This window comes from Ovis aries, chromosome 2 (assembly GCF_016772045.2).
Source record: "Ovis aries strain OAR_USU_Benz2616 breed Rambouillet chromosome 2, ARS-UI_Ramb_v3.0, whole genome shotgun sequence".
NCBI lineage: Eukaryota > Metazoa > Chordata > Mammalia > Artiodactyla > Bovidae > Ovis > Ovis aries.
This window is the reverse complement of record NC_056055.1, coordinates 92,311,187-92,383,275: the sequence shown is the minus strand read 5'-3', so window position 1 is coordinate 92,383,275 and position 72,089 is coordinate 92,311,187.

Here is a 72,089-nt window from a genome sequence, read left to right as displayed (position 1 = left end):
CATTTGCCTTCTTTGGACTGTGGCATTGCCAAAATTTGATTGCTAGGGCTGCTGTAACAAATCACCACAAAGTTGGTGTCTTAAAAAAAACTGAAATTTATTCTCATGATGTTGGAGGCCAGAAGCCTTAAACCAGTTCCTTTGGGCTGAAATCAAGGCATTGGCAGAGCTGTGCTTCTCTATGGAAGCTCTGAGGCATTCCATACCTCTTTCAGCTGCTGGTGGCTCCTGGCATTCCTTGGCTTGTGGCCACATCACTCTCATGTCTGCCTCTGTGGCCACAGACCTTCTCCTCACCTGTCTTTGCCATATCTGTCTCCCTCTCATGACAACACATGGGACTGAGTGTTTGTCATGAGAGGGCCCATGCAGATGATCCAGGATAATCTTCCATCTCAAGATTCTTAAATTGGTGACATTGAAAAATTCTTTTTTGCCATCTAAGGAAAATTCACAGACTATAGAAATGAGGATGCTGATATCTTCTGGGGGGGGGAAAGTGCATTATTCAGCCTACCATAGGCCTGTAAGCTATTCTGGAAGTGACTGTTTTGGAAGTGACTTCCCAACTGTAATGCTGAACTTAAAAAAAAATCAAAAATATGAATTCTTGGTAGACCAGAGTGTCACATCACGGTGTTACACTGTGTCTTTTGCAAAAGCTAAGGCTTTCCTTTCTAATGAAAGGTGGCCCCTGTACCTTGACAGAAAAAAGCAAAGGCAGCTTTAGCACTTTCGGCTCATTTTTCATGCTTTCGTTTTAATTTCTGAGCTAGGTTTTTTATATTCTACTGGGTATGAAGATGAAAATGATGACATTGTAAATAGTTCTGTTGTAAAAGCTCCCCTGAGAAGCAAATACATTAGACTACCTTTTAAAATGATATCTAACATTTATTTTCTGATTAGAAAAGGATAGCTCATTTTTGGAAATTTATAAAACCTAGAACAGCATGAAGAAGAGAAAGACCTGTGTAATTTAACAACTTAGAAATGATGACTATTGATATTCTGGCTTCTTTTATCATATTAGTTCTCTCCCTAGACTGTTCAGCAGTTGTTATGCCATTTGTCCACACTGGGTTGAAACATCATCATCATTATTGTCAGGAAGTGTGATTTTCTGAAATGCTGGAAAACTGAAAAAGCAGTACCGTTAAGGTAGATTCTGCTTTCTTCCTACAGCTGAAGAGTTGGCATTACTGACACTGAGTTTGAGTCAGGTTTGGAGAGGTCTGGATATTTGCAAGCTTATCCTTAAATGGAAGGCCATCGATTATTAGGGTAAGTTCTTCCTGAATGCATCTTTAAACTATTTATTCTAGCATGTTTTAGTAGAACCCCAATCCTGAGAGATGCTCTCAGGGAGAAACAAAAGGAGCAAGTAAGTTTGGGAAACCATACACGCACATGCATGTTTTATTAGTCACAGTGCATATGAACATTTTAAAAATCAGAGACCTGGTAGAATAAAGAAAACTGTTCAACCTAGAGTTTCCCTCCAGCTGATTGATAGATTTTTTTCGAATGCCTGTTTTAAGAACTATGTGGAGCATAATTTATGAAGCACAGTATTAATGAATTTAGATAAGGGATATCCAAATGTTTTTGGTATGACATGATTTTGGTTGGTCAAAGAATATGTGTATGTGTGTGTTTATAGCTCTATACAAATAATATTGTTGTCATCCTTGTCAAAATCAAAGTTTTTAACAAGTGCCTTATTTGATTCTAGCATTAAAATCCTTTTTTAAAAGAAAAAAAAACTAAAGATATCTTACATTATAATACATTAGATGGCTTTTCTCTACCCTTTGGGGAATTAGGAATTAAAACCTAGGAATAGTATCAAGCAGAGTGAAAGTTCAAGGGAAGAGTGAAAGAAATGTGTATGTTTTTAAAAAAATGTAGTGTGAAAGCTTCCCAACCTCTCCCACCAAGTGTCATTTTGGCCTGAAGCTGAATTAGTTCTCATCTGATTAAATCAGAACCAAATTCTGCTACTTCCTAACTGCTGTGAAGTGCAGATTTTTAAAATGTGTCAAAAAAGCAAGAATTTAATCCTGGTAGGAAACAGCTCTCTTAAAAGAGAATAATTAGCATTTCATTTATATCATCATTTTACAACTTTTCAACATACAAAATTATTCATCGTATTTGTGTAACATGTAATTATTAAGTGCCTGGTCAGAACACCAGCATTAATTTTGATATTCAGCTTTCTAAATTTAGATCTTTGAAGGCTTGAGAAATCTTAGGAGGGGGAATGGAAAGCCAAACCAAATTGTTTTAGTTTCCATGTCTGTCAAATGAAAACGGTGATCTCAGAACCATAAATAATCTTTTGATTTTTATGCTTATGGAATCAAGAAGAAAGTCAGGTAATGTAAACAAGTGGATAATCTGAAAATTGCTTATTTGAAATTAGGAAGCAATCATAGATGTATACTTTTACACGTATCCTTTCTACACAAACACATATCTAGACTGGTGGTTGGCCAAACAACTGGCATCACAGTCTAGCCAGTCTAGATGTTGCGTGAAGGTATTTAAATCAGTAGATTTTGAATAAAAGTGGATTACCCACCATAACGGGTGGGTCTCATCCAGTCAATTGAAGACTTAAAGAGAAAAGATTGACATCCCTGGAAGAGAGAGGGGTTCTGTTTCAGACTGCCTTGATACTCAAGACTACAATATGGACTCCCATTGGAATTTCTAGCTTGCTGACCTGCTCTGCAGACTTTACACTTGCTGGGCCCACAGTCATGTGATCCAATTCCTTAAAATAAATCTGTATCTGGTATGAGTGTGTATGTTTTTATGTATGTGTGTGTGCACACACTCAGTCTGGAGTGGGTTGCCATTTCTTCCTTCAGGGGATCTTCCCAATCCCAGGATTGAACCTGCATCTCTTATGTCTCCTGACTAGCAGGTGGATTCTTCACCAACTGCACCACCTGGGAAGCCCGTGTGTTTTTATATACATACACAGATCCAGCACACACCATATTAGTTCTGTTTCTCTGGAGAACCCTAATATACTTGAGTGTTGGTTAGAAATGCAAATTCTCAGGTCCCACCCCAGACCTGCTGAATCAGAAACAGGAGGGTTAGGACTCAGCAGTCTTTGTCTACAAACCATCCAGCTGATGCTGATGACACCCTACCCCCAAAACTTGAGCACCCCTACAGAAAAATGGAAGCAGCCTCCTTTAACAGTTGAAAAAATTGAGATTCAGAAAGGTTAAGTAATGTACCCAAAGCTATCTAGGCCTGGGGTAGCCAAGATTTATTCTTGATCTTTCAAAAGTGTAAAATAATATTCATGGATAGCTTAGCAGTCTCTGAATCGGCTTTTAAAGTGCCTTTTGGGGATGTTTATTTTCTTGAAAAAGCATGCAGGGAACCAACTGTGTGTATATAGTATGCGCCAGCAGTGGTTCCAAGTCTTTGTACCCTCACATATCACTTTTATTACTTCATGTGATGAAAGATTTTGTTGTTTAAAGAAACTGTATCTTAAAGTAATAGTTATTTTGCCATAACGGCTGTGCAGAGCCCCTGATTTGGCATGAGATCACCAGTACTGCTGCCCTGAGGTGATGTATCCCAGGCAAAAGCAGGGATGTTTCATGTTTTAATCAGCTTGTAAACCTAAATGTGGATTTTCCATTTCCATTAAGCATTTTCATATTGGAAGCAGCCAAGGGCTCTCATTACTATATTACCGTTTTCCAAAGCATCTGGAGACTCCTAGTTGGATGTATTTGCAGTAGATTCAGTTCCTGAGTGTTGGCTTGCAGCAACGAGGATGTCTTAGCAGGGTATAAAAGATAAACACCCAAATCTTAGAGTACATCACTTTTGCTTTCACCAAAATCGATGTACTTGTCTGGGTATAGCTTTCCTCTAATCAATAGTTCAGAGACCCATAGTCTTGTTTTTTTTTTTTTTTTTTTGAGGCTTAACCTCAAAAGTGATTCCCAAGGTTGCCGTGTAAAGGAGAGAGCATGGAGGTTTCCAGTGCACAGGGTGGGAAATGAGGTCATTTCCAGCCCCTTTCTGTTGTCTGGAACTCAGTCACATGACTGCACCTTAACTGCAAGGGAAACTGAGGAATAGGGTCTGACTGTGCCCAGAAACAAGCAGAAATGAGTTTGTTGATCTGCCGTCAGTCTGCTATCTGGGCTCTGGTTGCTCTGATTATTTGTAGGTTTGTGCTTCTGCTCATGTTGGACTTAGGTTCTTTCCTAATAACCAGGGCAAAGTGGGTGTGAGCAGTAGGAGTAGACATAGTCATTACTGATACGTCTTGACTCTTCCCAGGTCCCTTACTGACCTGTGGGGACAGAGTGTACCAAGAAAGTGTAACTCAGCTTGCACTGGCTCTTGCCCTTAGCTTCGGCAGGGATCTTCCACCACCTCTAGGTTTTCATCTGGTCGTGTCTTATAGATCAGTCTTCTAGCAGTGCGTGTAATATGCTGTGCTCCATCTCTTTTGCCTTCCATTTCATGTGCACCGCTTACCCATGGTGGAAACTCACTGCCTTAGTCAACTGAGGGAACCCTCAAGCTGCCGCTGTGCCGAGAACACTGACTTGGCCTCCATAGACCATTGTCCCCCAGGAGGCTGGAATGGTATTGTGCTCAGGGCAGAAATAAGGAGAATTCCTGTTGCCTTGGTCATCTACTGCTGTGAAGGAAACAACTTCAGATTATCTTTTTTCAGAAGTCTTTGGGTTGATTGGACTCAACTGGACACTCTGCTCCATGCCTATTGGCCAGGGCTGCTCAGGTGGTTGCTTTCATCTGGGAACTCGGCTAGAGCTGGTGAATTTGAGATGGACACGCACTCTCCAGGACCTTATCCACATGGCTCTCATCCTTCAGCAATTTCTCCCAGACTTCCTTACAGCTTAGCAGCCAGGCCTGGAGAAGGGGGAGACTGCCAGGCCTCTCATGGTCCCAGAAGTCAAAGAACTTTACTTTTGCTACATTTTATTGGTGAAAGCAAGTCACAAAACTAGCCCAGATTCTAAGAGAGAGGAAATAAGTCTTATGTGTCCAGAGATGGGAGAAATTGGCCGTGTTCATGTTTGGAGATTATTACCATGTCATATCACACTGTCCATTTTTTTATCTGTTTTCTCAAGGTTGTGCTACTTGTATTTTGGTATATCAAAATCACCCATGAAAATTATTCCTTCATCCCACCACCAGGATAATCTTTCTCCTGTGAGTTCAGGCTACTGACATCATTGCTATAACCTTGGTCAGGGAGTCCCTGATTCTGGGAATATGTGTGGTGTGCACAGGCAATAATGAATGAGCTAGTTTGGATGGTGATGAGGGTTTGTGTTAGGAGGGTAGTGAGCTTGAAGAATTAAACAGTGGCCTGAATTCGAGACTAAAGGCTCAGGAAGCCTTGAACTAGTGATGGTAGGTCACAAGACAGTATTTAAGGAAGACATCTCACAACAGTGTATGAAAAGGATTGAGGGACCTTGGCATTGACCATGGGGCTTCCCAGGTATCTCAGCGGTGAAGAATCTGCCTGCCAATGCAGGAGACATGGCTTTGATCCCTGGGTTGGGAAGATCCCCTAGAGGGGCAACCCACTCCAGTATTCTTGCCAAGAGTTGGACATGACTCAGCGATGGAACATGCAGAGCACGGTATTGACCACGGCCCCCACGTGTAGGTGTGACATGAGCAAGACCAGACGTGACCAGAGGCAGCACAGTGGGACCTAAAAGAAACAGTCGTGAAAGACAGAAACAGTCAGCTTGGCTCAAGAGACTGTGAGGAGGCAGAAAGGAAGAATGGAAGTCTGGATGCAATCAACTCTGCCACAGATAACAGTTTTAAAATGCTGTTAACAGGAAGGTTTGTACTAAACATGACACTTTAGAACTAATCAGAGATAGGTAGCTAAGGGGCTCTTTTATTTAAATCTTAGTTTGGACTTGTTTGCAAGTGGTAGTAAAAATTCGTACGTCAGTCTGCTTAGAATTTATTATGCTGTTGCAGCAAACAGCTCCAAAATCTCAGTGGCTTGTGATAACCCAAGACTTACTCTTACTCATCTTACGACTATTAAGTCAGCTCAGATCTGCTTCATAGCTTCTGTATTTTGTGGTCAGGCAGAAGCAGCAGCTCTGTCTGGAACAGTCTTGTCTCCGGGTGGAGGAAAGATAAAGCACATGATAGCTCTTGAAGTTTCTGCTTGGAGTTGCGCATGTCCTTTCGCTGTTTTATTTTATCTTTATTGTGTTAGTCAAGCAGATCACATAGTTAAGCCTCATGTCTGTGGGGATGAGAATTATATTCCTCTCACAAGAAGAGACACCAGGAAAGAGCTCCTTTGGGGCAGCACATATTTTTAAATCAATAATACAGTCAACTGTGGTCACGTTTTCCCCTATTTTTAATTATACAAATAATGAAAATCATCAGAGATAATACAGAAGAGCCCATGGCAAACATCTCCATTCACCCCAAGTTTCTCTCACTAGAAATAACTGCTGCTGTTAGAATTTTGATGTAAATATCTTCAGATATTTTTCCCTGGGAAGTTTATATTACATAGTCAAATGATAGATGGTATCCTGTCACTTAGGTACTGACTTCCAGGTACACAATGTAACTAAATACATGTCTGTATCCTACACACCCATGTAAGTCAATACGCATCTACATCCTAACTCAGAATTACTCTTTAATATTCCTCTGTACCAATGTACCGTAGTTTACTTAATTGCTGGACACTTAGATATTTTTTCCAATTTTACTGTTTAATAAGGTGCTATCGTAAGTCTCTTATATGTACATATTTGCACATATATCAGACTATTTCTCTTGGATAATTTCCTAGCAGTCATATGATAAAAGATATTGAAGTCTTTTTTGATACATCATTGACAAGTTTTAAGCTCAGATTTTATGGTCCACTCTTTTCCCTCTCCTAAAATGGAGAATTGTTACCATAGCAATAGAAAAAAAAAATCAGTACTTGTGGAAGGGGCTAATTTGTCTTTGTCTTCATTTTAGCTCAGAAAGTCAGGTTTTGTGCCAAGATTGGCACATAAAGTACCTGCTCAGAATCCCTCCTGGATTGGGAGGTCAGTTCCCCCTGGAGATGACCTCCGCACCCCTGGCTATCCTGTTTCACAAATTGGCTCCCCCGTCGTCTGCTGCAAAGGTCTTGTCCATCACTGCTGGTCATGTAAGTTATCCTGTCTAGGGAGACGCAGTGACCGCTGAGTGTCCCGTTAGCCTGTAATTTAGAAGCAGTCAATCGTAAACAAGGTGGTTTATGTAAAGATCATTAATCTAAAAAAGCCCAATTCATATATGGTAGATTTATTTGGGGATCTGATTCATTTCTCAAGACCAGCTGGAGAAACTGCCTGTCGTCCAGGTAGTTTGTGCAAGCTACCTGTCATCTGATTTTCTTGAAGACAGGAAGAAAATGAGTGCATGATGAGATGGTTAATTTGTCGCCTCCCACTCTAATTTACCCCACCTTGTAGGGAGGGTGTGCTGGTTTGGAAACAAAGCTTGAAATTGGATTCTCAAACTGATTGTTGAATTGAAAGATGATTGACGATGGTCCCTGTGTAACTTCGGAGGCGTCCATGTGAGGCAAGTGAAGTGCTCGTGGGGTGAAGGGCGGAACACAGTTCTTGGGGCATGGGGAGAGCAGAAAGGAGCAGCAGGGAAACGTCTGTTCATTACACAGCTGCTGAGATTGGGCTGGGAACCCTGAAGCTAGACTTAACTCTTCAGTGATGCCAACTGCAATACCAGGTTGCTTATTCTGTTGTAGCAGAAAATACATTTACATTTATGTTGTAAAAGGCAGAGTCCCATGTAGTAACTGAGGCAATGGCCATTATACGACATTCTTCTCTTGTTTGTTTCTTCTTTAAAGAAGGCAGGTAGCAGATAAAACGAGCTTTGGAGAGAGACAGCTAGGACTTGAGTTTTGGCTGTGTCGCTTTCTAGCTGTGTGACCTGGGCTTGTACCTGTTACCTTCCCTGGGCCTAAGCTTTGTAATTTATGAAATGAGCCAGGGTAGCGTTGAAAGTGAAAGTCGCTCAGTCGTGTCCAACTCTTTGCGACCCCATGGACTATTTAATCCATGAAATTCTCCAGGCCAGAAAACTGGCGTGGGTAGTCGTTCCCTTTTCCAGGGGCTCTTCCCAACCCAGGGATCAAACCCAGGTCTCCTGCATTGCAGGTGGATTCTTTACCAGCTGAGCCACCTGTACCTGAACCTTCCCTGGGCCCAAGCTTTCTAATTTATGAAATGAGCTAGGGTAGCATTATCTACCTGATAGGATATTTGTAAGAGTGAAATATGTAAAACACATGGTAGGATCTCTGCCTAGCGCACAGACCGAGGTCAGTAAATGGTGGCTGTTTTTTTATATGATATATATGATAATTACCATTATTTTCTTAAAGCAGTAGCATTCTTGATGGGTTTCAGCCACACAATCAAGGGCAGTACCACAGCCCTCCTAATCATGCATATGAAAATGATTTGAACTTTAAATGGTTCTAGTCTTCTTGGTTTTTTTGCTTTAATAAAGTCAACTGCAGTATTTCAGTGACTCGGTACAGTAAAGTGAATTTCTTAATGTATCTGTTAAATGGAATGTTATTGGACAGAGGATCACTTTCACATAGTGATTGAGATTCTAAATTTTTTGCATTCTGTATCTCCATCATCCTTAAGACCTCAAATTGGATTGGTGCCAGCAGAGAAGGGAGACGCTTCCCTGGTAGCTCAGCGGCTAAAGTGTCTGCCTGCAATACTGGAGACCCGGGTTCTATCCCTGGGTTGGGAAGATCCCCTGGAGAAGGAAATGGCAACCCACTCCAGTATTCTTGCCTGGAGAATCCCATGGACGGAGTAGCCTGGTAGGCTACAGTCCATGGGGTCACACAGAGTCAGACACGACTGAGTGACTTCACTTTCAAAGGGACATCAAGAGGTTTTTCATGGTTCTGCCCTAGAAGTGGTTCACATCACTTTTGCTCACATTCCATGGCCTAGAACTAATTCATAGTTTCACAGCTTACTGAAAGTAGTGGGACTGAGAAGAGGAACCTCCGAGTGGGCAGCACTTCTTAGCAACACTCTACCCCACAGAGAGGGGACAGGGATTTTAAAGACCAGCTAGCCAGCTCTGTGATGAATGCTCTGGTTCCAAAGCATGGTCAACTGATGTTTTGTCTGGTTTACCTTCCCCTGATACTTTAATGATGCTGGGAAAGATTAAATACAAAAGGAGAAGGGAGCAGCAGAGTACGAGATGGTTAGATAGCATCACCAACACAATGGACATGAATATGAGCAAACTCCAGGAGATAGTGAAGAAGAGGGGAGCCTGGTGGGTTGTAATCCACAGGGTTGGCAAGGAGTCAGACATGACTTAGTGACTGGACAATATTTTAAAGGAAAAAGTGATGAGATTTTTGTGGCAGGGGAGATAAAAGGAGACAGGAAAAAGGATTTGAGAGTTTGAGGAATTGACTCTAATTAGGCTGGTGATCATTACATTATAGGAAGTAGGGATGGGGACCAGATCAACATCTTTGTGGGAAAAAGATCAGTGAAGGATGTGTGAGCCAACTGTGAAGTGTGCCATGGAAATCTTCCTTAGGCACTTGGAAACAGGCTTAGAGCATCAGTGTGGCCATCTTTCACAAATGAGGGTACATTTGCCTGTATCCATCTTAGATATTAAGCTGTCAGAATGATGCTCAGGACTTACCTTTTCTTCGTGCACAACCCAAATGGAGGGAGAAAAACTAGACTTTTGGGGGGATATTTTTTTAAGATTATGCATTCTCCAGAAGACCATGCATAATGTACCTTGTACTTTTCATTCTGTCACCCCCTTCTCCTCCTGCCTTTAATCTTTCCCAGTGTCAGGGTCTTTTCCAATGAGTCGGTTTTTTGCATCAGATGCCCAAAGTACTGGAGCTTCAACTTCATCATCAGTCCTTCCAATGAATATTCAGAACTTATTTCCTTTAGGATTGGTTGATTTGATCTCCTTCCTGTCCAGGGGACTCTCAAGAGTCTTCTCCAACACCACGATTGGAGAGCATTAATTCGTCAGCACTCAGCCTTCTTTATTGTGCAGCTCTCAAACATCCGTATGTGACTACTGGAAAAATCATTGCTTTGACTATACGGACCTTTGTTGGCAAAGTGGTGTCTCTTGCTTTATAATATGCTGTCTAGGGGACTGGTTATTCCATCACATGGTTTATGATTTGTTCCTCTGCTGCCCAGGGAGAGTGAGCCACCTTTGAGTGTAAAAGATCTCTTGAGGAGTGTGGATCCAGCAGAATTCCCAGCAAGCTATCGAGTGAGCCATCTGCATTATAAAATCATAGTTGGTGTCTGCAAACCTTTGATGGTATTTTGGTTTCAGTTGGCCTCAGTGCAGGACTGGGTGACTTCCTGCATGCGTGCTCTGTCGTGTCCTACTCTCTGCACCCCGTGGGCTGTAGCCTACCAGCCTCCTCTGTCCGTGGGATTTTCCAGGTAAGAATACTAAAGCGGGTTGCCATTCCCTCCTCCAGGGGATGGCTGGCTGATGTACTTAAAAAGAGTTTGTTAATGTCACACCAGAAGGGAGGAGTTTTCTGACAGTCCTCAGATTCTGTAAAGAAGTGTTTATTGTCTGCAGAGTTTTTTATGCAAATAATTCATTTAATAATTCAACCTGGGTGAGCATAGTTTAATTTTCACTTCATCAGTACTATCTGTATTTCATTGACTATGCCTTTCAAGCTAAGCATCTGAGTTTCCTGTCCTCAAAACTCTTACACCTTAATACAAGATGATATACCCAGGCTACCATCATCTTGGCAAAGTCATGTGACACAGCTAGCAATCACTCTGTTAGTCTGCTTGGACTGCTGTAACAAGATATCAGACTAGGTGGGTTCAATAGCAGACTTTCGTTTCTCTCAGTTCTGGAGATGAGAGGTCAAGATGGAGGTGATGACTGATTGGGTTCCTGGTAAGGACCCAGTCCCTGGTTTGTAGATGGCCACCTCAGTGCGAGCCCACATGGCCTTTCCTTGGCACATGTGCATGAACAAGGAGAGTTTTCTGTCTTCCTTTTACAAGAGCACTCACCCCATCGTGAGGCCCCACCCTCATGACCTCATCGTAACCTTGTCACCTCCCAGCAGTCTTACCTCTAGATACCATCTCACTGGGGGTCAGGAGACATACAAATATTCAACCTATAACACCTACCTTTATCAATTCAGTAGGTTTTACACAGAAACTTATTTAGAGGAGCTGAGAGTCTTTTCCAGATTTCAGATGGAAGAAAGTAAAGGGCGCAGCTGAATCACCCTGATGTCACTCTTGTGATAGCCTTTGATTTATTCATTCAGTCCTTAAACATCAGTGACACATTTAGATACTAGGTGGTGAGCTAGGTGTTTAGGATGCAGAGATTTTTCAGATATGGTCAGTACCTTCAGATAAAATAAAGTCAGTTAAAATAAAGTCAACCTTCACACAAATATTCCTGACAGAGTGCTGTGATAGGAGCTAGTGTAGGGCATGGTGGGGAAGCTGCAAAAGAAGTGGCTCCTTTTGCCTGAAGATGTGGGGGAACGGATCCTATCAGAGGAGCGTGTGAGCAGTGGTGGATTGGTGTTCAGAAGTCAGGTGCAAAGGACTCGGGCACTGAACTGAGGAATTAGTGTGGCCAACGTATGTAGCTCTGAAATGACCTGGTATGTGTGGAAAAGCAAATAGGTCAGCGTGGGTTTCAGGTGAGGACTTAGCTGATATGGAAGCAGGTGCCCTATGCAGGAGGACCCCACCGCATATAAGGATTTTGGACCTTATCTTTTGGGTGTTGGAGAACCACTGAAGAGCATTAAGCCTGGAAATGATATTGCCCTGCAGTTTTGGAAAGATCACTGTAGCGGAGTATGCGTGCTTACTAAGTTGCTTCAGTCTTGTCCAACTCTTTGCAACCCAGTGGGCTGTCACCTGCCAAGCTCCTCTGTCCATGGGATTCTCTAGGCAAGAATACTCGAGTGGGTTGCCATGCCCTCTTCCTGGGGATCTCCCTGAGCCAGGCAGCGAATCCATGTCTCTTATGTCTCCTGCCTTGGCAGATGGGTTCTTCACCAGTAGCACCACCTGGGAAGCCTGTGTGTGTTAGTTGCTCAGTTCTCCAGGCAGGAAGACTGGAGTGGGTTGTGATTTCCTTCTCCAGGGGATCTTCCCGACCCAGGGCATTATTGCAGGCGGATTCTTTACTGTCTGAGCCACCAGGGACACCAGTAGCAGAGTATAAATCATGTTAAAATCATTAGAAGTCATTAGAAAATCATGTTGAAGAAGGCAATGGCACCCCACTCCAGTACTCTTACCTGGAAAATCCCATGGACGGAGGAGCCTGGTAGGCTGCAGTCCAGGGGTTGCAAAGAGTCGAATACAACTGAATGACTTCACTTTGACTTTTCACTTTCATGCATTGGAGAAAGAAATGGCAACCCACTCCAGTGTTCTTGCCTAGAGAATCCCAGGGACGGGGGAACCTGGTGGGCTGCCATCTATGGGGTCACACAGAGTAGGACACAACTGAAGTGACTTAGCAGCAGCAGCAGAAAATCATGTTACATTTTATTTTGTCAATAAGGTGGACCTTGAAAGTCTCTCCCATGGGTGGCAACTGTTATCATCTTTTGTGGATCACTGTGACTCAGATCTAAAAGGACATTTATGAGAAAGTGTGCAAGAGACATGAATTCCTTTGCTCTCCCTTGAACTTAGACCTACAGGAGATGGAGGTCTTTCCATCCTGGGATACTTGCACCACCTGGAAAAGGTCACTGCCCTCAGGTTCTGTCGCTTCCACCTACTGTCAAGTAACGTACCTGAGATGAGAAAATACAGTGATGGTCATGGCTTTTTTTTTTTTTTTCTTTAAGAGAAATTTTAGTAAAATGTTTAATCTTTTCTGAGTCAGTTTCCTCATCCATAAAATTGGAGTTCATACTACCTGGCCTGCAAAATATAATCAGTTCTGCTGTAATTATGTTGAAACCATTTATTTGTTTTGAACCTATTAATTTGTTCTAGTATACTCAGTCAGGGAGAAATTTGATCATAACATAGATTCTGTATTCGCTTATGCGAGGTTTTGTCTGCAAGGGGCATTTGGTGAACACTGAAGACCGTAGCCAGCTGACCAGGCCTCACAGGAATATGCAGCTCATAAACTCACATGTCAGAAATCTGCCAGCTGCTTCAGTTCTCTGCTAGGGTTGTAAGCCCCAGCCACCCTCATCTGCAGTTACAACTGTCCCTCTGGTTTCAGATAACCCTCCCTCCATCAGTTCAGTCGCTCAGTCATGTCCGACTCTTTGTGACCTCATGGACTGCAACACACCAGGCTTCCCTATCCGTCACCAGCTCCTCGAGCTTGCTCATACTCATGTCCATTGAGTCAATGATGCCATCCAACCATCTCTCCCTTCATCACCTCCTGGTAAAACCTGAGCTGTGCCCATCTCATACCCACCCATTTCCACAAGGAAACTTTAGGCCTTTTTCCAGGTAAAGTTGCGTGAAGTTTGATACATATGTATTATAGTATATCTTGATCATTTAGCATGTATAAAATGGTGCTGCTCTTTTCATTAGGTTTCTCTGTGTCATTGACAAAATTTTGTGAGAGTTAGACCCTCACAATTTTCCCATGAGCCCTGTGGTTTTTGTTGTGGGATTTTTGCATTGCACAGTGTTTTTCTTTTCTTTCTGTTCTTTTTGTTTCTTTTCTTTCTGTTCTTAGGTCACAACATGCAGAGTCTTAGTTCCCTGACCAGGGATCGAACCTGTGTGCTTTGGGAGCATGGAGGCTTAACCACTGGATTGCCAGGGGTATCCCATGACACAGTGATTTTTAAGAATGCCTATGTTGAGTTATAGCAGAGCTGACTGTTCTGTGAAGATTAAATGTTAAGATGTATATGATACAGTTCCTAGTACAGTATTTACATGTTGTGGGCATCCACACAGGCTGATGTTCTTCCATTCATGAAGCTGTTCAGTGGGAGCCAGATGTAATGGGAGCTATCTTTTCAGTTGGCGTTAGTGCGGGTCACACTTCATCATCAAGTGAGGGGACGGGGTCATGGGTGGTGGGTACCTGGGGGTTGCTCTGTTGCTCCATCCACCGGTGCCCGCCTCCCCCCGAGGGGATGTGTGCTGCTCATCACTACACTCTGTCTCCAGCTCCAGACTCACGCTGTGTGCTCCGCTTGGTGTTTGGACTTGGACTCAGTCCTTGAAGGTGGCTCCCGTGGCACTGCGGGGAGATGGGATGCTGCAAATGGGAAGGAGGGGTGGCTCCTTCCTGTGTGCTTGCTGTGGTCCTGGCAGTGGTCCTCGAGTCGGTTTGTTGTTTTGACATGCCCAGCACCAGCTGGCCAACACCCACTCCTCAGTTGTGTGCACCCAGCTCATAGAGCCCTTTCTCCAAGCTTCTAGAGCACTTCCATGTCTTTCCTACAGATGGTGGTTCCTTCCTCGGGTTTTCACTTCTGCATTAACTCACTGCCCCCTGCTTACTTTTTTGATTCCACAGCACCCATTTAATTAGTTCCTTATATCCAGGTCTCTGGTAAGATGCTTGGTATGGTTTCTGTTTTCCTCCCAGGATCCAGGATGAAAGATGCAGTAATTACAGTCAGTAGACGTGGTAGAAGAGCAGAAGGTAGGGTGGCTGGTTGGTGACCAGTCCTTAAGAAGCTCAAGAGAGAGGTGGTAGCCCAGACAGCCTCTGGCTAGGATGCCAGGCTAGTGAGTGTCGCTAGGGTGAAGAACCTGGGCCTTGGAGCCTCAGCTCTACCATTCAACATTTCCTCAACGATGTATTAATCCCTTTAACTATGCATATCTCTATCTTAAAAAAGGGGGATAATCGTATCAGTATGTTGTGGTCAGGACTAGATGGATGATACTTAATGATGTGTTTAGGACAATGGCTGACACATTGTGAGCTCTGGATTAAGGAGATTTTCCATTTCCACCCTGCTGCGGCTTGTGCAGTCACTTGAGGAGTGCCTTTTGATGTCTGTGGCTGTAGTTACTGATGTCCTTTTGTTTTTGAGTGGCATCAGAGGAGGCATTTCATAGCCCAAATCTTCAGTATTAAAGTTATCTTTCTGATGGTGATACAGAGTGACTCACCTTTTTGAAGCTCATTTTAAGCAGAAACCTTTCCTTGATGAGTTGAATTTAGAATGGTTAGTGACTTTGCAGGGGAGTGAATTGGGGAAGCTGGTAACCCTGTCCCAGCGCCACACAAGTTGGATGTTGGAACGTGCTATAGGCTTGAAGGTGTGATGCAAGAAAATGCCGAGATGTCACTGTAGTGAAACAGTGCCTCCACTGCCTTACACTCAAAGAAAATCTCCACACAGAGTTAGTGTGGGTCCTGCATTTAAGTGCTAGGTATGAATTTGTTCTATTATAATTGGGTGTATGAATCTTACATTTCCTCTTTGTTCAAAATTCAGATTAAATCTGAGACTAGGCCCTTCCTGCCAAAGTGGAGAGATGCCCAACCCAAGTTACTGGGATGGAGATGATATCTTCCTAAGGTTTCCCATGAATTCCTGAGACCTCACTCAGTTCTTTCATTTATTTGGCTGAGCTGAATCTTTATTGCTTTTCTTTAGCTGTGGCAAGCAGCGGCTACCCTCTAGGTCTGGTGTGCGGGCCTCTCACTGCACTGGCTTCTCCTGTGGAGCCTGGGTTCTGGGCTGTGTGCCTTCTCACTGCAGAGGCTTCTCTTGGGGAGCCTGGGTTCTGGGCGTGTGGCTTCTCACTGCAGAGGCTTCTTTTGGGGAGCCTGGGTTCTGGGCTGTGTGGCTTCTCACTGCAGAGGCTTCTCTTGGGGAGCCTGGGTTCTGAGCATGTGGCTTCTCACTGCAGAGGCTTCTCTTGAGGAGCCTGGGTTCTGGGCGTGTGGCTTCTCACTGCAGAGGCTTCTCTTGGGGAGCCTGGGATCTGGACTGTGTGGCTTCTCACTGCAGAGGCTTCTCCTGGGGAGCACGGGTTCTGGGCTGTGTGGCTTCAGTGGTGGTGTGCAGCTCCCAGGCTCTAGAGCACAGGCTCTGGAGTTGTGGCACACGGGCTTAGTTGCTCCGCAGTGTGTGGGGTCCTCCTAGATCAGGGATTGAACCTGTATCTCCTGCCTTGGCAGGTGGATTCTTTACCACTGAGCCACCAGGGAAGCCCAGTTTACACAGTTTTGACATTCTCTGTCAGTGTCCTGGTTATTACCTGTATTGGTTGCCACTGACTCATTATTTAAGTCAGTGTGATCCATTTTAAAGGCAAGCTGGACACAGCAGACATTCATCCAGGTTCTGAGCTGAGGATTTGGTTTGCCCTTTCAGGTACCAAGCAGAAAATGCACTTGGGCACCCTATTTACCTCCTCATTTGAAGGAAGCTTAACCCACTTTCCTTCCCTTGCCACCTGTTGTCCCTTTTAACCTCCAGATAAAGCCCCAGAACTCTGATCACAAGGTTGCAGCTATGTTCTTACAACAGGGAAAGTACTGCTAGGATTTTGCTTGTTAGAGGTGAGTCAAAACTCAGATGATCGTCTCAGTAGATACTGTGTCACGTTCCTACTTGCCAGAAATCATGCTTTGCTTTCACTAGCCCTAAACCTTGTTCATTTTCCATGGTATTGACCCTGTTTAACAAATCGAGAAACTGAGGCTCCAAGAATGTAAATGACATGTCTGAGGACTTAAGCTGTTAAACGATAGAGCTCAGGTTAGAGTTGAATTTTTAATATTTGAGACTTGGGTACATATTTCTTTCTAGATGATTTGATGATTGGCTCAGAATGAGAGAGAAGTGGCACTCGGCTAGCCACTTGAAAGAGAGTGTTATACCTTAGAATTATATTTGTACCTTATTCACCTTAAGTGTTTTGCATTTTGCCTTTAAAAAGTAAAGTGAACATAATATGGATGAAATTGTGATTGTTACTGAGTGAGTGCTCTGGCACTTCTCCTGAGGGAAGCCTGCTTGTTACATGAGTGTCTCAAGGCATATGCTTTTGATTTCTGAGCCCCAGGCCATGTTGGCTTGGTGGCAAGTATTTTGGTATGTTGCTATTTTACCTTGTTGGCTTAGAGCTGTTAAATATGAGTGTCACTAGTTATGGGCTTCCCTTGTAGCTCGGCTGGTAAAGAATCCGCCTGCAATGTGGGAGACCTGGGCTCGATCCCTGGGTTGGAAAGATCCCCTGGAGAAAGGAAAGGCTACCCACTCCAGTATTCTGGCCTGGAGAATTCCAGGGACTGTATAGTCCATGGGTTGCAAAGAGTCGGACACAGCTGAGCGACTTTGACTTTCACTGGTTACGAGGATGTGAGCGTCATTACCCTGACCCCTTTTCTCTTGTTCCTGCATGGTGGCTTTGTGACATCTTCTTTTTTTCCTCTTGATACATAAACTGCAGTTAATCCTTGTTTTAAGAGCACCTGAGCACAAATATGGGCTCATGGCTAAGAAATGAATATACATTTTTTAAATGGAAAAATTTATCTTATCAAAAAAATTTGCATTGTATGGTTTAAATTCTTGGGTCTTTCAACAAAGAGGATCATGCAGTCTTTTGAGGGGAAATAGGGCATTAATACTATGCATAATATGTATGTATATACACAGGGACATAGACGAAATAAGACGTGTTGTAAATTAAAAAAGAAAATAAGGGACATCAGGAGACAGGCTGTGGAGTGTTGAGTCATTAAATACAGCAGTCCAAAGGATTAGATATACATGAGCATATAGTGCCTGTTGCTCTAAGTTTGAATTCAACTCAGCAAGGGTTTGCACAGTGTACTTAGTGCTAGATCTAGTTATTTGACATGTCATTTCTGTGTGGATAGTGCAAGCTTTTATAAAAATCTGGCAGTCACTATTCAACTAGTGTTTGACTTTATTCCTCAAATATATATTGGGAACATTTATCCATTTCACAGAAGTTACGATTTTTGTATTGGAAAGTTTTACCATTCAATGTTTTGGCAATCATCAACCCATATAACCCAAAGTCAAGTCTCATTATAGCAATACCATTTCAAAAGATTCTATTTAACACAACTGTTAATTTTTTCTTAGTTTTTTCTGTAACAGAAACACAGAGTTTTTTGTTTTGACCCCAAAGAAATCCTCTTTAGAAATAGTGCAGTCCAACAAATGCCTTTGAAAGGTCCTTTCTAATTCTTTGTTAGTGTGTAAATTTTAACTATATATGTAGAAAGGAGGAAAGAAGCTAAACTGGAATTCTGCTCCTTACTTTGGTTCAAAAAGAACTCTTTAACACCAAGGAGGGAAAGGGGGTGGGATGAATTGGGAGATTGGGATTGACATATATACACTATTGATACTATGTCTGTCTGTTAAGTCACTTCAGTTGTTTCTGACTCTTTGGGACCCTATGGACTGTAGCCCGCCAGGCTCCTCTGTCCATGGGGAATTCTCCAGGCAAGAATATTGGAGTGGGTTGCCATGCCTTTCTCCAGGGGATCTTCCCAACCCAGGGATCGAACCCATGTCTACTGTAGCTCATGCACTGCAGGCGGATTCTTTACTGCTGAGCCACCAGGGAAATGCTATGTGTAACATAGTACAGTGCAGGGAACTCTCCCTCAGTGCTCTGTGGTGACCTAAATGGGAAGCAGATCCAGAAAAGAGCAGATATATGTACACAGGAGAAGGCAATGGCACCCCACTCCAGTACTCTTGCCTGGAAAATCCCATGGACGGAGGAGCCTGGTAGGCTGCAGTCCACAGGGTCGCTAAGAGTCGGACACGACTGAGCAACTTCACTTTGACTTTTCACTTTCATGCCTTGGAGAAGGAAATGGCAACCCACTCCAGTGTTCTTGCCTGGAGAATCCCAGGGACGGGGGAGCCTGGTGGGCTGCCGTCTGTGGGGTCGCACAGAGTCGGACACGACTGTAGCAGCTTAGCAGCAGCAGCATAGCTGATTCACTTTGCTGTACAGTAGAAACTAATACAACATTGTAAAGCAGCTTTACTCCAATAAAAATTAATTAAAAAAGAAAGAACTCTTTAGCTTCCTCAACCCCAGTATGTCTCCAGTATCACACCCTCCTGCAAAAGAACTGGCTATAGACATGCGTGTTCCCAGCGCCTGCTCGGTGCCGCCAATCTAAGGGAGAGGAAAGGGGAAGGGAGCTGACTGCAACCAAGGGATTCCTTGGAGGTGGTGACGCTGTGCTGGGGACAGTGATGACAGTGACCTCGGCTGATGCGGTGACTCTGTCCCAAGCTCGCTTTACATAGCACAGGGCATCATTGTCACATCCGTGTTTAAACTTGGTGGTGGGTGGCTGATATTATCCCTGATGTACAGGTGAGGAAACTGAACCCTGACTAAGTCTGCCTACATGAGTTTTAGCTAGTTTGGCTGGGTTTCCAACTGCCCTTCCCTCCAGGGTGAAGGGGGATGAGAAGGCAGGGTTGTGACAGTGCTTCTTGCTCCTTCCTGTGTCCAGGAGATGCTCTCTGTGACCTTAGAGACCACTTCCTGAAGCAGCCTTATTATGCTATCTTGACTCATGTATTCTTCTGTCCTTTCTCTCACGTGGCGCTTGGCATGGTCTGACGTTACAATACACATTTATTTGCTGAGAATCGTTTTTTTCAGTGGTGGCAGAAACTGTGTGTACCTTGCTACTGTTCCCTAGCACCTAGACCAATACCTGACTTTGAAGTAGACATTAAGGAAATTTAACTCAACTCCAGTACTTCAGTGTGCTCCAGCCTGTGCCCTGCGTTGCTGATGATTCTCAGAATGAAGGGCACAACCCCTGCCTGTCCAGAGTAAAGCATTTTCCCTCTCTCATCCACTGGACCGCCCACTTCGCAGAACCAGACCTAGGGGCTGTGAAATCCTCCCTTACGACCCTTTGATTTCTCAATTCAGTCACTCAGTCGTGTCTGACCCTTTGCGACTCCATGGACTGCAGCATGCCAGGCCTCCCTGTCCATCACCAACTCCTGGTATTTACTCAAACTCATGTCCATTGAGTCAGTGATGCCATCCAACCATCTTACCCTCTGTCGTCCCCTTCTCCTCCCGCCTTCAATCTTTCCCAGTATCAGGGTCTTTTCAAATGAATCAGCTCTTCAAGTTTCAGCTTCAGCATCAGTCCTTCCAATGAATATTTAGGACTGATCTTCCTTAGGATGGACTGGTTGGATGTCCTTGCAGTCCAAGGGAGTCTTCTCCAACACCACGGTTCAAAAGCATCAATTCTTCAGTGCTCAGCTTTTTTATAGTCCAACTCTCACATCCATACATGACTACTGGAAAAACCATAGCCTTGACTAGACAGACCTGTGTTGGCAAAGTAACGTCTCTGCTTTTTAACATGCTTTCTAGGTTGGTCATAACTTTCATTCCAAGGAGTAAGTGTCTTTTAATTTCATGGCTGCAATCACCATCTGCAGTGATTTTGGAGCCCAAGAAAATAAAGTCTGCCACCGTTTCCACTGTTTCTCCATCTGTTTGCCATGAGTGATGGGACCAAATGCCATGATCTTCGTTTTCTGAATGTTGAGCTTTAAGCCAACTTTTTCACTCTCCTCTTTCACTTTCATCAAGAGGCTCTTTAGTTCTTCACTTTCTGCCATAAGGGTGGTGTCATCTGCATATCTGAGGTTATTATTATTTCTCTCATCTGTCTTGATTCCAGGTTGTGCTGCTTCCAGCCCAGCATTTCTCATGATGTACTCTGCATATAAGTTAAATAAGCAGGGTGTCAATATACAGCCTTGACGTACTCCTTTTTCTATTTGGGAACCAGTCTGTTGTTCCATGTCCAGTTCTAACTGTTGCTTCCTGACCGGCATATAGATTTTTGATTTCTAGCCCCAAACAAACTCTTTTTTTTTTTAAGATTTATCTACTTATTTTTTTGGCTGTGGTAGGTCTTTATTGCTGCATGGGGGCTTTCTCTAGTTGTACCAAGTGGAGGCCACCCTTGGTTGCAATGGACGGCCATCTCATTGCGGTGGCCTCTCCCTGTTGTGCACAGACTCTAGGCACACGGACTTCAGCAGTTGTGGCTCATGGTCTCCAGAGTGTGCTGGCTCAGTAGTTGTGGCACACGGGTTTAGTTCCTCTGCAGCATGTGGGATCCTCCCAGACCAGGCGTCAAACCAGTGTCTCTTGCATTGCAAGATGGATTCTTAACCACTCAACCACCAGGGAAGCCCACCTTCAAGAAACTTTTGACCATCATGACATTCACTTGGCATGTCCTTGTGTGTGGAAATCCTTCTTTCAGTCCGTGAAATGCTAAAGAAAGCCAAGGTTTAAAACCCCTCGTTTTGTCAATAAAGCTAATCAGGAGACTCAGATCATTTGGCCCTAACATCTCTGAGAGCAACTCATCTTGAGAAGCAGAGAGAACCAATTAACTTATTCCAATAAATAGGACTGAGTGTAGATATTCAGTGCCACATGCCCCCAGAATCCTCACAAAACATTCAGACTAGTTCCCTTTTTATTTCTCTTCCTTGGGAAGAACCTAATATTAAGAATTGAACCTAATATTAAGTTTCCTTCGAGAAAAGAAGAGAAAACATAAAAGGTATTTATATCCAAGGCTAGCTGGAAAGCTTCTGCAGGTCCTTCTGGGTTAGAGTAGCAGTTCAGGTACCTAAATTTTAGCTGGGCCTCTACTTTGCCATATTTTCTGCTGCTTAGATGATCTGCAAACACTTGCCTTAAAACTTTGGTCAGGGGACTTCCCTGACAACCCAGTGATTAAGACTTTGCTTTTCAATGCAGAGGGTGTGGACAGGTTCAATCCCTGCTTTGGGGGAGCTAAGATCCCATATGCCTCACAGCCAAAAAACAAAAACAAAAAGTAGAAGCACTATTGTAACAAATTCAGTAAAAACTTGGAAAATGGTGCACACCAAAAAAATGGCTTGATCAGGTTATGCAAACCGTTGATCTCTCAGCTGCACAGGACACCAGGTCTATTTTTGTTTGACCCAGATTTTTTTATATTGTTGCCAACATTATAAACGTTGGAGAAGTTCATGTTAAAATTTATATTTCCACTTCTCTTGAAATATCAGAAGATGTGTCCATACTGGACCTCCATGCTGTGGCGACATAATATTGGGCTGATGTTGAATGACGACTGGCATTTCTATAGAGCTGGAGCGCTTCAGCTTGCCACACTTCTCTCCACTCTCTAGTAGTGTCCATACTTGCTTCCCTGAATTACTTGTCTGATTCCTGCAGAATTCAGGCAGTAGCTGACTCAACATGGGCTTGGAAAAACTAAACTCTTGGTCATCACTTCGTGTCTTTATGCTCTCCTATCAAAAGTCTGGGAGTCTGTGCTTCCTGTGTGTGTGGGTCACTCAGTCATGTCCAGCTCTTGGCGAGCCCATGGACTGTAGCCTGCCAGGTTCCTCTGTTTATGGAGTTCTCCAGGCAAGAGTATTGGAGTAGCTAGCCATTCCCTTCTCCAGAGGTTGTTCCCAACTCAGGGATTGAACATTGCAGGCAGTCTCCCTCATTGCAGGCAGATTCTTTACCATCTGAGCCACAGGGAAAGCCCTGTAGAAATGCTTCCTGTCTAAGTTTCACTGGTGTAGCCAAACTGCCTTTGAGAAAGGCTCCAGAATTGATTTTTGGAGACTAGCTTGTTTCTCTCTATCCACTGAGATGGGAATGTTCGATTCAGTGCCTGGGAGATTTGAGAAGCTAGATAGACTGTAGCCTTCTCCTCCTTCTTGAGCTTTTTCTCATCAGTCAGGAGGAGACTCAGTGGAAACTCTCAGTAGACCTTGAACAAGCTGTGCTGATAACTGGAGCCAAGTGCATTGACAGTGCCGTTTCTGCCCTCCCACTCTTTTTGATTTTCCACACTCTTCTCTTTTTGCAGCCCATTTTAGCTGACTTTTATGTGACCCAGTAGATAGAAACTTTAATGTCAAGGCCATTATTAAATCGGTACCTACAGAAATAATCTGGTAATGCTAAGCCCTGGCAGGAAGGATGTTCCAATTAGTACGGATAAAGGTCCAGTGAGCTGAAAACAAAAGTGAATGCAGCGAGTAGGAAAGACAAAGTACAGCTCCTCTGGCTCAGTTGCAACATGCAGAGAGTCTCAAGAATTAAGAATTTCATTTATTTCCAAAAGATAGTTTCCCTTGCTCTTTAATTTACTTCACTGGTTGGTGGGGATGTGAATCTTCTGCAAGGATAGGGTTTTAGAATTGTTCAGTTCAGTTCAGTTCACTCAGTCGTGTCCGACTCTTTCCAACCCCATGGACTGCAGCATGCCAGGCCTTCCTGTCCATCACCAGCTCTCAGAGTTTATGCAAACTCATGTCTAAGAGTCGGTGATGCCATCCAACCATCTCATCCTCTGTCGTCCCCTTCTCCCGCATTCAGTGTTTCTCAGCATCAGGGTCTTTTCAAACGAGTCAGTTCTTCGCCTCAGGTGGCCAAAGTATTGGAGTTTCAGCTTCAGCATCAGTCCTTCCAATAGATATACAGGATTGACTTCCTTTAGGATGGACTGGTTGGATCTCCTTGCTGTCCAAGGGACTCTGAAGAGGCTCCTCCAACACCACAGTTCAAAGCATCAATTCTTCGGCCCTCAGCTTTCTTTATAGTCCAACTCTCACATTCATATGTGACTACTGGAAAAATGATAGCTTTGACTAGAGGGACCTTTGTAGGCAAAGTAATGTCTTTGCTTTTTAATATGCTGTCTAGGTTGGTCATAACTTTTCTTCCAAGGAGCAAGTATCTTATAATTTCATGGCTGCACTCACTGTTGGCAGTGATTTTGCAGCCCCCCAAAATAAAGTCTGTCACTGTTTCCATTATTTCCCCATCTATTTGCCATGAAGTGATGGGACCAGAAGCCATGATCTTAATTTTCTGAATTGAGTTTTAAACAAACTATCACTCTCCTCTTTCACTTTCATTAAGAGGCTCTTTAGTTCTTCTTCACTTTTTGCCACAAGGGTGGTGTCATCTGCATATCTGAGCTTATTGATATTTCTCCCGTCAATCTTGATTCCAACTTGTGCTTCATCCAGTCCAGCATTTCACTAGACGTCCTCTGCATATAAGTTAAATAATCAGGGTGACAATATACAGCTTTGACGTACTTCTTTACTGATTTGCAGTCAGTCTGTATTTCCATGTCCAGTTCTAACTGTTGCTTCTTGACCTGCGTACAGATTTCTCAGGAAGCAGGTCAGGTGGTCTGGTATTCCCATCTCTTTCAGAATTTTGTACAGTTTATTGTGATCCACACAGTCAAAGGCTTTGGCATAGTCAATAAAGCAGAAGTAGATGTTTTTCTGGAACTCTCGTGCTTTTTCAGTGATCCAACGGATGTTGGCAATTTGATCTCTGGTTCCTCTACCTTTTCTATATCTAGCTTGAACATCTGGAATTTCACGGTTCATATACTAATGAAACCTGGCTTGAAGAATTTTGAGCATTACTTTGCTAGTGTGAGATAAGTGCAATTGTGCAGTAGTTTGAGCATTCTTTGGCATTGCCTTTCTTTGGGATTGGAATGAAAACTGACCTTTTCTAATCCTGTGGCCACTGCTGAGTTTTCCCAATTTGCAGACATATTGAGTGCAGCACTTTCACAGCATCATCTTTTAGGAATTGAAATAGCTCAACTGGGATTCCATCACCTCCACTAGCTTTGTTCATAATGATGCTTCCTAAGGCCCTCTTGACTTCGCACACCAGGATGTCTGGCTCTAAGTGAGTGATCACACCATCATGATTATCTGGGTCATGATGATCTTGTTTGTATAGTTCTGTGTATTCTTGCCACCTCTTCTTAATATCTTCTGCTTCTGTTAGGTCCATACCATTTCTGTCCTTTATTGTGCCCATCTTTGCATGAAATGTTCCCTTGGTATCTCTAACTTTCTTGAAGAGATCTCTAGTCTTTCCCATTCTGTTGTTTTCCTCTATTTCTTTGCACTGATTGCTGAGGAAGGCTTTCTTATGTCTCCTTACTATTCTTTGGAACTCTGCATTCAAATGGGTATATCTTTCCTTTTCTCCTTTGCCTTTCACTTCTCTTCTTTTCTCAGCTATTTGTAATGCCTCCTCAGACAACCATTTTGCCTTTTTGCATTTCTTTTTCTTTGGGATGGTCTTGATTTCTGCCTGTTGTACTATGTCACGAACCTCTGTCCAGAGTTCTTCGGGCACTCTATCAGATCTGGTCCCTTAAATCTATTGCCCACTTCCACTGTATACTATAAGGGATTTGATTTGGGTCATACCTGAATGGGCTAGTGATTTTTCTCTACTTTCTTCAGTTTCAGCCTGAATTTGGCACTAAGGAGTTCATGCTCTGGGCCACAGTCAGCTCCTGGTCTTGTTTTTGCTGACTGTATAGAGCTTCTCTATCTTTGGCTGCAAAGAATATATCAATCTGATTTCAGTATTGACCTTCTGGTGATGTCCATGTGTGCAGTCTTCTCTTGTGGTGTTGGAAGAGGGTGTTTGCTATGAGCAATGAGTTCTTTTGGCAAAACTCTGTTAGCCTTTGCCCTGCTTCATTCCGTAATCCAAGGCCAAATTTGTTTTTTACTCCAGGTATTTCTTGACTTCCTACTTTTGCATTCCAGTCGCCTCTAATGAAAGGGACTTTTTGGGGTTGTTAGTACTAGAAGGTCTTGTAAGTCTTCATAGAACCGTTTACTTCAGCTTCTTCAGCATTACTGGTCAGGGCATAGACTTGGATTACTGTAATATTGAATGGTTTGCCTCAAAAATGAACAGAGATCATTCTATCAGTTTTGAGATTGCATCCCAGTACTACATTTCAGACTGTTTTGTTGACTGTGATGGCTACTCCATTTCTTCTAAGGGATTCTTTCCCCAGTAGTAGATGTTGTCGTCATCTGAGTTAAATTCACCCATTCCAGTCCATTTTAGTTCGCTGATTCCTAAAATGTCGATGGTCACTCTTGCCGTCTCCTTTTTGACCAGTTTCAGTTTGCCTTGATTCATGGGCCTAACATTCCAGGTTCCTGTGCAATACTGCTCTTCATGGCATCTGACTTTACTTCCGATGTTTAGGATTGTTGGGCTCAGTGTCTGAGTGATTGTGTGCATGCATGCTTGCTCCTGCACAGGAGAGATGGGATTTTAATTGTTGTCTTTTCCCAACTGAATTTCTTTGAGTTTCTCAAGAGTTTGCCGCATATGTCCACTGGGCTATCAGAGGAACCACTGCGGCCTGTGTTAGGAAAAGTGAAGCCAACTTACCGTGATCTTCAGAGAGATAATTTGATTGGCTATGCTCAGCTCAAATCTGAATCTCACATGGTTATATGAGACTTGGAAAACTTTTACATACTTGAAATGTGTTTTGTTGTTATCTGTGAGAAAACTGTTGACTACTTTAAAGTGGTATTCTTCTTTTTGCCCAAATAATTCCTGCTTATCCTTTAAATCCCTTTATTCCAGAAGTCCTTCGTGCTCCCACCCTGTCTCTGTCTAAGCTAGAGGTGCCTTCTCTTTGCTCATAGAGCATCATCTGTAATCTCTAGTATACTGTCTTATGATCAGCGATTTGTCTCTGCCAGATTCCAAGCAATGTCTTCTTAAAAGAGTGTCTGTTCCTTTCATCTTTTTACCCTCATTACCTGTCGCATAACAGGAGCTTAGTATATGATGAGTGAATAAATGAAATAAGTGAATAATTGGATGAGTAGATAGATATGTAAGAGCATTTTTAATGATTGTTGAGTCAGCACCATTTCTGAATTTTATATATGATTAGACTAAAATACATCTTCCAGTGTATCTTCACTTGTCATTTTGCTTGCATTTTATAGGTTTGCAGATTCTGATTTTAGGTCCTACTCTATGATATGTTTTTAACATAAACATGAACCATTTCTTTTTTCAAATTGTGAATCGGAGTTCTATGAAAAATATGCAGTGTTGAGAGAAGGACTTGACCCTAATGGAAGTAAGGGTAAAAAAGCAGATGTTTACTGAAATATTGGCAAGTTTGGCTTCATCAGTGCAGAGGAACCTGACAGAAGTTGTTTTTACCTCTAGGCCACTTTTCCTGCAGGGAGAGGATGCAAGGAGATTTGCCAGCTTCTTTCCTTATCAGTAATGTCCCTGTAGGAGGGGACAAAAGGCTCTTCATACTCTGAATCCTTGGGTTTAACCCACCTTAGGGACATCTCTTCTGCTACATTTTAAAAAAAGAAAAAGTTAAACTCAAGCGCTTTTGGAGTAGATCTGAACCCTCCCTCCAGAGCTTGTCTTAAGGTAGCTGTCCAAATGCTGAATACATTTACTCCATGCATTCTGGTTCTCTTTCTGTCCTAGGTTTTGCTCTTTCTGTTTCTGCCACAGAGGTTAAGGACTTGTCCAGGGCTGCAGGGTTCAAGTCTCCTGCCTTTCAAGTTCACTGCAGCCCCACCGTTTTGTAGGCACCTTGGTGATTCCCATCTCTACCAACAACAATAAAGATATTCTTTAAAAAAAAACGTGATTTAAAATGAGAGCTTTTGAGTGAAAAAAGTCTCAGAAAGCAAAGATTTTCCGTAAAGCAAACATTTATTGAACTGAAACTTTAAAGAAAGCATGTTGCTTTTGTTGATGGCCTCATGCATCAGAGCTTTGTGTTCTGTGCTACTCTAAAAGCCAGCTTAAACCTAAGCCTTGAATGTGTTCAATGCAGGAGTCCTAGCTCTGGGGGCTCTACAGATAAAATAGTTTCAAAAACACACCATACCTCTAAAAATACTCCAGAAGGTAAAACCAGGTTAGGAGTTTGCCCTGAGCTTTTAGCACAGAGGAGACACAAAATCTAAGATAGCTGTAACTTGCTCTATCAATGTGGAATTTTAACACAACAAAATTGACATTACTAGACAAAACGTACTTGCTAAAAATATAATACAAAGTAGAATTATTTAGTAGATACTATGGTATAGTGTGTATAGATGAAACAACTGCTGAAGCTCATGGAAAGCTACAAGGTATATTTCAAATTATGGGTTTGGAGGAAATATTAAGATGTCATTCATTCATTCATTCACAAAACATGTATTTCTTCCTTATGCTATCCAGTAATCCTTCATTATCCCAGACAGATGAGGAATACTGGAGGTCATGACTTCCAAAGAAGTTGTTTCTGTTGTTTCTTCAGTATCTCACTCCAAGAAACCAACCAAAGACTTCCTATATCTTAAAGTTATATGGAAGATGGAGAATAAACTTCCTACTTTGCATTGTATAAAAGCTATGCTCCTACTTGGAAGACCCATCATAAAAAGTTTCCTCATGGTTGCATCTGAGCACTGAATAAAATAATTTTTTTAACTTTGTAGATTAATATTTCCACCACATCCTACCTCTGACATGCATGTTTAATGAAAATTAGAACAGACTGTAAGCTTTTATAAGAAAATTACTCCATGTGGTCTCCATTGAACTTTATGCTGTTGTGACTTGGTAAGCTCTCTAGATTAATCATTTTGAAAACCAATCCTCTGAATCAAATTTCTGACATCTCCTCTGTAATATGTCACTTTTCATGACCAGGTTGGGAAGTACTTTAAAGAGCCATCTAGTCCAAGGGTTTTTGTTTGTTTTTCACTTAGTATCCATTTATGAATACCAGGGGAAATGTGCAAACGTGGACATTATTAACTGAAAGGCTTCTGTCTTTGTCTGTCTATGCAGAGAGTTTGAAACTTTTATCAAATGCTCTAAAGGGTGGTAGTTGTTGAGTCACTAAGTCATGTCTCTTTTGTGAGCCAGTAGGCTAGAGCCTGCCAGTCTCCTCTGTCTGTGGGATTTCCAAGGCAAGAATACTGGAGTGGGTTACCATTTCCTTCTCCAGGGGATCTTCCTGACCCAGGGATCGAGCCCATGTAGGCCTTGCATTGCAGGCAGATTCTTTACTGCTGAGCCACATGGGAAGCCCTCTCTAAAGGGTTGGTGATCCCTTACAAATAAAGAATAATTAAGCTAGACATCCCTCTTTTCCCCACCATTTTAACCTGAGCACTTCTGCAGCTTGTCTGAGATCCATTGTAAACAGTCTTTAGATTTTTATTCTTGTAGCTATAACTCATAGTTGGCCAAAGTGAATTCCTACCAGTAACAGATGAAGAGGGGCCCTGGTGTAATCTTCCCACAGAGCACATTGTCAGTACAGCTGTCTTAGACCTGGAATTTCCAGAATCCATTTGGGTATCATTTTAATGTTCATAAGAGTGTTGGGGCAGAGGTAGGAAGTACAGGAAAAGAATGTGTATTCTGCTGTTAGGACATAGGTCTTTAGACTCAAAAGAGCAGATGCCAAGATCTGAAGAAATATGTAATTCAATCAAAGTGATGGAACCATCAGAGTGGTGGTTATAGGCTCTGTCAGTTCAGTTCAGTCGCTCAGTCGTGTCCGACTCTTTGCGACCCCATGAATCGCAGCACGCCACCGATTTAAAATTTAGAAATAATGTGACTAAAGTCTTAGGAACCTGGTTATGTGAGTACCAGCTTCAATTTGAAGTCCCTTATGTAGAGTTTAACAGGAGGATTCAGGATGTCCCTTAAGTTTTGCCAAGAATCCAGTGAGTGTCCTGTTAAGATCAATAGTGGTGTTTGTTAGCGTTTTTATAATCTTTTTAACCAGACAAAGTTTTAAATTAAATATGGAAAATATTTAAGAGAATCAAAACTAACACAAAGTGCTTTTGTGTGTGTTTGGTATTTAAAGTTTTATAATCCTTAGAATTTGGTACACTAACAGATCAGTTTCATAATTCCAATTTAAAATGTGTAATTGAGTAATTGATCTAGATATGTGATTTTAGGTTGAAATATTACTAAATTAATCTACAGTGTTGGACTATTTAAAAGAATTTGATTCACTGTATTTATAAATTTAATTTGTTTGATATAAGAGATTTGTTTAATTATTCTGGAAAGTTTTAAGTCAGACAATGGAAGTACTTAAAGGAAATCAAATACATTAAATTTATAAATGAATTTTAAAATGCTTGAAGAGCATTAATTAACTGTTTATAAATGGAGCTAAATGTTCCTGTACGTCCTCTTAAAAGCAGTTGCTAAATTTTAGATTATAAGTAGAATTAAATTTGTAAGTTGAACTGAGAAGCTAAAGAAAAACTAGGCTTTTAAGTTTGTAACATGAATAAGTCCAACATTAATATTTAAAACCAAAGAACCATCAGATTAATCTTTTCCAACACAAAGGTCATCCTCAAGGACTCTAGAAACCGCTAGGATTTTTCTTCACATCTCCATGCAGAAGTATACATTCCTTTTTTCCCTGGAATCATGCAGTACTTTAGGTACTTTTCCTTTTTCCATTTTTGATAGACACATTTTTACTGGGAAAGGAAAAATCAGTGCAAATGTGATCTTTGGGAAACAAGAATGGTAGGGACTGTGACAGTCTAAATAATGCCTACTGGTTGGCTAATTATTTTTTGGTGATTATCTGTTTATGCTAACATCTTGTGTTTTATATTCCAGAAGAAGTTGGAAATCTAATGTGAAATCTCTCATATGAAAACCTTTGGTATCAGTTTTTAAACATAGCTGGATGTTGGGAATATGGGAAGCAAAAATCTACATCTAAGAGTAAATTAGCCTGCAGGTCACTTGTTTCAGGACTTTGTTATAAAAGTGCTCTGAGCAGTGATGTAACTTGATGTTAACTTCCCTTTGTCATTCCGTGCCCCAGAGAAATTAGAACTCCATGACTTTCTGAGTGTCCCTAGAATCAACTCAGACCAAAGCATTGGTAAAAAATGTAGTTTCTACTGAAGATTTTGCAGAATAGAAGGAGAGGGAGTTTAATGTATGTTCATGCACTCATGCCATATTAAAACATAAGAAAACCTATAGATTACAGATCCCCCATTATACACATTCCTCCAGTCTTTTATACTGCTGCCCTGCTTGGGCTGGGGAGCAGAATGGTTTTTCCTCTTCCTCTCTTCGGCTTCTTTCTGTCCCCTTCCCTGATTATCTTTGTTGTTGTTTAGTCACTTAAGTTGCGTCTGACTCTTTGTGACCCCATGGACTGTAGGCAACCAAGCTCCTCTCTCCATGGGTTTTCCAGGCAAGAATACTGGAGTGGGTTGCCATTTCCTTCTCCAGGGGATCTTTGTGACCCAAGGATTGAACCTGAGGCTCCTGTATTGGCATATGGATTCTTCACTGCTGAGCCACCAGGAAAGCACCTGATTCTCTTCAGTTCAGTTCAGTCGCTCAGTCGTGTCCGACTCTTTGTGACCCCGTGAATCGTAGCACGCCAGGCCTCCCTGTCCATCACCATCTCCCAGAGTTCACTCAGACTCACGTCCATCGAGTTGGTGATGCCATCCAGCCATCTCATCCTCTGTCGTCCCCTTCTCCTCCTGCCCTCAATCCCTCCCAGCATCAGAGTCTGTTCCAATGAGTCAACTCTTCGCATGAGGTGGCCAAAGTACTGGAGTTTCAGCTTCAGCATCATTCCTTCCAAAGAACACCCAGGGCTGATCTCTTTTAGGATGGACTGGTTGGATCTCCTTGCAGTCCAAGGGACTCTCAAGAGTCTTCTCCAACACCACAGTTCAAAAGCATCAATTCTTCGGTGCTCAGCCTTCTTCACAGTCCAACTCTCACATCCATACATGACCACAGGAAAAACCATAGCCTTGACTAGACGGACCTTAGTCGGCAAAGTAATGTCTCTGCTTTTGAATATGCTATCTAGGTTGGTCATAACTTTTCTTCTCTTAGAGTTCTTAAAATTCCACTCCCCTTTATTAAGCAGAGCAGTCCAGTTTCACCCCATACATAGGCGTCTGGGGCACTCAGCAGTAGTAGTGGTGGTGCTGCTGAGACGGACAGAAGTCCAACAAATACCATTATCTGGATATTGAGCACTCACAGCCCGTGCTTTCTGGTTTCTTGTAGTCCACCTCGTGGTGCTGTCATCGCCTCCTTTCTGGCTTTTGTTCTTGCAGCTGCAGCTATAATTGCTGTTCTTCCTACATCCCCTGGCCTGTGCCATGTCGGTGCACACTGAGCTTGACTTCCCATGGCAGCACCAGCTTCTCTTCTCATCGCTGTCTCCTCCTGCGGTAGATGGGCAGGCTGGGGGTGCCTGGCGAGTAAGCCCCCTCCCTCCACCCCAGGCAGGGCACATGATGAGAGCTCATATTTGGAAACAGCAGCCGCTCCTTACTCAGGTGGAAGAAGTATGAAGCTGTTCTCAAAATTCCTCAGTGGGGTTGAATTCCAGTTGCCTATCCTGGTAACCAGTTAATGATGACACCTTGAATCTCTCTCTTCCTTTTCCTTGTCTCATGTTTTTATTGATGTTTCCCTGAATCACTTCTTGTTATGTTCTGATACCTACCTCTAGGGAGGTTCCCAGATGGCTCAAGTGGTCAAGAATCCACCTGCCCAAACAGGAGCCTCAGGAGATGCAGGTTCAATTCCTGGGTCAGGATGATCCCCTGGAAGAGGGCATGGCAGCCCACTCCGGTGTTCTTACCTGGAGAATTCCATGGACAGAAGAGCCTGGTGAGCCACAGTGCATGGTCGGACATGACTGAGCACACACTCAGGACCCACCTCTGGACCTGCTTCTGGTGGGACCTCAGCTGCAGTGCAGGAGACCCTGGTGCAGTTCCTGGGTCAGGGAGAGCTGCTGGAGAAGGGATAGGCTACCCACTCTAGTATTCTTGGGCTTTCCTGGTGGCTCAGCAGGCGATAAAGAATCCGCCTGCAATGTGGGAGGCATGGGTTCGATCCCTGGGTTGGAAAGATCCCTTGGAGAAGGGAACGGCTACCCCCTCCAGTATTCTAGCCTGGAGAATTCCATGGACTGTATATCCATGGGTCGTAAAGAATTGGACATGATTGAGTGACTTTCACACTGTAAAATGACCTCAAACCAAATGCCACTTTAATGAGATAAATTAGGCTTGGAATTTAGTCCTTAGCAGTCTCCAGAGAAGACATATGCATTGCCAGCAGGATGCTACTGTGTTTGGTACTTAGACCCAGCTCTTCTCTGACTCACTGGAAAGAAAAACGTACTCTGATAATAGCCTGCTCTTGATCATGGGCCTGGATGTTAGGAAAGGATGTTTTTCTCTCTGGAAGTTTAGATTCAGCAATTGGAATTTTAATAAATGGTGCCAACCCCTGTTTTTCTGACAAAATCAATTCCCAGGAATCCCACCCCAACTTAAGGTAGAAGATAATGATGTTCTGGGCAAGGGGAGGGTTTCCTCTTTAAACTCTATCACAGCCATCTTCTCGCAGCTTCAGGATGGGGCTGCACTAATGGTTTTCTGCTCAACTCTATTCAGAGGCCAAGTATACTCCTGAGCCTAGTGGATGCTTATGAAGTAGTTCATTATTCCTTGCTTAAGGTTTTCTGTCTGCCTCTAAATCACCTTATTGGTGATTCAACTACCCTCAGGAAATTTGCTTCAGGGAAGATATTTAAAATTTCTAACCGCTGACCAGGGAGTGGCTTACTCACGCAAAGGATACAATCTATTCATGCTGACTAGGCTCTAATGCAAACATTATAAAGTATTCATAAGCTTTCCCTTTGCCTCAAAATAGAACCCATTTCTCCATTCGGATAAGGTATGAGAGCTTTAAATGCCTCCACCGTGAATCTGCTCATTTCTGGGTTCTAACTGTTTCTCTCTCCTCCTTGGAGGGTGACTCTGGTGCGCTCTGCTTTTCTTAGCCATCTGTCCTTTCTTGCCTCGTCTCCCTGTCTCACTTTTCCCTTCAGCCTTGTTTACATCGCTTTTTCTGGAGGGGTACTTGCGGAGTTAACTTCCCAGGGAAAAAAAAATTAAATATTCATGAGAAAGATAGTTCAGGCTTATGGGATCTGGAAGAAGGCAAACCGAATATATAGTAAATGAAAAAATTTAAACATGTTAATTTTAATACTTGAACAAGCACTGGCATGTCTGTAGCCCCTCACAAGATGTAGTCTTCTGGATAGCCTGTGCTATACTTATTTTAGTCATGCATGATTTTTCAACCCCCTCTGTCATTAAATTAGAATATGATTACCTCCCACAGCCAAAATAGCTCCCTTTGGTACTAAGTAATATAATTTATTTCATAAATAGGATCAAAACACCTTTATTAGATGGTAGTGACTGGGGAAAAACAGCATTTTATTAACATTTTAGTATTGACTCTATTTTATTACGTTTAATCAGAGTGGGATTTTGACAGCTACCGGGAGATGTATTCTAAACTTTCATCTGTGCTTCAGCTACCTTACTTGAAAGATGCTTGTTTTCTCTTTTAACGTAGAAACCAGACTGTTGGTGACAGATTCTTTTCAAAACCACAAGGGCTGCATGTTGAGTTTGTCTGGGATCTGGGTCCCTATGGCTTTCTTTCTCTTGGTAGGTTCACGTGAGCAGGGTCACAGAGAGCATGGTGCAGAGCTCTGGGGAGAGGACCCCTGAAGATACTTCTCCCCACTTCCCTTCTTCCCATTCTTTTCTGTTTTCCACAAATACTTATTTAACACTTGAGTCTCCAGCAGTCAACAAAACAGATATCTTCCCGTGTGGGTCTGGAATATAGAAAGAGACAGACAATAAGACACGTGGGCTGTGACGTGGGGCGAGTCCCTCATTCAGCCCAGGTGTTCTGGGTCTGTTTTCTGGGTGAGTGCTGTGTTAGGTACCACCTACAGCTTTTACCGCGTGGTGGCCGGCAGTCATGTTTAGTTGTTCTGTCACGTTTTTCCCTAGGGATGACAAAAATAGGATGTCAGCTCATTTCTAGTTGATGGCATAAAAAGAATTACCATGAGACCTAGAGGAGACATTAAAGGTCATTTTAAAAAACCCAGAGGAACCACTGCCACTTACCAGCAAGATGATCTTGGTCATGTTATTGGGCTTCTGCATCTCAGTTTTTTCTACTATAAAATGATGATAGTACCTGCCTCCACGGGTTGTCATAAGGGTTAAATAAGTTGTTATTTTTGATAGACCTCCAGTAATGCTGCTGGCGTGCAATAGGTGACATCCACACGGTAGTGTTTTGGTCTTTTCTCCTGTACGAAGCTTGAGCCTTTTGTCTCTGTTGGGTTGGGTTGGCCAGTTTCTGCTAAACAGCTCTGCTGATGAAAGTCAGGGCCTTCTGAAGGGCCCTGTGATCCTTACCTGTCTGTGCCCTTTCTCATGTAGAGCTGACACTTCTCTTTCACTCATGTGGCTTCTACCCCATGGCCTTTCCCCTTGGGGATCAGTTCAGAGGAATTTCAGGTTTTCTTCCACATGATGCCTTCCTAATATTTGGAAAGTGTACACCATTGGAGAGTATTGTTCACTAGGCTAAATATCCCAGGTCCTTCAATTTTCTCTCTAAACACCTAGTTTGTGAGTTAATTCTAGTGTCCTCCCAGGCTCCTGGAAGGACACACACCAGAGTCTCCTTCATATTGTGTGGCTTGGGGTGTCCTAGTTATCCCAGGTGCTCGCTTTGGATCTATTTTCTCCGTATCTATTACCTAGCATGGGATGGGATGTCTAGACGTGAATGAATAGCCCACAGAGTGCTAGTCTACAGTACGCAAGTAACAAGATGCAAGAGCCCCTGCACTCATAGAGCTGCATTCTCGTGATGAAGACAGAGAATTCTGTTTCATGTTTGATGACAGGGAGGGCCTCTTTGAGGAGGAGATCACAAGTGGAGAAGAACCAAGCGTGTGACTATCTAGGAAGGAGTGTTTCAGGCAAAGGGAAGAACATGTGCAGCTACCCTGTGGTGGAAACCAGCTTAGCCATCAGATCAAGCAGCAGAAAGCAGGTGCCTGTTGCTGGAGTGGATGCCAAGGAGGAGGAGAGTCCAGTAGACAGCCGTCTAGGTCTCTGCTCATCAAATGGGATCCCAGTAACAACTCTTCTCTTGCATCCAGAAAGTTTAAAGATTCTCAGGGTGGGAAGGGACATTTCCCAAATGCCCCCAGTCTCTCTTTTCCATATATTCATGTTCAGCCTTCACTCAAGCTGTACTTAGGTTCTTCGAGATGCCCTCTGTAGCAGTGTTATAAACACTAAAAGCGTTTTTTCCCAAATTGCTCTCCTGGAATTTTAGCACCATGTTCCCTCACACTTCTCTTCCTTTACTCAGTGTTTTCTCTACTTGAAACTCCTTCTTCCAACTTATTCTTTTTGCTTTTTTATACTCTTTATGGGGTTCTTGTGGCAAGAATACTGGAGTGGTTTGCCATTCCCTTCTCATTGAAAAAGACCTTGATGCTAGGAAAGATTGAAGGCAAAAGGAGAACCAGCAGAGGATGAGATGATTGGATAGCATCGCCAACTCAATGGACATGGACTTGGACAAACTCCAGAAGATAGTGAAGGACAAGAAATCCTGTCGTGCTGCAGTCCGTGGGGTCACAGAGTCGGATGTGACTAAGAGACTGAACAGCAACAAGTGCATATTCTGTAAAACCCAAGGGGAGGGCACTACCACCTCTGAGAGGGCTTTCCCACTCGTTGTATAGCCATACTGATGCTTGGATAGTTAGAGGAGTCTGCTATTCTTTCAGTACCTGTTCAGATTTCTGGATTAGCCATATATCACTCTCTTGAAATTGCTTGCTTATTTCCTTATCTCCCTCCACTAGTCTTAAGCCTTTTGCCAGAAAAAGGTTCATCTTGTGCTGATAACTATAGCATTTAGCAAGGTGCTTGAAACTTAGTTCCTCAACTACATCCTTGCTGCATGATGGCTTATTGAGCATGAACTAAAACAATTTAGTTCCCACTATTTCTCAGTGGGAGAATGATTTGCATGTTGGGTAGTAGAGTTATTTGTGGGGTAGGGTCATCCCTTGCCTTGCATCCCACCCCCTTCACTGAGTGCCTCTGTGACTTTCCCAGCACTTCCTAGGGGGCAGTGGTGGCCTCAGTTGAGAACTTTGCTTGCCCCTTAACTTACTTACTCATCCAAGCCCTGTGACCAGTCTCCGTGTTTGAGTCACACTAAGGCACTGCTGCTTGTTCGGCCTATCCTCAGTCATCTCTGTAGGACACTTCTTCCTGTTCATATCAAAGTGTGCCTCTCTTTGTTACAGAACCAGACTTGAGTCTGCTCTCCTAATGCACTGACACTGGACTGTGGTGCGGGAAAGTGCAGCGTTTATGGTAAGGTGCTGTACAAGGAGTCTGGGACAGGTAGTACTCAGAACCCCCAAACTCCTCAATAGGCTTTAGCAAAGTTTGTCAAGGCAGGGTGAGGGAGGGGTGGCCCAGGGCATGTGATCTGTTAGCACTCAGTTCTCTGATTGGTTCATGGTGAGGTAACAGGGCGGAGTCACAGGGGTGAACATTATCAATCTCTACACACCAGTAGAGGGGCGGGGGGCGGTTCATGGCCATCAAGTAGTCAATTCCATTTGGTTGCTGGTTTTCTCATCTGTGAAACAACAGTGAATGCACGTCAGCTGCTATTAGTGAGCTAGAGCAGAGGGTATGGGCAAGGGCTCTGTCTGGGGAAGGCCCCATAGGGTCTGACTCAGTTACATCCTAACTTCTAAACCCTGATTCTTGTATTACCGTCTAGTGTGCTGCAGAACATACCCAGTGTTTTTCTTTTGTGATAGCCTTTCAACCATTTGGAGACATTTTTACTGCCCTCCATGCATTTACAATTTTTCCTTTGTCTAAGTGAAACGGTACAGATTTTTTTGGACTGTTCCCTCTGACGGGCATTTGAGTGATGTCAGCTCTCTGTGTCAGTATGCATTCACTTTGACTGTCAGGCTATAATATTTTTACTCTGTTTTCATGTTTAGTGTTTTCTCCATTGTTTACAACTCAAGCAGTGATAGACCTGCAGGGTTTTGTGTGGGTAGTATTTTTAAATGCCTCAGGTCACATGGATGTAGCTGTAGCAAACGCTTCTTTGTAAAATGATTGTCTCTTTCTAGGCTTCTGGCAGGTGGCAAAATATTAGCACCTACTGTGTATGCAGTGCTGTGTTGAACAACACAGAGGACAAAGAGAAATGTAAAACACCACTGTTGTCAAGAAGATAATGAGCTCGTTAGAGCAGTTTACAAACATGGAAAAGTTAAAACCAGTGGTATATCAGTAAATGGTTAGCAACTGACTGTGCATGTTGGCAGTGGAGGGAAAGCCCTGATCTGCATTTGCTGATTTCTGTGATGAAAACTCTACTGTCATGATTGATTGCAAGCTGCCAGTATGATGTCATAGCTTGTGGAGTTGGGAAGAGAGGCAAGTAACCCTCATTTTATACTATTTCTTCATACGCATATAACAGACATACATAATGCATAATGTGCAGGGGATTGGTCATAGGAAAATACAATGCAAATAGCTAAACTCACTGCAGATGGTGACCGCAGCCATGAAATTAAAAGACGCTCCCCCTCGGAAGAAAAGCTATGACAAACCTAGGCAGCATATTAAAAAGCAGAGATATCACTTTGTCGGCAAAGGTCCGTATAGTCCAAGTTATGGTTTTACCAGTAATCAGGTACAGTTGTGAGAGTCGAACCATAAAGAAGGCTGAGCACCAAAGAACAGATGCTTTCAAACTGTGGTGCTTGAGAAGACTCTCGAAAATCCTTTAGACAGCAAGGAGATCAAACCAGTCAATCCTGAAGGAAGTCAACCCTGATTATTCATTGGAAGAACTGATGCTGAACCTGAAGCTCCAATACTTTGGCCACCTGATATGAAGATCCAACTCGTTGGGAAAAACCCCTGATACAGGAAAAGACTGAAGGCAAACAGAGAAGAGACTGCAGAAGATGAGATGGTTAGATAGCAACACCTACTCAGTGGACATGAGTTTGAGCCAACTCTGGGAGATAGTGGAGGACAGGGGAGCCTGGTGGGCTACAGTCCATATGGTCACAAAAGAGTCAGACACCAGTCAGTGACTAAAGGACAAGTAGAGGGAACCGTACCTGTGAGCATCCTCTGGCAAATCATCTGTTTACACACCTGTGTTCATAATTACAGTCATAACTAGTTGTTTCAGATACTCCTAGCACTTAAACATTGCCGTGCACTTTTCAGCGATGGACTGAGCACCAGAGTATGCTTTCCCATGGCTGTCACTGGGTCTTTTGGAAGATGGCATGCTTGTCGCTTCAGTCATGTCCGATTCTTTATGACTCTATGGACTGTAGCCTGCAAGGCTCCTCTGTCTATGGGATTCCTCAGGCAAGAATACTGGAGTGTGTTGCCGTTTCCTTCTCCAGGGGATCTTCCCGACCCAGGGATCAAACCTGCATCTGCTGCGTGTCCTGCATTACAGGTAGAGTCTCTACCACTGAGCCACCTGGAGAGCCCCTTTGGGGAGATGGCAAGTGACAAAAAACCTAGATGAAATTAAGTTAATGAGAAGTGAAATTTATTGGTCACAAAACTGAAAGTACAGAGATAGGTTGAAGGTCAGGCACGTCTGGACTCAGGGATTCACACTCTATTCTTCCATCTCCTCTCCAGGTTGGTACCGTTATAGGCAGGCTTTCCCTTGGTGGGGCAATTGTATGGGCTCAGTTCATGCTTATGTTCTCACTGTGCTAAACCAGGCAGAAAAGAAAAAGCAGCTCTTTCTCCACAGTCTAAGAAATTGGGGTCCTTAGGCCATATTCTTTTCGGCCCTGGCTGGGCTGTACCTTCATCAGTGGGCTACCCATTCTGACCTAGAAGATGTTCTCTTCCAGCCAAGAGTGAGTCATGTTCCCCTCTCCCTGAAAGATACATGGTGAGAGTCAGGGAAAGATACTCCTCAGAGGGGTACAAAGAATACTGTTAGCTGAAGCCCATCATGCAAATGTAAGGAAGAGAAATGGGGGACAGAGGAAGTCAGAGGAGATGATGACACAGTGAACACAGAAATCGGAAAGAAATTGTACCATGGAGACTAGGGTAGAGCACGTATCCTCTGAACCCTTCTGGATTAGAACGCATACAGAACACAACCATATAAATGTGTAGAAGACATTTAACTCTTAACAGAACAGCAGCTCCAGTATGGGGAGGGAGATTGTGCTCATAAGAGGTCATTTCCTCAACATTTTTGGAGCACCTACTATCACATTCATATTCTCATTTTTTTGTCTTTACACTTAGGAGAATTACATAAGTTGTACATATTGGTACTTAAAATGCACTCTTATATCCAACATACGCATACACCCAAGAAACCATCACCACATTTTGAAAACAAGCATTTCCGTCTCCCCCGAAAGGTTCCCTAGTGCTCGTTTGTCATGGTGCCCGGTGCCCTTCCCTCCTTCTGCAGGCAACTTCTTGAATGTGCTTTCTCCCACTGCAGATCAGTGACGTGTGTTTTCTAGAATCTTATGTAAATAGGAGAATATAGTATGTATTCTTTATATAAGATTTTCTGCATGGTGTGATGGTTTAGAGATTTCAACTATGTTGGATATATCAAAACTGTGTTCTTTTTTGTGGCTGAGTAGCAGTCCAGTTGTATGGATATACTCTGGTTTTTCTTTTCACTTCCTAGTAGCTGTGTGGGTTGTTTCTAGTTGTTATGCTGTTAACAGATAAAGCTGCAGTGAACATTCATGCGCATCTCTGTGTGTGAACATATATTCTGACTTACCTTTGTAAACATCTAGGAGCAGAATACCTCGGTCATATGGCAAGTGTTGTTCAACTTTATAAACTGTGGATAGATGGTTTTCCTAAGTGGTTGTACCATTTCACATTCCTACTATCAGTGCGTGAGAGTTCCAGTTCCTCCGCTTCTTGGCCCATTGTATGAAAATGTATGTACAGTCATTTTTTTTAGCTTTAATTATTCTAATATGTGCGTGTGCTTTTTAAATCTACATTTTCCTCATAACTAGTGACACAGTCTCATTTTGACATCATGTCTTACCTAGAGATGATGGAGATGCAAGAGACTCAGTTTTGCTCCCTGGAATGAGAAGATCCCCTGGAGCAGGAAATGGCAACGTGCTCTGACATTCTTGCTTGGAAAATTCCATGGACAGAGGAGCCTATGGGGTCACAGTCTGTGGGGCTGCAAAGAGTCGGACGCGACTGAGCACACACACACAGATGCTGAGGCTTTCCTGTTAGGTAGAATGTCCCTGTGTATAGACTAAACTCCCTTGAACTCCCTGGGCACAAAAGATGTTATTTCTGTGTAGAATAATGACAGCCCAGTCATACAGCATGTCTCTTGACTTACATTTGTGCAACTTTTATAAAGAAACTAGTTAGAGAGAAACTCTCTCAACATTTTTTGACTCTTAAAACTGTTGCTTGAAATCAGAGTAGTTTGAAATAATGTTAATTTTAGCAGACTAGAGCTGACCTTCCTTTCTTTATGTGATTCAAATTTTACAAACTAGAAATTTATTAGGAAGTCTGTCTTCAGAAATAGTCAAGGCAAAATCTCAAGTATCTTCTCTCTGGAAAATTCTAGACTCACAGCTGGAGATAAAGTGACGTAACGTAGTGAGGGAGAGGAAATTTGCATTACTGTCAAATGGTGCAGTTATATTTCTGGATCTGCTCATATTCACACGTGCAATATCCAGCATTGTCCTGAGGTTGGACTTTTTAGAAATAACCCCTTGATTACTGTGCTTTCCTCAGTTCTGATGCTCTGTCTCCCTTTTTCTAATCTTAATTGAATGCCTCTAATTAAGTCAGTATTTTCTGGTGCACATACATGCACACAAAGCTCTAATTTGAAGGAGAAAATCTGATTATTTATCTTTGTTTTCCGGTTTCCAGCTTCCTGGCATTCACGTCAGAGGCCTGCCTTTGAATGGGGTTTCTGAGGCAATCATCAATCATTATTTTCTGTCCAGCAGTCTGTCTGCTCACCTCCAGAATCAGTGGTGTTTCTCTGGTGGCTGCTCTGATGGCAGAAGGAAGGAGGAAGAGAAAGGATGAGTGGAGTCAGGAGTGTTTTTTAAAGGCAGACTTCAGGGCTATGCTGGCAGTGCATTTTAAAGACTCCACCTAAGTTTTAGTAAAGTTATGGTGATCACTTCTAACGCGAAGTGTTTGGTGTGTGGCAGCTGTAGGGCTAGGTTATTTACTGGCATCCTCTGTTTTAGTGAGGGTAGTTCTAGCCTCTTGTTTGTGGATGTGGAAGCTGAGGTTCAAAGACTTTAATTTGTCGAAGGTCATTGTGTATGTCTTGGTGGAACCTGGGTTTGAATCTGGGCCTGTGTGTTCTAGAATACGTTTGAATCCCTACATGGCACTGACTTGACTGGGATCAACACTTATGCTTTATCAGAAAATATGGAAGCAGATCCATTTTTATAGCCTTGGAAATGCTTGCCATTCATGTCTCTAAAAACCTTGTTTTATGCTGGATGGGTGAGGAGAATTTACGAAAAGTGTGCTAATCACTTTTTGCATCCATACATGTTCCACTGAGGGTCAACATAGGCTGGCTTCCACTGAAATAGTCCTAGAAAGAAACATCAACTAATACTAAGATGAGGCGGATGTGTGCCTTAACAAATTCCCCCACTTCCTTTTCTTCTTTTTCTGGTTCTGGACGCCTTTATGCCCTCCTGATGAAACTAGAATCCTAGTTTTGGAATTGCCCTTTTATTGAGACCTTTGTGTTAATTTTAGATGTCATCCTGCCTTGGTGACAGGGGGTAGTGCCCAGATGGTTGTCAAACATTATTCCAGGTGTGTCTGTGAGGATGCTTCTGGGTGACATCAACATTTGTTAATAGATGGAGTGCTGGCCTTTGCAAAACTGTGCCGACTCTGCAAATACTAGCATTTGTCCGCCTCCATATTAGTGTGAGCCCGTTCCTGATAAAAGTCTCTACAGTACACGCACGTACACTGTGTTGATTCTGTTTCTCTGGAGAACCCTGGCTCATACAGACCGTTAATGTGTTCCTGTACATCAGCAGTCCCCTACTTTTGTGGCGCCAGGGACCGGATTCATGGAAGACAGTTTTTCTGCCAGGCGAGGAGTGTGGGGTTGGTGGACAACACATGAAGGCTCCTGGCTGGCCCGTAGTTCGCCTCTGGATATGCAGCCCTGTTCCTGACTGGCCGTGGACTGGTACCAGTTGATGGCCTGGGGGTCGGGGTGCCCTGCTCTGCATAACTCCGTGCCAAGTGATCATTCCGTCTACAGGTCATCAGAAAGCATTTCCCACTCTCCCGGCTCAGGGAGCAGTGGGGTTGCTCCATTCAGCTCTGTCAAAATCTGATAGTTATGTTGCAGAAGGAAGGACCCCCTTCCAGGGGCCGAGGTGGGGGGCTCTTGACGTAGCGCTGGGCAATGAGCCATGCGAGAAGACGCGCCTGTTGACAAGAGGCTTTATTGGGAAAGGGCGCCCAGGTGGAAACCAGGAGGGCTGCTCTATCACCTGGCACGAAGCCCCATGTTTCAAGGTGATGGAGTGAGTTTCTCGTTGTCTCTGCCCAATCGTTCTGACTCAGATCCTGCGGGCGCGCACATCACTCAGCCAAGATGGAGTCCAGCGAGGAGGATTCTCCTAGGTTGGTAGGACATGTGAACTGGTGTCTCCTTTTGACTTTTCCAAATTCTTCTGGTTGATGATGGCTTGTTAGTTCTGCGTTGCTTACCAGGGCCTCCCATTGTAAAATAACTCATGCAGATGGTTACTGCGGCACCTGGCCAGGGTGGGCGGTTTCAGTCAGCATGCCCCCTAATAGACCTTCCCTTTCCAGCTTCTGCCCTTTCATCCCTGGAGCTGAAAGTATCTAGACATTTTAAGGCTGTCATGGGAATAAGTTTTCTCAGGGACTGCATCTGCGGGGCTGAGCAGAGACTCTGGGTCTGAGTGCGTCTCTGCGTGCAGTGCTGGTGGGGTCCCCGAAATGGGCAGTGGGCAGCACCCGGAGGCCCAGGCAGTGTCCACGGCTTGTTTCAGGGGAGCTCGTGCCGTCTGTAAAGGTGGCCGTGGTTCTCACCTGCAGGGTCTCTCCGGGTGAGGGAGTCACCCTGGGCTGCACATAGAGCGCACAGTGCTTTCCCTATCGTCAGTCTCCAGCTTCTGCCCAGAGCACGGTTTTGTTTTCTAATCCTAGGTTGGTTTGTTTGACGCCCCCTCCTCAGGCCCTGAAGAGTTTCGCTGTTCAGTCAGTTGTGTCCGACTCTTCGTGACCTTATGGACTGCAGCATGCTAGGCTACCCTGTCCTTCACCTTCTCCCAGAGCTTGTTCAAATTCAGGGTTGTTGAGTTTAGGCTTTTGGAATGCAGATGCAGGAAATGGCTCCATTTTTCTCTGCTCCCTCCCTCCCCTGAGGCAATGAGCACAGGCCACCAGGCTCAGTAGGAAGGGTTAAGAAGGAAAGCTTTTGAGGTGGGTGGAGTCAATTAACATTTCAAAAATACCACCTCTACATCTGATTTAGGCCAAAAAAGTGACCAGCTCCTTTTCCTCCTCCCCGCCCAGGGAAGATCCTTTCTTCATTCTTTATTCAGCTATTTGTTCTCATGTGACATCTGTTTAAGTCTCTTTCTTGTCCTGCCTGATAACTTTCTTTGAATGAGCTTCATGTTGCTGTTTTAAGATTTTTGACTGGGCCTGGGCACCACCTGTGGCCTGAGCAGGCTGCGTGCATAATTTCAAGTGATTTCTGTTTTAGTGATAAAACCACACTCCTACCCCCAGTACCAGGGTCCTTACATGTGTGTATTTACACACACACACACACAAACCACCAACCCCTCACCCCCAGTACCAGTTTCCTTGCGTGCGTACACAAACATACAGGCACACACACCCCCTCACACCCTCCTGCCGTAAGTTAGAGCAAAAGCAGATTCTGTGTATTTTCCTGCAGTTTTACTTGGTCCTCAGAGTCTCTGATGGGTGGGGAGGGAACTTGCAGCCCCTGGGAATACTGTCCACATAAAATCAGGTCCTGCAGAATCTAAGAATCTTAATTTTACCCTGGGCCTGAGTCACGTTTATGTTGTGTCTTTCATCACCATTTAAAAAGAATTTACATACTCACTAAAGATCTCTGTGTGTAATTCTTCCATTTAAGGGGATATTTGCAAACATTAAGCTCTGCTGGTTGCTGAACCAAACTTCTGTTGGAGGGTTCCATCTTCAGCTGGGGAAAAGCAGCCAGGGAGCAGGCTTTCTGAGCTGTGTGTCTTCCCTCTGCTCTCGTCCATCCCGGAAAGTGCATGTGTTCACAGTACAGTGGAGCACTTTATTCCGGTGATAGTGGCGAGGTTGGCTTCATGCATTATGGTGCACTGTAGACCTGGCTTTGCCAAACAGCCCGGAATTTAAAGCTTTATTTTTCCTATTTTCCCCACCCTGCGTCCCTTCATACCCAGGGTTTAAGAACTTTACAATTCTGATGATAGTTTTTCCAGAGGAAGGTATACCGGGGCATCTCTGCAGTGTGCGTAGACCCACCACCCACTTGGAACATGCAAGATGGAACACTCAGAGGGCTGATGGCCAGGTGATGTATGAGAACCCTGACCCACATCCTCCACAGCAGTTAGCCCATTAAGGTCAGGACTTGGTCAGTGACTACCAGCTCCTCTATTTTTGCCCATTTCCAATTCAGGATCAATCAGAGAAGGTCAAATATGCTTTTCGAACCAATCAGTTAAGAGGCTCTGATTCTACTTAGCCTACCATCAGATTTCCCATGCCAACAGCCTCCTATCAAAGCATTTCTGAAGCCTTCCCTTTTTTTTATTACAAGGCTGTCCATGGCCTGCCTGCCTGAGTCTCTGCTTGTATGCTGGTGATGGTGTGTGACTCTTTGCTATACCCAGCCTGTGTTGGTTCTCACTGGGCTTGTCTTTTTTGTACACATTTTATCATTTAATCCTTTGTCTCCATTGTTCTGATGATGCATAGAGGGGATAAGTAATCTGCACAAGATCCAACCATTGCTAAATGATGGGTCAAGATTTGAATCTAAGCGCCCATGTGGCTCAGCTGGTAAAGAATCCACCTGAAATGAGGGAGACCTGGGTTTGATCCCTGGGTCAGGAAGATCTCCTGGAGAAGGGAAAGGCTACCCACTCCAGTATTCTGGCCTGGAGAATTCCATGGACTGTATAGTTCATGGGGTTGCGAAGAGTTGGATACGACAACAACTTTCACTTCACTTCAAGCTCTTATTTTGTGTTTAAACGGGTACCTCTTGCTGCCTCTCTGAGCACTTAGAAGCCAAGTATTGGTATCTGCTGTCAGTTGGAGAGGAGTTGAGATTTGTTTTTTTTTTTTTTTAATATATGTCTATTTTAGGTCTTCAGGCCACATATGGGTAGCTGATCACCAGCCTGGTGCTCCCCTATGATGTAGGCTTGTGAAGTGCTGTTCAGCTGGCAGTGCATTTTCGAAGGCTCTCGTGTCTAGCTGAGGTTATGTGGCAACTTCTAGCTAATGAAATGTCAGCCTAAGTGACGTGTGTTCATTTGGAAGAGGAGGTTAAGTTGGTAATATGCTGTGTCTACACTCTGTTCCACGTCCTTCCATGGAAATCATGTGCGGGTCATGTCACAGATGGGAGCAACAAATTTTGTACCTAAAGCAGATCCACCCAGGAGGGCTGCCAGACCAGGGATATTCCCACTGGAGCTGGAATAAATGTGAAATAAATGCTTTTTCTCTGAAGTCATTGAAGTTTGGGGGTTCTTTTAGCAGTCAGCCTATCGTGACTAATACATTTCTCTTAAAAAATACTTTTAGAGGGAGAGTTAAGCACTCAGATCACTTTCTAGAAGCAATTAGATTCCATCTGGATTAGTAAAATGTCCCACGTTTCTGAAAAAGCATGTGGAGACCTTTTAGCTTGTAGAGCTTGAAGTGCACAGTAGACTGTTGTATGAGGAGCTGACATTGAATACAATTGATTGCAGCCACACCGGGAGCAAGACAGATGAGGTAAATAAATTATGAATTCCGGGGGAAAGGAGCTGGCAGTGGCTGCTGTTTATTTCCCTCCTAACCCCCTGTGAGTATAAACACGCTTATAGGTATATTTTATTAATCATTGTTTTGATGTATTTGGATTTTGCAAGTGGCTATTGTAGCTAAGGGATTTCTGGACACCCCTCTAGCTAATCAGATTAAGGACATGAAGGCTGTGGTGACAAACTAGTGGATGTATGAGAAGACAAATGGAGACGCTCTCCCGTACCGGCACTTGTAATCCAGCTGTTTGTTTAAAATAACAGCTTTAGACCTCTTTCCAACTGTGCTTTCCTCACTTCTGGCTACAAATGATGGACTTTAAACTGAAAATTGCATGAGAAACATTTAACAAATATCGTTCAAGGAACATCAGAATAAAACACTTCAAAATTCACTTTATGCTGCTTGGAAGAAAGATAGCACTGATAGGCTATATTGAAAGAGCCATCACTGCCAGAACCTTAAAAGGCTTGTTCATTTTATAAAGATGGGGAAGCAAAGCATCTATATCATTAATAGCAGAGTAGGCTCTGCATGTACGGAGGACAAGATAGGCTTTGCATGAGCTCAGACATACCCCCACGTGTGTGTGTGTGTGTGTGTGTGTGTGTGTGTGTGTGTGTGTGTGTGTGAGTGTGAGCTCCTGGTTTATTCTTGTTCTTCATAGGATGTAGATAGTGATCACTGCTAGTCTCAAACTTTGCTTCTATTCAAAAACCACACAATGGAGTCTGACCCAAGATCCCAGGAAACTCGAGGAGATTGCTTTTCGTTCTGATAGTCCTTCCTAGACAGTCATCTTGTGGTGGTACCTTTTGCTACGGAAATTTGTTTCATTTTTCTGTTCTTCTGGCTCTGCCTTCTTTACCACTTGCCTGTTTTGATCATTGCTGCATCTCCAGCACCCAACACCCTGCCAGGCACAGAGAATACATTCAGTATTTGTGGAATATAAATATAGTCAAGCATGAGCAAGGTGACAGGAGATGACAGAGGCTGGGAAAGTCTTAACATTTACACAGAAAATGGGACTTGGGATAAGGTGTGAAGGTTGGATAGTTGTGACTAGGTAAAGAGGAGCAGAAGTGTTGCAGGTGGGGGGTGGAACACACCCTGGGCTTAAATCTGGGAATCAGGAATGGTTTCAGTATGGTTTTCAGAACAGTAAGGAGAAGTTGGGGAGATAGGGTTGGCAACATGGAAGATGTGCTTCATGGCTGAGTCCTGCTTTCAGATGCCAATGCTGAATATAGGTATGGAAAATTCATCCCAAGTTTTAGGATAGTCTTGTTTTCACTCAAAAGTTGTTGTAAAATGTCCTTTGTGAGGTAGTTTTACTAGTTATGACCACACACTTTGAATCCCGTTTGCGTATTTGGTTCATCTGCATGGAATTCTCATTAATACTGTACATGTAAAACCAGACTATATGAGCATTTATTGGTTTCGTGTTCCCAGAGACAAGAATGGAAATTCATTTGTCACTCAGCTTTTGTACTTTCCCATTCCTAGCCCCAGGATGGAAGATTCTTGAATCTAGAAGTATTTCCTGGGATGGATGAGATTCGGTCAGACATGCTTCATGGACCAGCCTTCAGTCACTTGGGTTCTGGAGTGTCCAGGCCTGGGGAGAGCTGGAGGAGCAGGGCTGGGTCTAACATCACTCTGATTTTTTTTTTTCCTTTAATTTTGTCACCATATTTCCCCAGCTCATTAAAAAAAAATAATTTATGATTAGCTTAATTAACAGTATGGCATTTTCATGTATTCTTTATACTAGTTCTAATATTTACACTGTTTAAGTTCAGATCAACAGATAGTCAAGCCTACACGAGAAAAGAATGAAATTAGATTACCTTTTCATATAATCAGCTAAATTATTTTTAAGAGTAAAAAGATAGTGTTGTTATTTAGGTGCTCAGGTGTGTCTCTTTTCGACCCCATGACTATAGCCCACTAGGCTCTATAATCCATGGGATTTCCCAGGCAAGAATACTGGAGTAGGTTGCCACTTCCTTCTCCGAAGGATCTTCCCAACCCAGGGATTGAACCTGTATTTCCTGCATTGGCAGGCAGATTCTTTACTGTTGAGCAACCAGGGAATACTAGGATATAAAAGCCTAAATTTCCACTGTTACTGTTAGTTTAGTCCCATGACCAGTTGCAGCAGTTTCTCCAGCTCCTTATGGTCAGAGAAAAAGAAGCTTTTCACTGGTCACTCTCCCATAAAGTGCTTACTTGTGAAGTTGGGAGTCTTACCTCTGACATTTCCTTCTTACACAGGAGCAGAGGAGTAGGTAGTCTGGCTGCCTCAGCTCAGCTGTTTTGCTCGCTTAGAAGACTAATTTAATAAATCAGAATATTCTTCCACCTCAGTCAATAATAATTACTAGCGGTTAATAACAGTAATTACTAATGTGTATTTCAGTCATCAATCAGTGACTACTCTCAGTCATGTCCAACTCTTCAGGACACCAAGGACCATCGTCCACCAGGTTCTACAGTCATGCCGCAGAGAATGCCATGGGGTTCTCCAGGCAAGAATACTGGATCAGGTTGCCGTTCCATCCTTCAAGGGATCTTTCTGACCCAGGGATTGACCCTGCATTGCAGGTGGATTCTTTACCCGCTGAGCCACTAAATGCTTAGAAGCACACTAAATTGTTCAACTATATTACTTAATTTATTCTCCAAGAACCAGAAGTTTCATGATCCTTAGATCTAGAGAGATTGCCCTGAGAGTTTAGGGAATGTGCCCAGTGTTATTGAGCCAATGAGGAATTGGGTTGTCTGTGAATTCCTGGTATGTTTTGATCCAAACTGTAATCACTATCTAATGCTAGCTTTTGCCTCCATTTTAAAAAAAGTATTTATTTATTTATTTGGCTGCACAGGAGTCTTAGTTGTGGCATGCAGGATCTTTAGTTGAGGTATGTGGGGAGCTAGTTCCTTGACCAAGGATTGAGCCTGGGCTCCCCACACTGGGAGCAGAGTCTTAGCCACTGGACCATCAGGGAAGTCCCTTTGCCTCCATTTTTAAAGGCAATGATTTTCACTCATATTTAGGCTAAAGTCTTCTTCACAGGTTTCTGTTAGACCTCCAAGTTTAGATAATCACAGACCTAACTTTAAGAGATACCGTCTGCAGAGATTATTCGGGTAGAACTAGGAACCCTACAAGAATGTGGTGATCTCAATACACACTTACCTGATGGCCTGGGCTCAAATCCCAGAGTACTGATTACTCGCTCTGAGACATAAGCCTGTTTTCTCACCTGTAAAAATTGGGATAGTGCTTACTCCTCAAGGGATGTGAGGCTTGATTAAGATACTGTGTGTAAAGTGCATAGCAGTGCAACTGATAGATATAAGAACTCTGTAGATTCTGTTAACAATTTCCTGCAAACTGCACACAGTTTGAAGTGATAAAAGTGGATTTCCTTAGTTCAAGAACCTCACCTGTTGTTTCTTTCTCTGAAAGCATGTGTTGGAGTGCTTGGTGGTCTAGATAATGAAGGAATATGAAGCAGAGTGGACAGGTGCTTCTAACCTGTAGAAAAGACTGCAGGACTGACTAGTATCATATATTTGTGGGAGGAAATTTTTAAAGTATATTTGGAAACTGAAGTTAAAAAAGGGATCATAAAGTGCTAAAGGGATTTCTTTGTGAACTTTGAGCTTTTCTATCAATGCTGTTAAACTTTGAAAATCACAGAGCTGTTGTGGAACAGCCTGGGAAATCTACCCTCCTAGTGCACACGCACACACACACACACACACACACACACACACACACAGAGTTATGCATACAGTTTTGGGGTTCACAGAAACACCCTCTAAAGCCCATCCGTGTATTTGCTCCCAGGCCCTTATAAAGGCCTCTGGGATACTGGTGAGTCTTTTCCATCAGGACCTCTCCTTAGTGGTGATGAGGCAATTGGAGGTTGAAGATTGAGGAGTTTTGTGAATTAAAACACAGGTGTTGGTATAAATTTCCAGGCCCAAGGTGGGGCTGCTCTTGCCTGAGTGCTACTTTAGCAAACTGAAACTTAGATAACTTTCACATGCCTGTGTATATCCAGTATATCCAGTCAGCCAACCTCCAAATCCCAAGCTCACTCTGGGCTCTTGACTTACTTCCTGTTCCTTATTCTTGATCCTATTGAAAGCTTCCTGCCTTCTGCCCCATTTTGCAGTTGTCTTGGAGGACTTGCAGTTCCTTGGAGATGGAGACTGGTTACTTCATGAAAGGTCAGAGTTCATTCCTATCACCTAAATTATCATCTTTAATAATTTTTAACAGAAAGGAGGACATAGCAGTAAAAGGGATTTTGTGGATGAACTTGAGAAAGAGTGAAAGTGAATGGTGGGGGTCTCAGGGAATAGAAAACAGGCTGAGACTGAAAGAAAAAGTGTGAGTTGCTCAGTCGTGTCCAACTCTGCGACCCCATGGACTGTAGCCCCCCAGGCTCCTCTGTCTATGGGATTTCCCAGGCAAGAAAACTGGAGTGGGCTGCCATTTCCTTCTCCAGGGGATCTTCCCATCCCGGGGATCGAACCCCTGTCTGCCACACTGCAGGCAGATTTTTTACCGTTTGAGCCAAAGACTACAGATAACTGTTTTTGCTTTCATGCGGAGGAGTTTTTGTCTCATCCACAGAGACTGACCATTTTCAGAGCATTACAGGCCTGGGATGTGGCGAATCGGGTGGGGAGGTCATCTCAGTGTCCCTATCACAGTTGTAACTGGAATAGCTGCACATTATGGCTTAAATATATTGTTTTAGTCTGGATTAAGGATTTTATAGATTTAAAGCATTGGAACAAAGTCTGTTATAGGCCAAAAAATCCCAAGAAAACTTTAAGGCAAGGAATTGATGTGAGGCAGTACTTGAAGGGATAATGCTGTCAGCAAGGCTTAATGAGGACACCCATCAGGAGGCCAGGATGAGTCTTGGCTCTGGATGCACACTGTCCTGTTGAATTTTCAGCTGTGACGAAAATGTCTCATAACTGTGCTGTCCAGGAGAGAAGCCACTGGCCATGTGTGGCTGTTGAACACTGGAAATGTGGCTAGAGTTGTAAAGGAGCTGGGTTTGCAATATTACTTTCATTAGTGTAAATTTAAATAGCTATGTATGGTGGGTGGCTAGCATATAGGACATTCCCAACTCTAGATGGATGATATATTGCCCGAAAGAATGTAGCCCTCCCTGCACCTTGATTTTAGCCCAGTGAGACCTGTGTCACACTCTGCACCTACGGAACTGTAGGATAATAAATTTCTATTGTTTTAAACCACTGAGTTTGTGCTACTTTCTTATGGCAGCAACAGAAAAGTCCTAGTTATAAACCTCGAATGGCATCATTGAAAGGGCTTTGGGACGATCATTGTTTCGGACTACAAGTCCCCAACTGAGACGGTTTTTTCCTTTTGAAAGTGTGTTCTTTGGTGATCTAAGTAGTCTGTGGTCATTACAGGAAATTTGGAGAAAGCACAGGACATTATAAAGAGGAAGAAAGCAGGTAGCTACATGTTCCTTTCTGGAGGCAGATACTAATAATAATGGGTGATAGTGCCTCTTGGTTTCATATTCATATTTTTATGATGATGGTGATGATTATGATCTTAGAGCTGTTGAACAACTACCGTGTGTCAGGTCCTATTCTGAACATTTTTGTAACACTAAGTCATTTACTCCTCATGACAGTCTGTGAGATAGGCAGTTTTCACACTGCACAGACAGAGAAACTGAGGCAGGGAGATACATATGCATGTATGATACACCGCATATCTACATGTGCTTCTGTCTCAGGTTCTGAGTATCAGGGCACAGCTTAGTCCTGTGCTTTACTGTCTATATTTTGAATATGCCATTTTTAATCTTGATTTTTTTCACTTACCCGTCAAAAAGTTTCTCATGTTATTAACAACTGCTAAGGACAAACATGGTTAGCACAAGTGTTACCCTTTTGGAGCCACATGCATGTGTGTGTGTTAAGGCACTTTAGTCGTGTCGGACTCTTTATGACCCTATGGACAGTAGCCGGCCAGGCTCCTCTGTCCATGGTACTCTTCACCAAGAATACTGGAGTGGGTCCTCCAGGGGATCTTCCCGGCCTACAGACTCCTGCATTGGTAAGTGGGTTCTTTACCACTAGCGCCACCTGATGCCAAAATATTTACAGTGACCTTCTTTATTATCAAAGAAAAAGAGTATTACTAATAGAAATCCTGCTGCTGAAAGGTGAAATTAGCAGGCTGCTCCCTTATGAATGGAGGCAAGGAGTGGGGGCAAGAGTCTAGTAAGTTTGTAAATTCATTTACTTGGAGTGTGAAGTTAGTTTTCCGTTAATTTGACCCATTGTTGGATTTTCACCAACATCCCCTTCCCACATGCCTGTTTTTCATGTAATGGGACTATATTAAATGTTGCCAGTCCACCGAGATTTATCTTCACAACTTGTATGTGAGGGGGAAAAAATGTTCCCCAGGGAGGTATAAAATTGATCAGAACAGAGATATACAAAGTAATCTTTAAACAATAATGTAGAATCTGGGCCTCTAAGATGTGACCAAGAAAAGGAAGAGTTAAGTCAGAAGCTTCTTCATCAGCCCTGGGAGAACTGAGAGGAGTGTCTGGGACACCCACTGGCAGGCCCAGGGCAGTGCCTCACAGGTTGGAGGGAGCTTTATTTAACCAACAACCTCTGAAGGGACAGACAGATGCATCAGGTTATTTTAGGCGATGGAATTGACATCAGCTCACTCTCTTATTTGCATATCCACCCAACAATTTCTGGTTAAAATTTGGCTTCTTAAATGGGTCTACCTATAGGAAGAGATTTCTCTGGTCTTGTTGTCACAAGTATTATCAGCCTGTTACAATTGTGTTTACCATTATAAAGTGAAAGATAAGGGTAGTAGTTCTAGAAATGATTCCTGAGTTTGATTAAAGCAGATATACCTCTCAGATATGGGTCCGTTCTTGGCAGGCTGACGAATCAGACCTCGGAAAGTGCTCGTGAGGCCCTGTCTGGCCCTGAGCCAGCAACTCAACAGGTCTTCCCCTCTGTTCACCTCCTTTGACTTTTCATTGACTGAGCTTCTGCTCCAGTGTTGTTTAAGCAGTTGTAGTGTACATTTGTAGTAAGACAACAGGAGAAATACAGTTGGGATCTTAGTAATTACTGCAAAAAGATGCTAAGGTCCAAATAAGAACAGTGTAATTAGAGAAGGATATAGATGCTGCTGCTCGTAATGATGAATAGCATTAATTGGGGACTTAAAAATGGGTCAGGCATTGTGTTACATACTTTAAATGAATTATTTCATTTACTTCTAACAACCCCCTGAGGAAGGTACGTTATTATATACAATTTACCACTGGGGAAATTCAGGGTCTAGAAGTCTAATGACTTAGCCAAGGCTAGACATTTGGTATAAGTGGAGCCAAATTTGCAAGTCTAGGCAGGTCAAGTCTTTGCTCCAACTCTTAGACATAATGCTCCATGAAGGAGCTGAAAGGAGGCTGTGGAAGAGAAGCTAAGGGGAACTTGCATTTCAGCTTCAGGAGCTGATGTTCCTAGTTTCTTTGTGATCCAGGTACAGGCAAACCTTGGAGATAGGGTAGGTTGAGTTCCAGACCCCACTAGTAAAGGGAATATCCACAATAAAGTGAGTCACAAAAGTTTTTTGGTCTCCCATTGCATCCAAAAGATATGTTTACACTGTACTGTAGTCTATTTAGTTTACCATTATGTCCTAAGAAAACAATGTACATACCTTAATTAAAATTAAAACACTTTATCGCTGAAAAATGCTAATCATCATCTGAGCCTTCAGTGGGCTGTAGTCTTTTTGCAGTTACAACATTAAAGGCCACTGATCACAGATCACCATAGCAAACATAATAATAAAAAGAAGCTTGAAATATTTTGAGAATTAACCAGAATGTGACACAGAGATAGGACGTGAGCAAATGCCAATGAAAAAAAGACGCCATAGACTTGCTTGAGGCAAGGTTGTCACAGACCTTCAGTTTGTAAAAAAAAACCACAATATCTGTGAAGTGTAACAAATGCCTGTATTTGTTGTTACTGTTGTGACCCCATGGACTGTAGCCCACCAGGCTCCTCTGTCCATGAGATTTTCCCTGCAAGAATATGGAGTGGGTTGCTATTCCCTTCTCCAGATGATCTTCCCCACCCAGGGATCGAACCTGCCTCTTCTGCATTGGCAGGAGGATTCTCTACTGCTGAGCCCCCAGGGAAACCCAAATTCCTGTATATTATTAACTTTTCCTTCCAACCAGTCAGTGTTTGATTCCATTCATGGCTTACCACTTAGGAGAGAATCTTCTAAGAGAACTAGATGAGAATTGAAAGGGACAGGGACATACTGATGAGGAAGGGGTCAAAGAAAATACTTGTGTGCAGAAAAGATAAAAAATTTAAGAAGTGGTGAACATAGAAGAAAAAAGGGGGAAAGTAAGTTTGACCACTCCTAACCTTATTAAGGGAGGAAAAAAAGAGTAGATCAGACGTTAGTTATTAGAAAAATCTTGTTTCTGTTTGGCCAGCAGGTGAGGGGTAGGAGAAGTGTGCTCAGCTGCCTGTCAGTCTGTATGTTCCCTGGTTTGTAACTGCAAGTCCTTGCTCTTGCTTTTGAGCTCTGGAAGGGTTTTATTGCTTTTATAAACTACTAGCTCTCTTCTTTTAGGGGGAAATAACAGATGGTCATGTTGGAACTGAGCTTTTCATCTGAATCTTCAAAACCTTTTTGTACACAATTTATGAGGTTCACTTCTTTGCAAATTCAGGGCTTTCTTGTTGCTTTTCCTTTTGAGATGAGCCACGAGAGCCTCATTTTTGTTGGGCATTGCCTATTAGCAGCAAAACTCCTTTCTTATTTAATCAGCTTCTCCAAAGGAATAAGGCTGAGTTCAAATAACGTTCTATTTATGAGGGTGAAAAGATTTTGGCGGTCTGACTAAAAATAACACGTGGAATCTGCCACCTGGGTCTCCCTTCCATATTCATCCTGTGTTTTAATGCTTTTTTGCTCATGGAGTTCAAGCTGACAGGTCAGCCCCTGGGCGTGTGGAAGGTATTTGACTGGGTCAAGTGTTTGCGGCTGAGGTATGGAGACCGCAGCAGTGCTGCCGAGAGGCTGACCCCGACCTGGCTGCATGTTTGGGAGGCCAGGCTGCCATAGCCCCAAATCTTGGTCTTTTGGAGTTCAGAATGTACTGAGGATAGTTGCACCTGCTCTCTGTTGAGTGAAAAAATAGATAGGAGTGAAATAGTACTGCCTATGAAAAAAACCCTAGGAAATGTATGTTTTTTCATAATTACTAAAAATCTGAAAAATAGTTTGATACACACTAGGCTCAGAAAACAACCAACCAAACCAAACCAAAATCAGCTTTGCAGAGTTAAGCACATTCAGAGCTCATTTTGTTCTCCAAGCTAATTTCCAAAATCACTTGGAATTAATACCATTCTGATATATTATTCAGATCCCTGAGTGGACCAGAAATACTTGTAGCCAGCTTTTGTGCAGTCTCTGAATACTGCTTAGGCTTAAGGATGGCAGGATGGTTTAGTGGCTAAGAACCCAGGCTCTGGAGTCCAACTCTGGGTATCATATAGGGTCTGACACTTAAGAGCTATGTGACTTTGGGTTAATGATTCAGGTCCTTTAAGCCCTTCAGATCTTTGCTGCTGCAGAATAGACATAACAGGTGTTGCTAGGGTGGTTACAAGAGTGAAGTCATATACATAAACATATGCATCTGTACACCCACATACACTTGACCCTTGAAGAACGTGGAGGGCTGAGGATGGTAACGCCCATGCGGTCAAGTCTCCTGTAACTTCGCAGTCTGCCCTCTTGATGTGCGCTTCTGTGCTCACAGATTCAACCAACCTCAGTTAGTACTGTTTGTTCATATTTAGTGAAAAAAGAATCTTTGTAAGTGGATCCATGCAGTTCAGACTTGTGTGGTTCAGGTGTCAACTGTATATGTGTCTATATATTGCATAACATATATATGTGTGTTATTAACATATATGAAGTGTTGGCATATAGAGAATAGGCACAATAAACTGCAGCTGTGTTGTTGTTCAGTTGCAGTCTTTGCTTCTGTGTTATCTTTGTGAAGGAAGAAATACTGTTTGTAGGGTTGGGGACTGCTTGCTTTAATTATTTTGGCTGAAGGGAGAAGACTAAGTTTATGGTAAAAATCTAAAAGTCTCTTCTGGAAATTCTGTAAACTGCCCTTCCGTTTTGAAGAATCATGAAGGGATCTGAAAAATTCTGCATTAAAGAAACCTATTTAAATTCTTATATGGTGATTTGATCACTAAAACCGTTCCCCCCCCCCCCCCCCCCCCCCCCCCCCCGCCTCGGTTATATCTATTAATATCCTGTGGATTCACTGCTTTGCAAACACTTCAGGAAATTCTGATCAGTTGATATAGCCATGGTCTTGAACGGAGAAATATGTATTTGAATCCTTGTTCTACACTTTTCTGCCTCTATGTCTCTGGTAAGGCACCGAACTTGGCTGTGTCCTATTAATTGACTCAGCTTGGATGTTCTCAGCCCCAGGACCTTCAGCTCCCAGAACACTAGGTAAGAAACACTTCCTATCTGTGCTCCTGATAGGTGCCATATTAGAAGCCAAAGTAAAAATCAATTAACCTGATGCTGTCTTCCTTTAATATGAAGTTCCTCACTTGTCTCACCCTCTTCCTGGCCCTGCTTATAATGCCATGAACATGCATCTCTCATATGATAATAATTTATTTATATATGTCTCCACAAATAGAAAGCTCCTGGTGAGTCAAGACCATACCGTATTAATCTTTATATCTATGACACTTAGCACTGGCATGAAGTCAGTCTTTAATAAATGTGTCTCAGACTAGAATGCTCTTCCCCTAGAGATGCACTTCTTCACTTCCTTCATGTTTCTGCTTTCATATCATCAGAAAAGGCTTTCCTGTAAATCGCATCACCCGCATTACCGCCTCAACTTGTGTGCCGTACGTCATTTGATTTTTCTTCATAGCACTTCTCATGATCTGACATCTTTTTCTTTATTTTTTTATTTTGTATCTCTCTGGACTTAAACCTTGGTCTGTTTTTTTCATGTCTGCATTCCTGATGCCTAGGTTAGTGCCAGGTATATAGCATAAACACTGGCTGAGTAAATGCATTGCTGAAGCAGTGAAGGAATGGGTGAGTAAGTTTCTTTTTCCTTCATTGCCTCTTTTGGCAAATGGGAGTGATGTAACTGTCCTCGTCTGCCGAGAAGACTAAATAAGAATGTGCATGGGTGGCACTTAATATAGTGCTGTGAGCATTGGTGATATTTGATCAATGTTTCTTTGATAAACCTGAATCTAACTGAATGTGAAAAGAAAATGGAAATTCATATCAGGGTATTGGGGAGCTAAGGATAACTTTTGTGCCAGAGTTTTCTAATACCACAAAGAGAATGCTAGATATCATGATGTTGTTTATTGAGTAGTAATTTTATTAAACAGAATACTAATGAAACAAGAGTCACATGCCTTCTCAGAAATAGAGTGTATGTTTAATCAGAGACTGGAATAATGGTTTTTTATCCTACGGTTCATCCTCTTATAGGACAGTCTCATGAGACGACCTTAGGTATTTAGACACTGGCATCCGAGCTTGAATTCTAGCTCTGCCATTTAGTGAAAGTAGGTGATTTCAGAGAAGTCACTTACCCTCTTTTTGAGCCTTAGCTTCTTCATTGGTAGGAGAGCATCATTAAAAACAGCTGTGTCTCAGATTTGATGCAAGAATTGCATGTGCTCATTTTATACAAGAGTGAGTGTTGCTGCTGCTCTTATTACTGCTATTACCGTGATTGCCACCGCCACTGCTACCAACACTACCACGACGACTACTGAGCAGCATCCACCGGGGATTTCCAAGCCGAGCTGTAAGGGAAAAATGTTACCCACTATATATATCTCTCATAAACTTTTATCAGGTCTCAAAGTCCAAAGGGAAGCTGGAACCAAGACCAACTGCAGTCACTGATCATATATACTGACAGAATCTGGAAGCTGCTATTGCCACCAGTAAGCCACCCTTCAGGGCCTGTAATTCTGATCTCCGTGCCCGCTGAGGACTCTGCTGCTTTCTCAGGGAGGCCCCAGCACAGTCTGACTATCTTTTGGACCATGCGCCCTTAGCGAGCAAGAAGGTTGTTGGCTTGCACATGTAAATGTACAGATGTTGCACATTGCTGGCTTATTAATGCTCCATTTCTGTTTCCCATGTATGTGTGTGTGTTTCAGAAGGTAAGCAAGCAACTTTGCATAAATCAGTCTTTCCTACTGAGCCAAGACCATTTCAAGAAAAACTCTGGAGGCGTGACCTCTGCACCACTTGGAAGGGGTCAGTAAGATGGTGGGACCCTGAACAGAAAGCAGAGTCCAAAGAACTATTCTTGAAAGTGGGTCATGGATTTTTAAGTGTATGTAAAGATTCCACAGCTAAGAAGGTGTGTTTGTTTAATGTTCTGTGTTCCTGAGGACTTGAAAAGAGCTAACAGCTTCTCTTGGGAGCTCTCTCTTCCCCACTTCTGCTCCCTTTCTTTCACTCTTCCTTCATTTCTTTTTGGAGAGATCACAGCAAACGTGTGTGTGTGTGTTCTCCGTAAGCAATGGAAAGAAAAGATAGCCCCCTTAAAATAGAATTACTGGGAACATACCTCCTTAAAAGAAGCTGAGATAACAGATTTCATTAAAACTTCACTTTAATGAAATTAAAGGGAACTCTATCATTAAGATATGTTTGCAGAAGGTAAGTAGAAAGTGATTTTAATTATTGGATGTTTCTAAATACATCCAGCCACTCCTCCCCAGCCAAGTCATACAGATCTGGGATTCTAGGAAAAATGATACAATATAGCTGAAGGGTGACTAGAGACATTCAAACTGACCATGGTTTGGTAAGGTCTCTGGTTCATTCACCAAAACAGAAGCAAAACTAGAATTTTCAACCTGCAGAGTAAAGTAATGTTTTGAAATATTATAACTGTGCTTTATTTTCTGCTGAATTGATCATGTTCCTTTTCAGGCACTAGTGAAGTTTCCATGTACCCTCTCCTAGGATAGATTTGTTATAGCCTATATGCAGAAGTATAGGTTAGGCAGTGTTCATATTTCAGGATTCATAAATGAATGCTGAACTTGCAAGGCACAGATACACCTCCTTACAGTTTTGGAGATTTTGTTTTTTTGAGTATCCTGTTTTGCAGGAATTCAAGCCCTAGGGGGTGAGGAAATCTCATGGTGAAACTGCGGTGGCCAGAGTGATGGGGTAGTTGGTTAGAATGGCTGCAGGAGGTGCCCAGGCAGATGTGGGCAGGTTCAGAGAGTTCCCATGCCTTTGTGGTCTGGAGTGCAGAGCAGCATGTCGTTTGCAGTGATGTGTGGCCTGCGGTGGTGCAATGCGATCCGAGAGCTTGGAGCTGCAACAGGAAGATGGTGGTGAGCACCAGATGGGAGCATGTGTGTCTTAGCAGATGGGTGACCTGAGAGCATGATCTTGGCTTAGGAAACCTCCCTTCAGAAAAGAGGTCCTCATCTCATGAGTGTGTGACAGTTCTAAGCGCTGTTTGGGAAATGATGGGTAATGATTCAGTAAGTTGATTTAGGTAAGTTGAATACAGTAGAACCTGGAATGCTTGGCATGAGATTTTGACTTGGTACATTTGGCAGCTAGGAATGATTTCAGTTTTCCTGGAGGAGGATTGGCACAGAAAAAAAAAAAAAAAAGCTTACGTTGGAAGAATGCAAAAAATATAGTGCTCAGTTGTATCCGACTCTTTGTGACCCCATGGACTATATAGCCCACCAGGCTCCTCTGTCCGTGGGATTCTTCAGGCAAGAATACTGGAGTGGGTTGCCATTCCCTCCTCCAGGGGATCTTCCTGACCCAGGGATCAAACTTAGGTCTCCTGCATTGCAAGCAGAGTCTCCAGGGAAGCCAACAAACATTTAGATTTTTAAGGAAAGGACTAGATCTTACTCATTTTGAAACCCCTGGTGCCTAAAGTCTGGCACACAATTGCTGCTCAATAGTAGATGCTTGTTGATGAGAAAAAGAACAATGCTATCTCAAGTATATCCAAATGGATTCCTGAAGTTTAGGGTGATATGAGAAAGTTTTTTCTTTTTTAACCACCCCCCGCCACCCCTGGTGAGAAATTATTACCCCATAAAATAAAAACTAAGGGGAAATGTGCAACATGTCTATGGCTTAGACTTGTTTTAGCCTGAATGTCAGAGGTAATTTTGCTGAGTTTTCAACTCTAAGATGTATATGACTTACTTAACTCTATTATTCAGATGAGGAGTGTTAAAAAATCCCTATAACTAGCCATGAACAGACACAGAGGAACATTAAATGCCTATTGCTAAGTGAGAGGAGCCAGTCTAATTCTACTGTATAGTTCCAACTATCTGACATTATGGGAAAGGCAAATCTATAGCAACAGTGGAAAAGAAAAATCAAAGGTTGGGCAGGGAGAGCAGGAAGGTAATCTGTGTGGAGCACGGAGAATTTTTAGGACAACATTCTGTATGATACTGCAGCGGTGGATTCGTGGTGGAGTCATGGTAGTGTACATTTGTCAAAACCCAGACAACTGTATAAATGCAAAGAGTGAACTAATAATAAGCTATGGACTCATTTAATAATAATACATTCATTCATCAGTTGTAAATAATATGTTGCACTAATGCAAGGTAATAATAGGGGAAGATAATGGAGGAGAATACCTGTATTTCCTGATCATTTTTTCCATAAACCTAAAACTGCTCAAAAAATTCTTACAGGTATTTTTTTAAAACTGTAAATCATCAAGACATAGAGGAATGAGGTATCTCTTAACTTGAGGGCCCTGTTTTTTTCTAAAATGTTAGAACTGGTGCACCTTTTTAACTAATTAGAAAGGAACTATGAGGAATTGAGAAGAGAACCATTATTCTCCTCTGTCAGACAGAAATAAAAGTGAATTGTAACCATCAGTTCCTTTCTGCACACTCCAGGCTGGGAGATACAAGAGAAAAAAGATCCTTCTTTGACTTTTCTCCCGAGTAATTGATGGCTTATGTTCTTGGCAGTTAAAAGCAACAGACATGTGAGTGGGCATATGGAAATCAAAGGGCAGAATGTAGTTGAGTCCAGGCCTCATTCAACATTTTACAAAAGCAGGAAGTCCAGCATTCAGAAGGAAATGGCAAATCCTGTTCCTGTGTTTGATCGTACCCCCTTCTCCCATGTTTCCCTGGGTCTGTCCCTGGGGTGTGTGCCCTCTCATTGGGGGCACATATTGGCTCTTTTGGTGCCTCCCCGGCCTGCTTTTTAATGCCAAGTGGTATTTCTAGTTTGTATTTCATTCTTATCCAGCTATTAGAGCGGACCTAGCCTTCTGTTGAATTTTTTTTTGTAACTTTGTCGGAAATTGAGCAGATGGATTTGAATTCCTAATTTTCCTCAAAGATGTGCCAAATACTTGTTCCTTTGTTCCTCATTTTCCCCTTGACCAATTCCTTGTGGCTTTGCATTTTTCCTCTTTCAAAGCATCTCACTGATGAGTCTTGTCTCTCTGTGTTCTTAGGAATCTCGTCGGTAGCTAAGTTCTCTAGAATCCACTCCCTTTTTGTTTTTATACATGATCCTGGTTTCACACACCTAGGAGATGTAGGTGTACACACAGATATTACCGCTGAAATAATTAAAAATCGTATTAAAATGCTAAAATATTTGTACTTCTTGAGATTGCTTATGAGAAAGACAGACATATTTGTCTAGTGTTTTATTGAATACTATAACCAGTTAATTTGCAGAGTGTTTAAGATAAATTATCTCAATTTAACCTCATTGAATCTGCTAATGGGAGAATCTAATAGTTCCATTTTACAGAATAAGGTAGTGAGACTACAGAACAAACTTGCCCAAGGTCAGTTACCGAGTAAGCAATAGAGCTGGAAGCAAATTCAAATTTATTTTATGCTATGGTCTACTTTTCTTATAATTGAAAGAGCATTGGCTTCATATGAAGGCTTTAGGTTTCAGTTTTTCCTTTTGGGGAACAGGGGTGTTCTTTAAGTTGCTTACCTAAACCACTGTGTTTTTGTCTTATAAAATCAGTATGATGTTAATTTACTTTCAGTAATGCTCTGAGAATTAGATAATGAAGGCGAGTTCCTTGCAAGGGGCCTGGTATGCAGTAATTTTTGGACTGTCAAATTTTTTTATATTCAAGTTACTTTTAATGATGATACTGTAATTTATCTTGGGGCAGAAAAGCAAACTGTACTGAGTTAAGGCATATAAATTACCATATGTTACTAGATCTGTGTCCTTAAAGTTTTGCCCGTGTAGGTCTCTCCTGACATCTACCATCCCATTGTCCAGCCCTGTGGCAGAAAGTTTATATGGAGACCTGATGGTTTTGTTCCCTTTTCTTGGAGGCCATGTTTTTCTGGTCAGCAGCTTCCTATACAATTTAGTGCCAGCCTTTCTCCTTCCATTGGCACAACTGTCTGAAACCTTCCCGCCAGACTGATCTATTTTCCATCCTTAGTGAGACTCTCTTTTTGGATTAAAGGTCAGCCATCCATACCTGCACCCGCCTGTGCAAATAGCACTGTTACACTGCCTTGTCCTGCCGTCTTCCTTTTGCTTCTCCTATTACCAGTCAGATATTAAAGCCTTTCCTGGGTGGGCTGCTTCCCTGCCTCTGCCACCAGTTTTAGGAGTTGAAGTGCAGACCCAAAATTATCAAAATAAAGAAAAGCAATAACGAACAACACAAGCAAGCAACCCGTGACCTTTCACTCTATAACATACGGCATATATGATATTTTTAATTCAACACATGTTAAAATTCCTTTTTTTCCGGTTTTTGTTGTGGTGTAGAGTTGCTTTTCTTTTTTATTTTCTTTAAAGAAAATCCGTTTTCAACCTTGGAACGTCTTTCTTGTTTCCAGGAAACAGAATCCAGATCAATCAGTAACAACTTAATGATGTGTGTATGGAGGGGCTTGTTGCTGGTAGGTAGTTTCCTATATTTTGGTCAATTTATTTGTATCAATTCAATATACATGGAACAAGTATCTGAATGTCTGTGATGTGCCGAGTGAAACTTGCATGGCACTGGGCATGAATTAGCCACATGGAAAAGCAACAGGGAGCTGTGGGTGGGTGGGCATGAGAAAGGAAACATAAGGACGCTACACTTCAGCCCAATGGGAGGCCAGTTTCTAGTCCTAATACAATCAGGACGTTCTAGTTCCCACTAAAGAGCCAGCAAGTGAAGATCACCCCATTCCCAGCAACCTCTGTGCCCCAAAGAACAAGGGTAGCCTGGTAGAGAGTGCTTAGAGAGGGAGATGGGACAGAAAGGCATCGAGCAAATAGTATTGCTGGAGAGCAGTCTCCTTAGAGGTATTTATGGGCTTGGGTTGCTGATTTAAAACCTGAACTTTAATCACTTGCAGAGACAGTTTTGCAATGAGAACTCTGACAATGAGGCAGTGTCCTCCTGCCCTCTGATAGGATGAGACCAGAGAAGGAGTGCAAAAGCCCATCAAGCATCCAAATTGGACCAGCTACATATCTTTCTCAGGTTTGCTTGGCTCAGGGTTCACCAACGGCGTTAGATGTATGGCAACTGAATTTTGTTAGATATTAACTATGTTTAAGCTAAACATCATGAACAAGTGAAAGCACACCTCTGGGTTTTGTCATCGATGGCCGTTTAGACAAAGATGTGGCCCAGCCTGCGCATTGCAGTCAAGGGCCCACAAAGAGCGAAACCAGATTCCTGCAGCTGTCTATGGATTGTGGTTTACCCGAGCAGGCTTCTGTTTCCTGCATATCTGACACAACAGCCCAGGAAAGAATATGAAAGACCAAATCCCTGCCATGGAAGAGTTTACGGTCTAGGGGAAAGCCAGGGTATGTTAAAATGAAACAAATGCACAGAAATATTTATATTTCATTATCAAAGTAATGCATGTTCATGGTAAAAGCAAGGAAAATATTAAAATAGCAGAGCAGACTCTGATTTCAAGTTACAGTCCACTCTCCTGCCACTTGCCACTCTCCACTTCAGCCTCACTACCAGAGACAGCCTCTTCTAACTGCTTCAGTTTTTAGATCTTCTGGTAGTTAGGATCACAGCACCAAAACCCATATATAAACTATTGATACAAACATCCTATATTATCTGTTCCTCCCCATGGCGATAGGATTTAGCACACCTCCTCCCTTCCTCTTTTCCTAATTCATAATTGTATTACTGTGTGTGTATTTTATACAGATTATTTTTATAACTAATTATAGCTCTTATTTTTCTATTCCATCAATTTTTAATGGGATCATCTTTTTTTTTTTTTTTTCATTCTTTCAAGCCTCCTTCATCTATTGCCTAACTCCATTGTCAGAGCCTGAACTTTCACAGTGTAAAGGCTGGTAAATTTTACTTTGTGTTCCATAAGGAGACTTGAGTCCCCGGAGCTTTGTATGTAAGTTATTTAAATAACAAGGTAAAATTCTTCATAGTGAAGTGCAACTGCATAGTCTCTTATTCTAGTTACTTGACCAGTTCTGAGACCTGAGGAATCAGTCAAGGTAAAATAGCGGAGAACAATTTGTGGAGGCGTTCGGACAAATTCTGAGTCTTGAAAAAAATGGAAGATAGGCAGAGGGAGGTGGAAGGTGTGGAGAGGAAAGAGAACAGGGCCTGCACAGTGAGTCGCTCTACTCAGGTGATAGGCAAATGACACGGCTATAGAGAGAAGATGATTTCTTTTGGTGGATAAAGTTGGAAAGGTAATTTAGAACCAGATGGTTGGCGATGAGCCTCAGGCTGTCTGCTTCCCTAAAGTTGTAGCCTACACTTTTCCCTGCCTCCACTTCCTGCTCTCTCTCTCTCTCTGCAACCTCTTTCAATCTGGTGCAAGCCCACACAGCTCTGTTAAAATTGCTCTCAAAGACCACCAGAAACTCATCTAATCGTTCGGTCTCAACCCACATCCTCCTTTATGTCTTTGTGGGATTTGATGCAATTGGCTGGTCCTTCTCAGCCCCTCTGTCCTGTGACGCTGCCTTCTTCGTGTTTTCCTCTGCGCCTCTTCCTGTTCTTCTGTGCTCTCTCTCTCTGTGTTTTCTTTGAGGGTCTGCTGGGTTTCTGCACTTGACCCTGTCTCTCTTCATCAGCTGCTCTGTTCACTTTTCTCTTCTGTGTGCTTTGATTCCCTGGTCTCCAGCTTTGGTTTGCTTCCCATGTTCCAGATTACTTCAGGTCACCACTAGTCTACTGAGCTTCTCAATCTGAATGATCATTCAGAGCTTCCACTCAGCATGTGCAGGACTTACACTGTTCCCTTCCATACCAGTGCCTCTTCCCGTTTGTTTGTTTTTTTCCCCCTTTTATCTTCCTTATTTCTGTCATTATCCTTTAAGTTAGCTGATTCAAACCATCATGAGAGCTCTAGATTTCAGCCCCTGACCAAGTGGTCAGTGACTGGGTTCTGTCAGTGTTCGACCTCCGTTTTCCTGGCATTCACCCTATCTTTATATTCCTAGTGATATGACCCTAGCAGGGCCCCTGCTCGGTCATATCTGTGTTGAGGCAAATGTCTCCTCAGTAGTTTCTGGTCTGTCACCATTTCAGTCAGCCCTTCACAAGAAACCTGGCTAGGATTGGTTGGATCATTTTATCCCTTGCTCAGAACTTTCAGTGTTTCCACTAATCGGCAGAATAAAGGTCTCATGTTTTCTTTTATCTAGATTGGCCATTAAGATCATCCATGTCAACCTTTCCATCACTGTCTTCCACTCTTTGCTGTCATGAAACCCGGCTAGGATAGGTTGGATCATTTTATCCCTTGCTCAGAACTTTCAGTGTTTCCACTAATCGGCAGAATAAAGGTCTCATGTTTTCTTTTATCTAGATTGGCCATTAAGATCATCCATGTCAACCTTTCCATCACTGTCTTCCACTCTTTGCTGTCATGAAACCAACCTATGCTCGAGCAATGTTAGATTCCTCAGTTTTCCCGCAGCCTACCTTTCTTCAGTCCACTGCCTGAATTCCTGATCTGAGCACTTGACATCTTTCACACAAAACTCAATTCAGTTGCTGCCTATGTAACAAGCCTTTCCTGTGTATCACCACTCTCCCTGCCATCCCACCTCCCTTCCATTGGGATGAAATTATTGTTTGTTTCTTTCATAGGAGATACAGCATTTTTCTTTTTTACTACTCAGGTCTTATTCAGAATAAGACAGTAACTTTATATGGACTGTAGCCCTCCAGGCTGCTCTGTCCATGGGATTCTCCAGGCAAGAATACTGGAGTGGGTTTCCATTTCCTTCTCCAGGGGATCTTCCCGATCCAGGGATCAAACCCATGTCTCTTGTGTTTCCTGCAGTGGCAGGCAGGTTCTTTACAACTAGTGCCACCTGGGAAGCCCAATTTTATATAACCCCACCCTTTTCTTGTTTCTGATAGGAGTTTGTTATCTGAGATAATTAGAAAGTGAGTATTTTAATGAGAAAGACATGCTTTTTGAGGATCAAATATCTAGTCAGAGCATGGTTCATATTAACCATTTTATCTTAAGTAAGTCACTAAACTTCTTACAGTTCTGTAAAATGGAGGTAGTATTTGTGTCTTCAATTCCTCTGGGAACCAATGAGTTAACATCTATGGAAATTCTACGGTTCTATGTTTCTTTTCCCTTTAAAAGAGTTAATAGTTACAATTTTTCCTAAAATACTTTCCACCAGCCTGTAAGATGGTGGTCCATTTTACTATAAGATGGATCAGTTCAGTTCAGTCGCTCAGTCGTGTCCGACTCTTTGCAATCCCATGAATCGCAATACGCCAGGCCTCCCTGTCCATCACCTACTCCCAGAGTTCACCTAGACTCACGTCCTTCTAGTCAGTGATGCCATCCAGCCATCTCATCCTCTGTCGTCCCCTTCTCCTCCTGCCCCCAATCCCTCCCAGCATCAGAGTCTTTTCCAATGAGTCAACTCTTTGCATGAGGTGGCCAAAGTATTGGAGTTTCAGCTTTAGCATCATTCCTTCCAAAGAAATTTCAGGGCTGATCTTCAGAATGGACTGGTTGGAACTCCTTGCAATCCAAGGGACTCTCAAGAGTCTTCTCCAACACCACAGTTCAAAAGCATCAATTCTTCGGTGCTCAGCATTCTTCACAGTCCAACTCTCACATCCATACATGACCACTGGAAAAACCATAGCCACCAATTCTGTTCTACAGAGAGGACTATGAGAAAAGGACACAACAGACAACTGTCTATTATCTAAATAGATATTCTGTCTCTTAAAAGGATTAATATCCCCAAAGAAGGATTTGTCCTGAAATTTCTGTCAAGAACACTGTAGTACTTAGAATAATTGAGCCAGGCCCAGAAATTCCCCAACTGCCTCAGAGTCTCTTTCAAACCAGGTAGATTCCTGACAACCAGGAAGCTGAGACAGAGCTTTTTAGGCCTCTCCCCGTGGACAGAGGAGCCTGGAGGTCTACAGTCCATGTACTCAGTCATGTCCAACTCTTTGCAACGCCAAGGACTGTGGCCCACCAGGCTCCTCTGTCCATGAGGATTCTCCAGACAAGAATACACCCTGCTCCAGAGGATCTTCCCAACCCAAGGATCGAACCCAGGTCTCCCGCATTGCAGGCAGATTGATTTTTTTTTTACCATCTGAGCCACCATACGGTCACACAGAGTCAGACATCACTGTGTCTGGCTAGGTGTGCCCCTGACCACTAGAGGGCGCTCTACAGAGGCAGTAGCCATAGCAATGGAAAGACACAAAGGAGACATTGGAGCCCTGGGTTTGAATCTCTATATAATTTTTTACTTTAACCAAGTTATCCATCATTTTAGAACATGAAACATGGATAATACCCGCTTTGCATAACTGTTAGGCTGAAATGAGGTCAGTGAAGGAGAGACCAAGCTCCAGGACCGACATAATGTTGTCTCTCCGTGAGGTCCCTCTTTCTGCTGCTCCTACCCTTCCCTCTCAACACTGAGTCTGCTCTCTCGATCTGGGTCATGAGAGGCTTCCTGCAAGGGGACTGTTGATCATTGCAGGACGGTATCCCTTGACCTGTTTCAGGGTCCCCCAGATCTCTAGGGGTTGTCACTCTAAATATAGCTTTTGGATGAACAGGGAAATGCAGCCAGTCAGCAGCAGCTCCTGGTGGCTTCACAAAAGCAGTTGTTGGCAGGGAGCCCACAGTAGGAGAGCATGGAGACAGGAATAGTACTCAAGGCTAGTTCAGGGCTCTTTCCGCCAGTTTCTGCTGCCGCTGCACATGTGGGCACAATTGGGGATTAACTCTCCCCTTCTTTTCTGCAGCATAGTCACAGTGTCTAAGCAGGAGCTGAATTTCGGGTCCTCCTAGAAAAATCGTTTTCCTTTGCTCAATAAAGTGGCACATTAAACCCATCTTATGCACAATTTCTTTGTTTACCATTCCCGAATTAGAAATATCGATTGCAGGCTTTTCAACTTGATTACCAGGTTGACCTCCTGTATCCAGTCAAGTGGATTTTGTATAAATCACCACCACTAAACTGAGACTTTAGACCTCTTGAAAAAGCACAGATTCTGTTTTAGCAGACACTTGCTCAGTTATTCTGGTTACTTTTAGGCATGGTTGCTGCCTTGCCATGCTTTCCCTAGCCACTTAGCTCTATTGTAACTGATTGCATAGATGTAAGGTATCATGTTAGGTATCATCTCAGACCTAAAGTATCCCTGGAGAAGAGAATGGGAGCTCACTGCAGTATTCTTGCCTGGAGAATCCCATGGACAGAGGATCCTGGTGGGCTACAATCCATAGGGTCTCAAAAGATCGAACATGACTGACCAACTAACACCAAGATACCATATTCCATTGCATCTGTTTCAGCGCCTAATTCATTAATCTCCCCTAAACAGAAAAGGGGAAGCATCTGTTCCCTCACCGACTGGCTGGTGGCAGTTGATGTAGGTCATTGACTTTCTGTGTCCAGGTTATCCTCCAAATAGCCTTGTGAGGCAGGCATTATAACTGTTTCACAGAAGAGGAAACTGAAGTTTAAAGAGATTGTTTTACTTGATCAAGGTCACCCAGCAATAAATTGAAGGCCTTTTTATGGCACAGTATCAATCATTTTACCAATTAAAAATGTAAGAAAGTATATTTTACTTAATTGTCAAAGCACTTCCCTTGTGGCTCAGCTGGTAAAGAATCTGCCTGCAATGCAGGAGACCTGGGTTTGATCCCTGGGTTGGGAAGATTCTCTGGAGAAGGGAAAGGCTACCCATTCCGGTGGCCTGGAAGATTCCACAGACTGTATAGTCCATGGGGTCGCAAAGAGTTGGACACAACTGAGCGGCCTTCACTTTCATATTGTCCTTAATTGTCACTTCTTAGTAGGATCAGTCAATCACATTGATTCAGCGCCTACTACTCCAAAGGGTGCTGTAGTCCCTGACCTGGCTCAGTTCTGAATTTACCTCAAGAAAGGCTTTTATTACCCCATTCAGGCTAATGTACTGACACTTCCCTCCACCCCCCAGAATCTCCGCCATTATCACCTGTACTTTAGCATCTCCACACTATGCTGTAATTGCCTGTTGGTCAGACCAGCCTCTTTAGATTGTGAGCAACCTAATGGTGGAGTGGGAATGAGTCCAGTTCATGTGTCCTAACAGAGGGCATAAGACCTATGATACAGGAGCTGCTCAGCAAAAGTTTATTGGATGAAAACAAAGTGCTCAGAGAGTCAGTCAGGTTTTAGGGTGAAGAAATTTCAGATTATTTAAGTACAGTTGGGCCAACAGGAATTTGGCCCAAAGTATGAGGAAAGAGAAATGTCTCCTTGAATTTTTTGAAATTATAATGAAACCGCAGATGCCCATATGGAAAAGATTGTTGATTTTTTTTTAAGTAGAGTTTTATGGAAATACGTGAATGCAAAGTTCACATTGCATCATTCTCTATCTGACACCTTCTCTAAGGGAGTGTTGGTATGTTCCACCAATCAGTAAGCATTGAATGCTAGACAATTCCTGGGAGATACTGGGAAGTATGGGGATTGCCCATCCTCCTCAAGATGTGTGCTAGGAGGTTGTCTTAGCCTGTTTAGGCTGCTGTAACAAAATACTGTAGACCAGTTGGTTTACACACAACAGGAAGTTATTGCTCACAGATGCGGAGGCTGAAAGTCCAAGATCAGGATGCCAGCATGATCACTTTCTGGTGCAGAGCCACTTCTGGGTTGCAGATCCCACCTTCTCTGTATACCCTCATGTGGTGGAAGGGGCTCAGGATTTCTCTGGGCCTCTTTTATATGGGCACTAATCCCATTAATGGGGGCCTCACCCCTTATGACCTAATCATCTCCCAAAGGACCTACTTCCTGATTCTATCAACTTGGGGGTTAGAATTTCGGTATGTGAATTTGAGAAGGAAACATTCAGACCACAGCTGATGTATTTTTCAAAGCACTATCTCAAAATGACTGGAACTGTTCCCATCGGTCAGAAAGGGACCTCAACAAAAGATGGCAGCTGCTCTGGGATTGGGTTTGAAGGACCAACATAAATCTGGCCAGATTCTGAAAAGGAGCTCATACCAAGGTTTAGCTCAACCATTTGTCATTTGAGTGTCTGCATCCTGACTGTCACCTTGGATTAAGAAATACATATGGAAGCCTCAGGAAATTGAATATCAAGAAGGCATTTTTGGTGCTGTGATTTCATGCTCCTTATAATTTTTGCCAGGTGCCTACTGTAGTAGTGTGGAAACGGAAATAAACATATCCACTTTTTGGCATAGGATCTTGATATATATCTATTTG